Below are 72,089 nucleotides of genomic sequence, written 5' to 3' on the forward strand. Positions count from 1 at the left end.
TGTGCTTGACAGTTGTCTAGGTTTGCGTGCCGTGAATATTGCTATGTTAAAGTTTTAGGGCTCATTTTAGCCCTAAAGGGTCAAATTTAAAGTCTAAATTGGGTCTCATGCCTAAAATTGGTTGGCTAAGGAATTAAGTAGGGTGTTCATAAGTATCCGATCTGGTCAATCCATTCCGTGACCCGGTCCGATTTTCCGGATATCCAATCTCCTTTTTTAGTTTTTGGATATTTCAGATTGGATATCCAAAAAATTCCAGGCCCGATACCGATCGAAAATTTTCATTTTTCGAATACCTGAAAATACTCGGGAAAAGGATTTTTTTCGGATATCCGATCCGAAATACCCGTTTTCAAGGTTGGATATCTGAAATATCCGATGACCGACCCGAAACTTATTTTTTTAAATGATCTTTTCCTTTGAAATTTTCATTTATTAGTTTTCCGATATCTGATGACCCGATTTGAAAATTCAGGATATCCGTTCCAAAAATTTTCGGATCGCATTTTTCCCTATCCGAGATTTTTGGAAATTCGAAATGAACACCCCATAGAATTAAGTGTCATTTTGGCCTTTAAGGGTCATATTTGACGTCAAAATTGATAAGAAATGACCATAATAAGTAGGTTGGTTTATGCGCCAAGTCATTAGTTCGAACTGAAAGTTAGTGGAATTAACGGTTTTTTGTTTTACAAGGTCAAATTTGGAACTAGAAACAATAATTGAGAGCTACCAATAAGGACAAAAAAAAACTAAGGATAATCAATTGAAACTCCAAAAGTTCAAAGTCACTATTGAGAATTTTCCTAATTTATATATTGTTTTTTATAATCCAAACCAAAAATATTTTGAAGTAAAACCCAATTCAAGATACTATACTCCTAAACAATTAGAAATTGTAATTCACCTCATAAGATGAGACAAAATTTTTCTCCCAAAGAAGTTGGGTGGTTTAATTTGGGACTACGTAAAGCTAGCACTAATAATTTACCTTTACAAATAAAACTTTTATGGAATATTCTGAAAGCTCCTGAGAATTTATGGATTAAATGCATTAGCAAAAAATCTCTAAAATTGGAAATGTTATTCTCTTATATGACTAAATCAAATGTTTCCTGGCAATGGCGTAATCTTATAAAATTGCGTCTGATTTTTAGAAAAAGGGCTTAGATGGAATGTAGGAATTAGTGATAAGATTTCGTTCTGGTTTGATAATTGGGTGTTTGAATTTTCTTTAGCTAAAATCTCTCCCCTTTCCCGGATCTCTGAAAAGATTATTATCGATTGTTTTATTAGGGAAGATAGAACTTGGGATAAAAATAAGTTATTGCAGTATGTTTCTCAGAGTATTACTAATGATATAGTGAACAAGTTCATTCCTATAAACCCTATGTCAGATCCCCTTGTTCGGGGTTTAACTGCTAAAGGTGAATATTCGGTTAAATCGGAAGTGGAGTTGTTGCAAGAGTTGGATTTTAGGCAAGGTGGAAATATGGATTTTGCTTGGATTTGGAGATTAAAGATTCCCCCAAAGGTAAAATTTCTCAAAAATCTGTCAAAATGGCCTCCCGACTTAAAAAAAAAAGACTTGAAACGAGCCATTTTTTTGCCCTAGGAGTGTGTCTTCTGTAACCATCATACATAAGATGCAAATAATCTATTCTACTCTCGTCCCATGGTACAAGATGTGAATTCATCGTTAATAGGAAAAAAAATATCAGCTCTCCTTTTCCTACCTATAAGAGTCATTGTTCTTCTTTTAAGGATTATGTTTTTGAGCTTCGTAAAAGTAGCTCTGTAGTCCACATAGAGATTTTCACAATAATTTGGTGGTTTATTTGGTATGTTAGGAATAGTATTATCTTCCGTCAGGAGTCTTGCTCTCCTGCTAAATTGGGGGAAATGATAAAAGGTTTTATTAGAAATGTTATAAAAAATAATTCTCTTTTTTTTAGCTCCCCTAGCCCTATTAATAGGGCTATTAAAAGTTAAGAATAGTAGGTCAGGGCTCTTGCTTCTCGGGTTCCTTCTCAGGAAGGTGTAGCAAATATTAATTTTGATGGGTGTAACTCCATAATGGCCAAACTTCTTATGATTTGGTTATTAGAAATCAGGAAGGTGCTATTCTATTATGTGGAGCAAATGCTATTAATTCTTCTGATTCTATCTTAATTGCTGAAGCATGGGGTCTTAGGAAAGGTGTCCGGGGTGCGCTTTTTTTAGGCATCAAGAAGATGTGGATTGAAGGAAATAATATCTCTATTATCAACTTAGTGAAAAAGTTGTGGAAAATTCCTTAAACTATTAATGCTATAGTTTTGAATGCAGTTGAAAATTTGAAGAAATTTGAGATGGTCAAGATAAATTATATTGTCAAAAAAGCGAATAAAGTAGCTGATTGGATGACTTATCAATCATGGGCACCAAATTTTTAATTTGTCCTATGATTTGACTCTCCTAATATCACTTCCTCTATAATCATCCGAAAAGATGCTTTAGGATGACACCTTTCTTAAAATCCATCCTAATTTTTTTTTAACTGTAATCTACCATTTCATCACTTCTCTAGCATCCCTCGTTTGACACTCCCGGCAAAGTGTGCAACACCAGAACAAGAGAAAGTCATTAAAAATGACAACTTCATCTTCTTCCATCAGAGCATTAGGCTCAGTTCTTCAGAGACTTTCAAATGGAACAACAACTCCATTAAAATCCCATTCTTCCTCTTCTTCAATTCACTGTAAGTCTCTCATATCCCCTTCTTTACTCTCTAACTCGAACACATTACGCTACATCTTGATTAATTTTTAATTTCGATTCTGTTTTTCTGTGTTCTCTTTTATTATCTGAAAAAATAAATTCAGGGAATGGTAGGATTTGGAAAAGACTTTCATCATCTTCTTCATCAAATTTATGGGGGGCACATATGCCCTCATCTCATGAATGTTATTATCCATTAGATTCTGTAAGAAAGATTTGGACTTTCTCTCCTCTTTGCATGGGTAGACGTTCGAGTAAAATTGCTACAAGAAAGGTATTTTTAGTTTGCTTAAATTTAATTTTTGCAATTACCCAATTCTAATAATTTTTCATTATTTCTATGTGAAATTGTGGTGTAGGGTTTAGTATGGAAATTTTTTGTGTGAAATATAGTTGGGTTTATGTATTGGTATTTGGGTTAAGCGCATTTTTCCGTTAAGGTGATTTGTTGTTTGTGTTCGAACTTTGTTGTGGTTGTGCACCACTTGTGTGATGTAATGCTGGACAGAGATCATGGTGTTGAGGCAGAAGATTTGGATTTAAATGTTTCGCGGATCTTTTAAATGGTTTTAAACCGAAAATGTTTTTTTTAGTGCAACCCAACTTGTACCCCAAGGAATTATGAAACTGTTCAGGGACTTGATTCCAATTAGCTTGAGTATGAATTTGTAATGCAGCTGATTTGTTGCTCGGAAATGCACGAGGGCTTCTCCCCAAAACCTCAAGTGGTACAACATTCGTAAATGGAAGACCGTGAATCACCCTACTGAACACTTCTTCTTCTTTGGTAAAGCAAGAAGGGATTAGTATTGGGTTATAATGGTTTTGGTATACTGCACATTGAACCTAAACTGAAGTGTTGCCATTTTTGTAAATTTATTGCACACCCAGATACTATACAAAGTCCATGTTTTATAACATACTCTTTATTGTACTTCTCATAAAGAATTTTCTAAGTAAATTGTTAGCTTTTCCTCATAAATGTCTAGTTACTAGTGTCTCTTTAGTTCCACAACGTAATCATATGATAGATGTCGTTTCCCCCGTGATCCTCCAGTATATTATTTTGGCTAGATAAAGTATGTTGATACATGAAGTGTAACCATTTAAGCAAATTAATTTAAGTAGACCTCCAGTAGATCTTGAAATTCTGTTATGTTTACATCCATAGTGTAGCTGGAGTTTTGAAAGTATTGTTCTTTCATATCCTATTCTTCTTAAGTGTAGAAGTTGAACTATTGTAGGGAGCTCAAGATCTAAAGAAGGCAAAGCTATATGCAAAGATCGGCAAGGAAGTTATATCTGCGTAAGTGATCCATAACCACCACTCATGCTTATGGTAGTTAAGATTGGAAGACTTTCTAATGCTCAGAGTTTCAGGGTGGCTTTTCTTGCACAATTTTTGATGTCATCTTCACCAATTTTTGTTAATTAGACATCACCTACTGAGTGTGAACTAGTGAAGCTAGCTTGGCTTGGAACGAGAAGCTGTTCTAATATGATGTATTCTTTTTATTATCACCCTGTTCCTAGCTTGGTCATAAACTCCTTTTTCCTTTTCTATTTTCGTTTTCTAATGTTCTCTATAGGGAGCATAAATCATAAAGTCAAGTAATGGGTTATTATACTGAATTGGCAAATATATGTAGTGTGAAGAAAGGAGGTTCTAGTCCTGTATCGAATACAGCTCTGGCTGCCGTGTTGACAAAGGCCAAAGAGCTTGATGTTCCAAAGGAGATTGTTGAGCGCAACATTAAGAAAGCTTCTGAGAAGGGACAAGAGGCATTTATTGAGAAAGTCTATGAGGTAATCAGCCTTCATATATTTAGTACTATTTAAAAGTGTGATTTTATGAAAATTGTTTCTCCTTTGTTCTGATATTCAATCTTTTCCTTTTTCATTTTAACCATCAGTGAAATTGTTGCTGGCATATAACTGCTCGTTGCATGTATTAGGTGTATGGATATGGTGGGGTTGGCTTTGTTGTTGAGGTCTCAACGGATAAGGTTAACAGATCTGTGGCAGCTATCAGGGAGGTGGTGAGGGACTGTGGTGGGAAGATGGCAGATTCTGGTTCTGTTGTTTTTAGGTTCAAACGTGCTCGTGTGGTAAATGTAAAAGCCAATGATGCTGACAAAGACCAGCTTCTTGGAATTGCCTTGGATGCTGGTGCTGAGGATGTGATTGAACCCCCAGATCATGAAGACGACTCTGAAGAAGATGATTTTGAAAGGTAATTTAAAGAATCTATCTCAATGGATAGTTTGCTGGCTGGCATTTGACTTGTTTATGCTCAGGAGGATACCTTTTATGCATTTTCTGTGTATTGTGTACCAAACAATTTTGGTGCAGTTTGGAAATGCTATGTATTTCCTTCTTTAAGCCCTCACATATAGCAATTCGTGTTTCTTTGTGTTTGTCCTTTGATTCTTTTGTTTCTTTGAGTTTGTCCTTTGATTCTTTTGTTTCAAGCAGGTACTATAAAATTGTTAGTTCACCGGAAAATTACTCTGCAATACTATCAAAGATTCGTGACGAGGGAATAAATTTTGTGCCTGATAATGGATTCGAACTACTTCCAGTCACCCCTATTGAGGTATGATAATTATTTGCAGTAATATGATGTCATGAACTTTTTTTTGATTAGACAGTTTGATGTTTTAAGATTGCTTTAATATCTAGTTCCAGTAAGTATTGTATTTTTCGTTTGCCTCATGCATCAATTCTATTTGTAAATCATAAATTCTAAGAAATGGTTATTTGTAAATCATAAAAGTGTCATCAATTCTAATCTTATAACTGTCGTTAGGAGTGAGAAAATGTGGTGAGGAAGACGCTAAGTGTATCTCTCCAGACATCTATCAGACAAACTGTTTTGGCCAATGCCAAATCAGAAAAGTTTGAGGAATCAAAGATATCCTTGTATATTCTGCTTCGATATGACCGAATCCATATGTGTATGCATTGTTAGGATGATCCACCCATCTGCTTGGCTATGGTGTGGGATTGAGGTGCTTTTCATATTGAAGCTGAGAAAGGAAGTTCTGCTGCAAAGTGTTTTATATTTTGAAACTTGAGATTGGTAGAACTTCCTCCTTCCCTTATCAAATTTCACTTCTGCTCCCTAATATCTCACTGCTTCATGCCCAGCACATGAGGGGTGATTATTAAATCTCTTGTATCGACCATGACTCATGACTATTTGATGAACTTTTAGTAATCTGATCCCCATTATTGGAAAGAATTATCATGATTTCAACAGATCTTTGAGCGTGGTTAGAAGTGAAAAGGATATTATAATATATATAATTAGATTTTGCATAATCATATTGTAGAAACGTGAGAAGCTTGGCAGAGTTTCATTGTATGCATGACGATTGACGAATGGGAATTGATGTGCTCCCATTGGAGGCTGTGTTAATATTCTGTTCTGTTCAAAAGGAAGTGGCCTGTTAGATGGCGAGAAAAGTAACTCGGTATCCAAATTGGCTTATCTGCTTAGAAGTGGTTGGTTTGAACTAAGAAGTGCAATAATTATGCTTGTTTTGTTTCTTCTTATGTGTTCAAGTAGGAGAAAGCACTTGCTCTGAGTGTTTGAAAGAAAGTGCTGGAGGAGGGGGGACGGGGGAGGGAATATCATATGTAGAAGGATCTCTTTTCTTCTTTATATTTGCTTAAAAGTAACTACTAGGAAGCTGTGATTTAAGGGTTGTTTTTCCTTCTTTTTTGTTGCTTATGAAGCAAAGAGTCCGTTGTTTTTCTATTAGCCTAAACAACTAGTGGCTTTTTGATAGCAGGTAATAAATAATAGTAATGGTAAGAATTTTTTGGTAATTTATTAAAGAAAGTCTCATCGTAATGCATATAGGAACGGAACTATATCCCAAAACAAGGTTTTTTTCTTTGTAAATTTCCATTACTGCTCAATAGTCAATACCACCCCTAAAGCGGGGAACTATTTGGGAATGGGCCATGAAGGGTGACGTTTTTAATCCGGTACGTCCATGCCTGTTTTGTTCATCTATTATCTCCATCATCTCCTTCTATATATTACATCTTCTATGTATGCTAAACTTGCCGTAGGCCCTCATGGCACAATGATATTAATAGTAAAGATAGGTTCAATGTGATGAAAAGGGGGCTTGGAGCTTGGAAGGTCAATATATATTACAAGTAGTCAAGACCAGCCCAACAGTTGTTTTACTTTCTTAGGCAAGTCCTATCATAGTTACATATATATAGGGAAAGACTCTTGTGAGAACACTCCCCTCATATGAGAATACCAACTTATATGAGAATAGATCTCAACCGTTGGATGCTTTAGATCCAAGAATTGGGGTTTTTCTACATAAAATAATATAAAATAAAAGAAGCTCCTTCAATCTCTCATCAATCATCAAAATTTGCCGACATTTTCAACAGATTTCCTTTCTCCCTCTTTACCTCCTCATTCTCTCTCCTCTTAGCATCAATGGTGGAATTAACACCTCCAACCATAGTTACATGGACTCTTCAATTCCTCAAGTACCCGTGTCAGATCCTTGACACTCGGACGTGGACTCGGACACTTGGATACTTCATTTTGGGCCAAAATCATTGAAAAATTTTCATAGATTATCTAAGTCAGACACTTGTACACGTACCCATGTCAGCCATGGGTGCAAGAGTCCAGGTAACATAGCCTCCAAGACCACCACTACCGCGACAATTCTCTCTCCTCTTTCCTCCAATAAACGATCCAATTGTCTCACTCCTCTTTATACCGGCTCACGGTGGCCACTTTGATTTCGCCGACGACTTTATTAGGCTTCGATTTTGCTGGAATGATCGCCGAAAATTGGAAGCGATCTCGTCAAACATCGTCGAAAATTGGAAGCAATCTCACTTAAGTATTTGGTTTTAATGGAGTTTTCTTCAAAGTTTTAGTTCGATTTTGTTGTTTGATTTTAATGGAGTTTTCTTCCAAGTTTTTCGATTTTGGTATTGATTGAAATATATTCGAATTGATTATCATTTGGTATGGAATTCTTATGGTCCTGATTGAGATTTTGGTATTCCACATTATTATCGTTCCGATTATATTCACATTATCGCTATACATGATCAATGTATGCAAAATGTATATCATATTCAAAATTAATATATATAATGTTCTAAAATATAGAGCAACATGTTCTAAAACGATATACATCATGTTCTAAAACGAATACATCATGCTCTAAAATGTACATCATGTTCTAAAACGATGTACATCATATTCTAAAATGATGTATATCATGTTATAAAATAATGTACATCATGTTCAGACCTACATCTATTCTCACCTATGATATATGCTCTCACTTGAAATATTTCAGAACATAATTAAAATAATTTGGAACATGTTTGAAATAATTCAGATGATGTTTTAAAAGTTTTAGAACACACTTGAAATAGTTCAGTACATAATCAAATAATTTGAAACATGTTTGAAATAATACAAAACATGTTTGAAAAAAGTTAAGAGCGCACTTGAAATATTCATTTAGAACATGTTTGAAGAAAATTTAGAACATGTTTGAAAAAAATTTAGAACACACTTGAAATATTTCTGAACATAATTAAAATAGTTTGGAACATGTTTGAAATAATTTTGGAACATGTTTGAAAAAATTCAGAACACGCTTTAAATATTTTAGAACATAAGGTTGATATTTCAGAACATGTATATATGTATATGTATTGATTATATTCTCATATACTAAAAAAATATATTTGTGTTATAAATTTTAAAGTGTTCTCATATAAGTGTGCGTTTTCACATAAGGGGGTATTCTTACTGGATCCAACCTTATATATATATATATTAAAGAACTTTGAAGAGGGTAAAACTAGTTAGGATGTCTGATTAGGAAGAGGAACTCTTTTTTTCAAGAATTTCACTCTATATAGTGCTTTCTAACATGTTCAAACTCTTTGTTTAGAGATCTTAGTTGTGTACTGGAATGCGCTCGCATTTCCCAGGTTTCTGGCTTCACTTGAGAATATTGGCCAGTTCCCACTGTTATTCTCATATGCTTACATATCTAATTTTATTGGACAAATGTTTACAAGTTTGTTCGCTGAGAAAAGAAGGTAGCACTTCAGAAGCCTGTGATTGGAGGTACATATTCTGTGGAGCTTATGTGAAGGTTATTGCATAACAGACTGTAGTTGCTGGGGCCCAACTGAAGTGATGGTTCCATACAATTTATCCAATTGATACCTGTCAGCACTCAGCAGTCTATGGGTCTTTGGTGAGGGAAATTTGGAAGGAAACAAGTGATGTCAAGATATGATGTTTAGTCTCCAACTCATATATGTTTTGCTGAGTTGCCTAGCTCTGTGGCACTGGGGAGTGCAATTGTCCGAGAGCTAATTTGGAGGATCATAGTTATCCCAAGGTGTCTCTTTTTACCTGTAGCTTATCTCTATATTTCGGCAATTTTAAATCACTACCTCTGCTTGGAGTTAGGCATCAATACATAGTGGCATTATTTTGAGATGAAGAATGGTATTATGCAATAGACAAGTATAGTTAGAAGCACCTAACGCTGTCACAAGAAAAAAGATAAGAAGCATTGGACCATTTAATTATTACTACCTCCGTTTCTTAATAAGTGCAACACTTTTCTTATTTGGAATAGTCACAATAAGTGCAACCAAGCTCAAAATGGTAAAAGAAGCTCAATATTATTACAAATATGCCACCAAAAAGCAAGAGGGGACCACAACTTTTGTGTTTCATCACTTGAATTACTCTACTTTATTATGGACCCAACTTTCTCTCTCTACATTCTTTGGTATTCCCCCACTTTCTCTATGTTGCACTTATTAAGAAACGGATGAAGTATTATGGGATTGGAAGACTGCGAAGTACATATAATCTTTCAAACCCCGGTAGTTGAGCTGTTAAGCTGTGGAAAGCTGGTTCAGGCCTAACGAGGTCATACTTTTAGAAGTTTTATGCCATCAATAGTATAAGATAATTCTGTGCTCCCCGTGTTAATCTCTGACTAACTTTAGCATTGCTTTTGCTTATATAATAATCTATTCATTTGAGCACATATTTAGGACTTGCTTAGGAAATACCTCCTTTAATATGAGCGACTTTTAGAAAGGATGCAACTTCCCCTCCCCCTGGTCCTCATATAAACTTCGTGTTAGGTTTGGCTTGGGCACAAATTTTATATATTCTTAATAGGGAAGCATAAACTTTGGTAATAGTGAAAGTAAGAATAATGGAATCGATGGAGAGAGATTGAGTGGAGGGGCCGAGGGGGTCCATAATGTATGGGATGCGAAGAGTGTGAGAGATAAAGTTTGTTTTTGTGTGTGTGTGTGTGTTTGTGTGTGTGTGTGTGTGTGTGTGTGTGGGGGGGGGGGGTCCACATCACATGGGTAGGTGAGAAAGTTTCCAAATAAGGTAAGATGAAGTTTATTGGTGGACGGCCAGAAAGGAATACAGGAAGTTTATTTGAGAACGAAGGGAGTATAATAACTAGAAAGACACTTCTTCGCCAAAGCTTAGCTTCATCCTTCTGAATAGCATAATTTTTAAGAAAAGGCTTTAGAAAATGATATTGTTAGGCAATCAAGAGGGTATGTTTATTTCTTGGGTTCTTTCTAAGGGTGATATAAACTTTTGTTTCTTAATGATCAACTTTTTTCTTGTGATGGCCCAAAGTAGTAAAGAAGCCAGTGAAGTAAAGTTTTCAGTTATGTCCTCGAGACAACTTCAGGAATCAGTTTATGGAGATCTCTTAATTTCCTATGTATGTTTCTGTGACAGGCAGATGATGAAGCCATCGAATTGAACAAGGAATTGATGTCTAAATTGCTCGAACTTGATGACGTTGATGCTGTTTATACTGATCAGAAATAATCTTTACTTCATCTCTCTTAATTTAGTAACTGGGGGGAAATTCCTTTCAGAAATAAGCTATGGGAGATGTAGTCTCCATTATACACTTTCCGTATGTTGAGGATACATGGTTGCTCATCAGTCAATGGCTTTACAGTTTTGATTAGAAAAGATTAGAAATGTAAAACCTTTTTGTTTCCTGCAAAATGTATTAATAGTTCCGAAATTTTGCACTTATTACTGCTCAGATTTTGTATAGTAGACAGGAGATATACTTGGATGTATTGCTCGCGGTCAAATTTTGGTTGCTCTTTGACATGGAATGCATACTGATCAATGATGAAGCTTTGTGAAAGGTACCATATGGAACTCACGTCTGAGAAGTATTTTGGTTATGTCATTGCTGTACCAAATGCTGTCTTGGTGAAGTAGAAATAGAGAGTATCCCAGTTCTGCTACTCGTCTACGTGCAGTCAGATGATGTCACTTTTGTTGCTGATAAGCAGTCCGGAAGCAGGTTATACTACTGTAGTAGATCTCCCAATATGAGTGATACCTTGTATACCTTGTCTGTGCTGCATTATACCCTAGCTCGGGTCTGTTGCCGTATGCGCCATGAAACTGTGGTCTGGTCTGTTTGTGCGCCTCACGTCACATGCATGTCCCAATTGCTACTCATGGCTCTCATTGGGTTATATTGACCTATTTTCAAGACGAGAGAGATTGATTATGGAATATTTCTACAGTACTACTTTCGCATTCGAGGCTATCTTTTTTATATTTAGAATGGCTTTAATACAAACATATATCCTTCACTATTGATAATTGTAGACTATGTAATGGTTTTTTGGAATTCTGTGTAAAGCATCATTGAGGATAATGTAAGGAAAACTCGGAATAATTCTACATCTTCGTCATCCTAGTTGTAGACTATTCAATGGTTAATTGGATTTTTTAGTTAAAAGTATTCAGTGCTTCGTTGGTTCGGTACAAAAAAGTTGGGCAGTAGAAATTCACTGACAGTACTCCGGCTACTGGGAAAGGAGGAATTGAGAATTCGTGGAAGATAGGACTTGTAAGTTGTAACACCTTGATTCCTAACGAAGTCCAATCTATCGTTACTAATGCGTAGTTAAGGCCAATGACCATCTTCATAACAAACATAAGTTCTTTCGACGCATCATTATCCTAGGAGGCTATCCATCTTAAGGCTAATTCTAGCCAAATACGCTTAAATTTGGGGTAACTTAGGAAATGAACTCGCTAAAAGAAAGACGTATTTTGTTGGTATAAGTCGCTTAAATCTTTTCTAAAGCAATGATGAGGAGTATTATAGGACTTTCCACAAAATATGATAGATATATTACCAACCCCTTCTTGGTCAACCAAGTTGTTGGAAATTCTGAAGTCCTTTATGTCAACCAAGCATGTCAAGTAATATCCTGAAAATTAGGCTCAATTCTCTTTAATTGAATTAATGAAAATTCAGTTCAATTTAGAAAGATTAAGTTCAATTCAGCTCAGACTAATTCAGTTTTTTTTTTAGACAAATTGAGTTCAATTCAGGAAAATTCATTAGTTCAATTAGTTTCCTCTTACAGTTTTGATTCATTTCACTTCAGTTCAGACAAATTAAGCGCAGTTAAGGCTCCATTCTTTTGAACTGAGAGAAACTGAACTGAACTGAGAGAAATTGAAATGCAAACAGTAAATCAACTGAACTGAAAACAATTCCAAAAGAACCGGACCAACTTTCCATAAAATTTAGCATACTATAAACATTTAATTCGCATGTAAATCAAACTAGCACTACATTGAGAAATGGGCGATTTTGCTAGGAAACTATATAAAAATGTGGCCTATTAATTGTGAACTAAAGGATTAGTGTAAATGTTCTCACTTTCAAAGTAGCACTACATTGAAGTGTACAATTTTTTGTTTTTCAATACTATTTCTTATTAGATGGATTCCTATATAAGTTAGACTTTCCATATGAAGTAGAATTATCTATGTTTTTTTTTTGACGGGTGAATTATCTATGTTACAAGTTCTAGGAAATCATGCTTTTTACTTATGATCAAATGCGCACCTAACCTTTGTAGTAATTAGAGATTTAGAGTCACAAAGGAGAGAGGCTCTTTCCGCAACATATTGGTTTTATGTGAGTCTTACGACATTCTATCATCAATTATGGACATACCCTATTAGCCAACCTCAATTATAAAAAAGCTCACTATTTGAGCAGACTCCAATTCTTACAAGTATTATATACATTATACTTCAAAAAACCTCATTTTACAAAGTGGATACCCTTTTTTAAAATTGAACATGATTGACCATTAGCAATTAGTAACAATTAAAGTATTTAGTAAGATGGAAGCTTCACCATTAGCAATATATAACAATTAGTAAGCAGTGCGTCTTGCGTGTGGCCGGTCACACGCGAAATTACAGGTTTGGCCGCACGCAACACCCTGTTAACAGGGCCGTCCTAAACAATTTGGGGGCCCTGTGCCAATATCGTTTTAAATTCAAAAGAGGGCCTCACAAATAATTTTGAAATACTTCAATAATTACAAAATAATATATGAATGATAAAATGCGTATATAAAGTATGTAATTTTTTTTTTTTTGAAACAAAGGGGAAGGTTAATTCATTAATTTGAAGTCATGCTACATTTATAATAGAAATTAGTAACAGCAAAATACATATCAAAACAAATTGAATTAAATTCTTCTTTGACAAAACTTAGATCACTATAACAAATATCTGCTAGTACTCCTTAGATAGAGAATAGAGGAAACGACTACGGTTTATTTTTTCTCTTTTTAAGAAAATAATAAAACCGTGTATTTTGAGTAAATCAATTTGAAAAGAGAAACTCTATACACACACACGAAGTATTGAGAATTAAGATGGAATATGCAGATTATGAAGAATAACCACTGTAAATACTAGTTTGTTTTACTTCCTAGAGTTAGTTTTCTACTGTAGTAAAGAATAACAAATTCAGTTAGTTGTTGTAACTAACTTTTCTTTGCTGTAAGCTACTATAAGTAGCATCCTTCTCTTCTTTTCCTCATTAAGTCAATACAAACTAAATAGAGATTTCTTCTCTCTATATTGCTTCTCTTTCCTTACTTCATATCTGTAATAATTCTCATGGTATCAGAGCGGAATACTTAAAATTCTCGCTGAAAATTTCAAAATCTTCTTGATTCTTTGATCAGTATTCTTGAGATATACTGGTAATTTGTAAAAATGGTGGAAATTAGTACAAGTGGAGGAGATAAGGAAGATCAGAATGATCAGAATGCTGAAAACTCGAATTCTTTTTCTGGAAGCATCTTTAATGTAAGTGCATCCTATAATGATCCTTTCTTTATCTCAAATTCTGATCAAACTATGAGTAAACTAGTTGTTGTTAATCTGAATGGCAACAATTACATTAGTTGGAAGCGTAATATTCGTAGAGCTTTAATAGCTAAGAATAAAATAGGTTTTGTTGAAGGAAGTATTGCAAAACCTGAGGAAAATGACAAGAATTATAATCAATGGATGCGTTGTGATTACTTGATAATATGCTGGTTGATGAATTCTATGAATGAAGATATAGGAGAGAATTTTACATTTGTAGAAAGTTCTGCACAATTATGGAATGAAATTGCAGAATGTTATGGTCAGTCCAATGGACCGCAAATTTATCAGTTGAAACGTGAATTGGATAATTTGCGTCAAGAAAATCAGACTATCATGGTCTATTATGGCAAATTGAAGAAATGTTGGGATGAATTGCAAAATCTAAGAAGTATGCCATCATGTACTTGTGGAATATTGTCTAGATGCAGTTGTAATTTCTTGAAAAGACTATCTGAGTTTGAATCTGAAGAAAAATTGATGCAGTTCTTATTAGGCCTTAACAGTGGGTTTGATAATGCTATTAGCAATATCTTAGCTATGGATCCATTACCACCCATTAGCAGAGCTTATTACTTAGCTCAGCAAGTTGAGAAGCAAAAAGAAGTTAGTGGTCTCAACCATAGAAATGAAGTTAGTGCCCTTCTTGCACATAAACAACCTTTTCATGCTAAACCTTCTTACAAGAAAGATTGGAGGAAAGAGAAGAATGACAGAATGTGTGAGTATTGCAAGAAACAAGGACATACTAAAGATACTTGTTTCAAATTGAATGGTTTTCCTGATTGGTTCAATAAAAAATATGGAAACAATAGTTCCTATGGAGGCAATTCTTATGGAGGTTCTTCAAAGCTTGTTGCTAATGCTGCTGTTGAAGATTATAATCTGGAAAATGATCCTCTGGAGTTTAATATGGCTGGCCCAGCAAACTGTGCTAATGATAATGCTGCTGGTGATAAGAATGGGAATATAGATCCTATAATGTTTCAGAACATTATGCAAGAAGTTATGAAAGCTATGAAAGGGAAACAAAGTTCTGGTGAATCTACTCACACTGGACATTCTTTTGCTAACTGTGCAGGTAAAAATTCTTCTGTTTTACATTGTAATACATGGATTATTGATTCTGGAGCCACGGATCACATGATCTTTGATGATCAAATGATGATTAACAAGAGAAAATTGGTTAAATTGATTGAAGTTGGTTTGCCTGATGGAAGTAAAAATCATGTTTCTGTAATTGGAGATGTCATGATTACAGCTGATTTGATGCTTAGAGATGTATTATTTGTGCCTTGCTTTCAGCATAATTTGATTTCCATTGGTAAATTGGCTTTGGATTCTTGTATTGAAGTAGTTTTCAAACACAATATTTGCACTTTCTATTCTAAAAATCAAACCAAGATTCTAGCTATAGGGAAATTATTCAAAGGTTTATACCTTCTTAATCACACAGATGTTTTTAATCCTGATTTAGCTGCTGTCTCTTACTCTTCTTCTCAAATCACCACTACAAATGTAGTTGTTAATCATTCAAATTCTCATAAACATTCATCTGCTAAACACTCTTCTGCTGAACCATCATTTCCTATTCTTCATGCCAGATTGGGACATCCATCTTTATCTACTATGAAACATCTTCCTCAATGTAATTGTAGTCCTGATAATGACTTCTTTTGTGAAGTTTGTGTGTTAGCTAAGCATCATAAACTCCCCTTTCCAAGAAGTGTCAGTAGAGCTGCACACTTATTTGATCTTATACATCTTGATCTCTGGGGACCATATAGAACCAAATCTCTCACTGGAGCATCTTATTTTCTAACAATCTTAGATGATTATAGTAGATGTACATGGACTTTCATGTTACATAATAAACTACAAGTTTACAGAACTATATCTTCTTTCCTTCTTCAAATTGAAACACAATTCCAAACAAAAATTAAGATTGTTAGGTCTGACAATGGAACTGAATTTATTCAAGAGCAATGTTTAGCCATGTTCATGAATAAAGGGATTATTCATCAAACTAGTGTTGTTGGTAGGCCTCAACAAAATGGGCGTGTAGAGAGAAAACATAGGCATCTCTTAGAGGTTGCTAGATCTCTCAAATTTCATGCCAATCTTCCTTCCAAATTCTGGGGTGAATGCCTTCTTACAGCCACCTTTCTTATTAACCTCATGCCTTCTTCTGTCATCAATTGGAAATCTCCCTATGAACTCCTTTATCAAAAATCTCCTGACTATTCTTTACTTAAAGTGTTTGGTTGTCTTTGCTATGCCTATAATAATGATAGGAACAAAGACAAATTTACCTCAAGAGCTAAAAAATGTCTTTTCTTAGGATATCCCTTTGCTCAAAAAGGTTACAAGGTTTATGATTTGGAAACTCACAAAACTTTTGTATCCAGAGATGTTGTGTTTAAAGAGAGTATGTTTCCATTTCAAGCTTCTTCTGTTACATCACCTTCTAATACACCTTCTAATACACATTCTAATACACCTTCTAATACATCTTCTGTTCCCATAATTCATTTTGATAATCCTTTGTATCCACAGCCTACTTCTTCTCTGCCTAACTCTCTCACTTCTTCTCCTATTAATGTTCATCATGATATTCAATCTTCTCCTACCTCTTCTCATAATTCTACTAATAATTCTGTTATCTCACCATCTGCTACTCATACTGATGCTACTGCTGATTATGATATACCTGTTAATCATGTTCCTTTTACACCTTCTCCTTCTCAGTCTCCTTCTATATCTTCACCTAATCATCATGTTCTCCCTAATTCTCATATTCCTTCTCCTAAACATCTTAGACTTCCATCTACTAGAAATACTAAGCCTCCAGTTAAGTTCAAAGACTTCCTATGTCCTACTCTACCTCTTTCTTCTACTTCTCATTCCTTTGTTGTTCAATCTCACAATAGCAATGTTGTTTATGATCCTACCTCATACAAAGAAGCAAGCCAATTTTCTGAATGGAGGTCTGCTATGCAGAAAGAGTTACAAGCTCTTGAAACAAATAATACTTGGGTTCTCACTTCATTACCTGCTGGGAAGAAGGCTATTGGATCTAAATGGGTTTTTAAGACTAAATTTAATCCTGATGGCACAGTTGAAAGATTTAAAGCTAGATTAGTGGCTACTGGGTATCAGCAGGTTGAAGGGGAAGATTTCACTCATACATTTTCCCCAGTTGCCAAGCTTGCAACTGTTAGAGTGATAATATCTTTAGCTACTGCCAAACAGTGGCCCTTATGTCAATTAGACATAAACAATGCATTTTTGCATGGTTTCTTAGAAGAAGAGGTATACATGAAACCTCCTCTTGGATATGATAAAGCTAAGCCAGGGGAAGTTTGTCATCTCAAGAGGTCCTTGTATGGTTTGAAACAAGCCTCTAGGCAATGGAATAAAGAACTCAGTAAATTCCTTGCTTCTCTTGGTTTTGTTCAATCTAAACAAGACTATTCTCTATTTACCAGAGATCTTGATGGGGAATTTATTGCGATTCTTGTATATGTGGATGATATGATGCTTACTGGGACTTCACAAGCTCAGATTGATGTTATTAAACAAGCTTTGGATGCAGCCTTTACAATCAAAGATTTAGGTGCTCTTAAGTATTTTCTGGGGATTGAAGTGCTTAGAAATTCTTCAGGGACTTTCATGAATCAAAGAAAATACATTCTTGATATTATTCAAGATTTCAAGCTTGATAACACTAGACCTGTTTCCACTCCTCTCCCTAAAGGGTTGAGTTTATCTACTGATGAAGGGGAAATACTGACTTCACCTGACCAATACAGGAAGCTTATTGGTAGATTGTTATATCTCAACATCAACAGACCAGATTTGTCATATGCTACTCAGCACTTAAGTCAGTTTGTTAGTTGTCCTCGAAAGCCTCACTTCCAAGCTGCTATTCACATTGTAAAATATTTAACAAACACTCTCAACTTGGGATTGTTTTATTCTGTTACTAGTGATATGCAGCTTTGTGCCTACAGTGATGCAGACTGGAGCACTTGTGCTTTTACAAGTAGATCTCTTAGTGCCTACTGTATATTTATGGGTCCTCATCTGGTGTCTTGGAAGACTAAAAAGCAGAAGACAGTCAGCAAATCTTCTGCTGAGGCTGAATATAGAAGCATGTCCAGTACAGCTTCTGAAATTGTTTGGATAGAGGGTTTATTGCAAGATTTACATGTTTCTGTTTCATTACCTATTCTTTGCTTTGTGATAATCAAGCTGCTGCACATATTGCTCAGAATCCAGTATTTCACAGCCACTAAACACTTGAAGAGGGATTGCCATTATGTCAGAGAGCAGATTGAAGCAGGGTTCCTACAAACAGCTCATGTTTCTACTCATCATTAGTTGGCTGATCTACTCACTAAGGCTCTTTCTGGACCACAGCATCAGTATCTTGCTTCCAAGCTTGGACTTGTGGATTTGTCACATGTCCAGCTTGAAGGGGGGATATGAAGAATAACCACTGTAAATACTAGTTTGTTTTACTTCCTAGAGTTAGTTTTCTACTGTAGTAAAGAATACAATTCAGTTAGTTGTTGTAACTAATTTTCTTTGCTGTAGAGCTACTATAAGTAGCATCCTTCTCTTCTTTTCCTCATTAAGTCAATACAAACTAAATAGAGATTTCTTCTCTCTATATTGCTTCTCTTTCCTTACTTCATATCTGTAATAATTCTCACAGATACAAGACCAGAATATTTTTTTTAAAAAAAGGCATAATTTTTTGGTAATTGTTATTGTTGGTGGTTGCTGCCATATACACATACGAAGTATTGGGAGTTGTTAATATGGAGTATTAAAGATGTAAGGTGAGTAAGAGACCAAAATGAAAGGCATACTTTCGGTAATTGCTGCATGCCTAAAAAAAAGAGCTAATGGGATTCGAAACTGCAACGTTCTGGAAAGAAGCAGTAACACTTACCATTACAACATTAGATACTTTTATGTTTTTTTTACACGCAACAATCGGTAATATTAGATATTTTGTGGCCCTGCCGATTTGGGGGCCCTGTGCGACCGGGCTGGTTGCACATGCTCATAACCGGCCCTGCCTGTTAATCTGTCAGCTCATTTTCAAATGGTCACATCTCACTCGTTTTTCATTGGAATCGAGCTTTTGACCATGCGTTGGAAAGCTACCGAGCCAAATTTTCATCTCCAACTTGAATATTCCAAAAATATTAAGTGTGCTATGAGATATGACATTTTGAAGTTGACCCTTATGCACAAACCCTTATGAACAGATGGAGTTACTCTTATGACCAAATAGAGTTACTTGTATGAGTATGTGGTTACTTTTAACAATAAAAGGGTGTCACTCCTATAAAGAAATGCGGTTACTCTTATAAGCAAAATGAGATTAACTATGTGAACAAATAGGGTTGCTCATATAATTAAATGAGTTTACTAGTATGAATAAATTGGGTTAGCCCTTATAAACGAATGAGGTTACTCTTACTTATAAGTGGAGGTTACTTGTATGAACACTTGAGGTTACTGATACGAATAAAATGGGGTTACTTATGTAAACAGAATGAGGTTACTCATATGATTAAATGGGGTTACTAGTATGAATAAATGACTTACTCCTGTTGAACGAATGAGGTTACTCGTATTAATAAGTGGGGTTTTTACTTGTATGAACAATTGGGGTTACTGATGCGAATAGGGGTTATTTATGTGAACAAACCGAGGTTACTCATATGATTAAATGGGGTTACTGGTATGAATAAAAATAGTTACTCTTTACAAACGAATGATGTTACTAGCTCGTATTAATAAATAGGGGGTTACTTGTGTGAGCAATTTGGATTACTCGTATGATTAAATGAGGTTATTTGTATAAATAAATGTGGTTACTAGTATGATTAAACGAGGTTAGTCATAAGTAAACAAGGTTACTCACATTTATTTATACGAATAACCTCATTTAATCATACGAGTAAATACAAGATATATTTCAAATGCAAGCATATTTTAGAGATTGAAAAGAAAGAGAAGATGAAGAGAGAGAACGAGTGATGCTTCCTTCAATGGAGGAGAGAGAAAAAAGAAGAAATGAATTGAGGAGAGAGAAAATGTTAAAGAGTTTTGAAGAAGTTTAGGGGAAGTAATGTTGTCGTCGGCTTCAACCATGAAAGAAAGAGTTTGGTATGTATTTCACAGGAGAATCACGGGGAAGAAGAAGCGCAAATTTCTACCTGGGCTTATATATGGGCCGGTCACACACGAAATTTCTGATGTGATCGACCGTATATAAGAATTTGTGATTAGTAAGATAAAAAAGAGGGATTTCATGGAGATTCTTGAGGGAATCAAATCTCAACCAATATCATTATTATTTTCCAAATTGTATTTTATATATATATATATACTTGATTACTTGGATGAAACCTTACTCCAAAAACCAATAGTGCACATATTACACTAGTGCACATATTACACAAGGACAACCCATATGCTTGAATTGAAGTTACACTATACCTTACAGTATGAAGAATATCTATACTATATACTTTTAACATAAATACATGACCTAGTTTAATTATGTACATATATATTCATATGTATGTACAAATTACATAGGTGAAGACTGATCACAAAGTAGTATATGAAGTATATTTATAACAAGGTTCAAGTTCCTTCGTTGGTTGGTCTTATACTCTTATCATAGCATTAATCTTCAATTTCATCTTGTTTTCCAGCTTAATAGGGTTAAATTGTAGCTTCCTAGAATAAGTTGTTAATCCATAGGAATCCAACATCCATGCAAGCCATAAGGAAGACCATAAGGGAATTTCGCACGCGCAATCTCTTCAAAGGTAGAACCATCAAGAAGCAATGCATATCCTTCTCCATTTTTCCCACTAACCACCGATATTACCACTCCTGCACAATAAAACGACGCATATTTTTTTTATGTGAAAGTTCAATGCATATTGTTTTTTTTGGCTTGGTATTGCATATTTGCACCATATTCCTCGTCTTTGTGTATGATATTTTTTTCTTTCGATCCCGCTAACGGATGCCTCGGCTAGATAAGAAATATATTGTTTTACTTAATTCTTCATATTTATACAAAATTATAAAATAATATAAAATTCCAATGCAAAACATTTAATCCATTAGCTTTATTTTGCCTTTTTCTTTTACCACTATTATATTTTGAATTATGGAAGCTACAAGCCACAAGCCCAATAATCGAACTCAACAACAATTAGTTGATTTCCATTTTTATATATACAATTCGCCTTTAAACAAGATAAAGATCTCCTTAACAAGGCTGATAGAGAATATGCACAAAATATTCTCTTTTTAGATTTAGCATATACTTCCTCCGTTTTTTTTATGGCCAAAAGGCAAATATCTTTCGTCCTTTTTAATATTGCAACATTTTCCTTGTTGGTAAGTTTCATATTAATTACAAAATTACTAAAATTGACTGTTTTCTTTCTATCTGTCTCCTTATCACATGCGTCCTTTCCCCCCTCTATCTGTATCTCTCCCATCTCCTTAAAAAAACATGTGTAATCCCTCCACGTTACAATTATTAAAGAATGGATGAAGTATCTTCGTAAAATTCTCCAAATGTTGGCTTTTAGTTTTCAAATTCTCTATGTTAGTAACAAATATATTTCAACTTCATTCCTAATCGTTAATGATCAGGATTTTTTTTTTCTTTGTACGCTATTCAATTAGTTGATAGATAAACAAAAACTTAAAAATTATTGGATGAATATAATGTGCTTACCATCGTCCTCCTCAGTTGCCCCAGGGCGAGCTACGAAGTATGGCTCAGAAGGGACAGCACCCTCTTCATACCAGTTTTTTGCCTTCTTCTCAACCAAATCAATCTGCAGTATCGTAGATTGAAACTGTTAAGATTAATTATGTTATTTGACACAAACAGAATCATTAAAAACATGTATAGTAATCAATCAAAATTCTGTCGAGTATCAATTATCTGGTGCAATAGTTAACATCAATTATCGACAAAAAGACAAAGAAGCAAATCTAGTAAGAATCTTGTGATTGGTCCATAAACATTATTATAATGTATTATATTATAGTTGGTTTATTGTAGTCATGTCATATGTCTAACATAATGTTATCTAGTAATAACAAGAAACCTTTAGTTAAAAAAATATTATTATTATTTTCTCAAAAAGATATCCACAAAGGTCATGTCGTGTTGGCCATCATAAGAGAACTATTCATACAAATTACATGTTACACCCGAGTGTATATATGTGTGTATACACTCTCTTACATTGTCTACCTATGCGTTCAATTTTTCATGTGTGGAGTACATGATGTACGAGAATGTGAGAGGATGTACCATACTCCACATATAACCAAATCTATAATAAATACTCCTACGTTCATAGGGTTTCTTTGAGCATTTTCCCTTCCTCACTACAATTTGGTCATATATACTAGCCTCCAAGCTGCTTGTTGTGCTTGTAAAAGTGCGATCTAAGCACAAGTGTATACCAATTAAATTGTGATATCATATCATATTACCTCTATTTTCTTTAGATGTAAGTATTTAATTATTTAAATCACTCAAAAAAAGACAAATATTATATTCGAAAAAACAAAATAAGTAGGTACTATATATAGTGACATAATTGATGATTGTCATGCGTACTAAAGTAGTTTAGTTCACTACCATTACACTATATGGTGACTATATATAATTCGTGTGTCTTTTTATAATCTTAGAAGTATACAATTAATTCCATTTTCCCAATTCAGTTGGTGTACGACCAAGTTAAACTTGGCCTAGTGGTACGGAAAGAACCTTCTAGTCTCAAAGTTGGGGGTTCAATCCCCACTAGGGGTACTTTAGGAGATGGTTTCCCCTTACCACCCCCAATCTCAAAGTGTATGTCCACAAATCCAGGCCGAATTAACCCGCGAGAGGTGAGTCTGGTGACCCTTCATCTTATCATAGGGTTTCTAGTAAGGGGCAAAAAAATCAGCTGGTGTACGTACCTTTGTAAGAGTGTTGGGGAAGTTACAAGGGCGGCGAGCCCCACAAGCGTAAGCGTAACGGTATTTTTTACCCAAGTAGGAAGGGTTAATACTGCACATATCCATGCCTCTCCCATGCTCCTCTGGGTCCAGTGCTGCCTCTAGTTTCCCGTATGGCATCCCATTCATGGGAATTCTGAAACGACCAACCCTGCAACACAATTTTCATTTTATATCACCCACATATTTCATTTTCAACTTACAAAGAGTGAGATTTGATCCATCCTAGAACCTCCTGTAGTCGGGAGGAAAGCTCTAACCACTAGACTATCCCTGGCTCTCACATCTCATATATAATTATATTGACATATATAGTCATAGCTACTACTTGGACATACTATTAGCGTGTGCTTAATTAATTATTATGATGATAATATAGGAGTAAGTACCTTGCATTTGGAAGAACATCTTGGCCTATAAATGAGCGCAAATTTGTGAGCCTTAGCTTGTCAAGGATAGAAGCGTCTGCATTGTGCTCACAACAGTCTGCAATAATTGCTGTTACGTTGCCTTCCTCGTCTGTTTCCTCATACGCGTTTATGAAATGGAATGTCAAGAACAATGGCACCTCTACCGTTGCCACCTAAATATATGTATAGTAAAACAATTATTAAAAGGGAGATTATATTAAAACTTACGCAAGTGCGAAATTGGCAAATTATTAAAAGGGAATGGCTAAGTTCCCTATCGGTTCAACCAGACCGTTATTGACAACACGGTCAAGATATCATGAAGTTCTCTATGTTTTAGGGAGCATATAAGTATAATACCAGTATTACTATTATACCAGCGTCTACCGAGTAACTTATCAGTTTTCGTCACTTGGCCATCATCAAATGGGTTTGGGTCTGATCCAGTACTTAGCTAATAAGCCATGTGCCTAAAGATAAGTATCAAAAGAGGATAGAATTGTATTCCGCCAATGGGAGCAGTGCCCTACCTAGGACACTATCAGCTCCTATCAATGCCCCATGATCTGAGTCATAAGGTACGTTCATATATACTAATATACTCTACTTGACATATACCGCTTCATACCTTTGGCTTTTACTGACTTAGGCATCGGCGGGGGGTTCTATCAACCCGGCTCCCAAGGTTAGTTTAATTGTTCTGTCTTGCAAGACAACAGACCGACATACGTGATTGAAAAATATCGGTTCACTCCTACAACATTTATTCCATACCGGTAACATATACTATAAATAACATAGTAATCTATATTATTTGATAATTTAGTTCAAACTAGAAAATCAATGATAATGTTGCATAACCCATTTAGCTCTATATCATCATAGTAAAAGAAACTAATCCTATATCAATTCTGTCGTAAAATGAAGGCAAGTTCATTATTTCTTTGCATGCATGTAGAGAGGAGAGGAGGAGGATAGTAGTACATACCAAGCTGCCGCTGAATCTACACATCACATGCACAAATGCTTTAGATTCAGGGTGCCACTGAAACTTGTAAAGTGGTGTAGGTTCAGCCCTCAACAAATTCCTTACACAATATCTCAAGGGCATTTCTGGCACAATTATGTAATTTTCAGTCACAGGAAAAGAGTGGACCCACCCAGGGGTGGGCCCACCACGACAATTTATTCTACCAATCACCCGCCGTCCATTTGATCCTGCTTTCATCCTGACCGCTAAATATCCTGGGTTGACCAAATCTGGTAGTAAAGTCAACATCTCATTTTTTGTTACAATTGGATGAGCTGAGTGTAAGAGTAACCTTTCAAAAGGGTCATTAAAATCAAATTTTCCCAACGTTTCCAATGTGTTAGGGTCAATTATTATGGATCCTTTTTGTGTCTCTGTAAGACATACTACTCGTCCATCTCCAAGCCTCACCACTCCTACATATAAACAACAAATATATACTCCACATAAGAAAACTTTCACTTATTTGATTCAAGATTAATTATGAAAATAATTTGGAGTGTTATAACTACAAGCGTGTAAATTGAAATACGTGGTTTGTACAAACTTTCAACTATTACATAAAGTTTTTCTTAAATTACCTTTTTATTCAAGCTGTTTATTTCTAACAAACAAATAAAACACGATAATCAAGATGATATATTTTTTTACAATCATGGCCTATAACAACATATTTTGTAAAAATGGTGCATTACTTGCACGAGAGTGATATTGTTTGTACAAACATAGGCCGGTCGATGTGAAGTATTCCGACATAAAAAATAGTATAGGCAAGGTAATATATGTGCAAAATAATAGTATGAAACAAGAGGTTTTGACTTTAATTCATGGAATCCTATGATATATATTATATCTTGATTTTATATACTTCTAATAAGAAACACCATCATCACCTCATAGATACAGTAACTCCATCATATAGTTGATCATTTGCTACGTAGTTAGTCCTTGATGATTATATTTGTCTCATTTAATTTTTAAATTGATGAGGTAAATCATAAGTTGTCAGTATTGAAATAATGTAACAAATCACTCCAAAATTAGTTGAATCTATTATAAATTTATAATATTATGAGGTTATTTTTTTATGGCATAACATTATGAGAAGTATACTATGAGGTCTCATGCAAGATTTTTTTAATAATCATGATCATACATGAAGGCCAACTATATGACCATTAAGGACGTGCATGCAAAGAGTATCTCACCAGGTTTTTGTGAATGAAACATATGCCCATTTTATACTATGCACGGAATGAAAAATAATATACATAAATAGAAAAATTTAATTAAAAATTACACTTGTAAATAGATGTAATTAGTAGTTGGTGTTGTTTTGGAGTGTGCTGTTGTTTGATGCATAGGTTGTAATCTGTTGGCACTTATTTGCTTTGGTAATATATACTTACATTTTTTAAAAAAAAACTTTAATTAAAAGCCATGTAATAACAAGGGAAACCATCAATATGCATGTATATGAGGGAGAGGTAGTAGCTCCGTGGAGTACCACCTCGAATTTCAGGATATTATCTAGGGTTCGAATCCTCATACCAACAATATGTTGGGCACTTAATTTTGGCTGTTTACCTTTGTACCCAGCCTTTGAGCTGGTGTTCCCTGTATGCTAGCAGTCTAGCAGGAATTGATCTTCGGACTAATAATAATAATAATAAAAATCAATATGTATGTATAGAATGTACCTGTATTAGCATTATCAGTAAGTGAAGCACCAGAAAAGAGTTTGGCTAAGTCACCAATGTAAGCCAAGAAATTTTTAGGTTTAGGGGTTTCAGAAAATTCCCGGTAACATATTTTCTGATTCTTCTTTGCTGCCTTATACGCCTCGGATTCGAGCTGGCGGTGGCCGGCGACGAGCGTTCCGTTCTCAAAGTGAAGCTTGACAAGGGTGGCATAACCATCAAAGAGATGCCGGAAATGGTAGTCTCCTGTATGCCATAAGCCTGGACCATTTCTTAGATATGTTCCACGCTGCACTTCAACATGCATTATAATTATTGGTTTTTGACTAACTAAACTTATTTCAAATCTTAATTAAAATAATGTAACTTTTTGGTTTGTGCATTAGTTTTGCTAGACAATAGTCAATCTCTACATAGCAGGCATAATGATTAGGTGGACGGCTAAACAAAAAAATTGTTTGTTCCCCCGTTTTTTAAACCTAAGTAGTGGTGGGAAATTTGCTCGTATGTGTGATATTTAAAGAAGAGTTGATCATCTAATCTCATGAATCATGATGAAAGAATAGTAAGAGGGTGATTACTATGTAAAATTAGTTGACTATTATCCATGATCGATCATCGATGTACTATCTAGCATAACTATGTCCATAATTGATTTTATAAAGATCAAATAATTAAGTACGTATTATTTAGCACATATTGGTAATAGTTGTTATTTAGAGCCAATATTCCTTTCATTTAATATTAAAACTTGGATTTTTTATGTTATAACCTGTTCAAATTCATTTTTAGTTTGCAGTTTTGGTTTTGAATATTTAAAAGTTATAGTTATATAATAAAATAAAAAATTATCATATATATACTAATCTTGTTTAGTTTAAAAATTGACAACATAGACTTGAATTCTTTTGTTTCTGATTTTTTATATTGTTGTTTTAAATTTTCTTTTGAAAAAAAATTGAAAATAAAAAACGATAAAAATAAGCCTAATAGTATTGTGCAAGTCCAACCCCTAAACAGTTTTACTCTTGATCAATTTGGAGGATCATATATTTACACTATACGTGGACCAAGTATAAATAGTAAGTACTTCGAATATTTTCTTTATTTTTGATCAACTTAACAAACCAAAATATAGTGACAAAATCATGGTTAAATTCAAAAAAGTCAAACTTGAATAATTATTTTAAAATAATGGTGAGTATTTTTATCATTTAGTTTAAAAGAAGTCTTATACAAAAATAGTTCTTTTTTTCCTTTTGTTCTTTAGACATTTTATAAACTATTATAAGAATAATGATGTAGACAGGTTTCGCATCTAAATCTTAGACGACAAGTTATCATCAGTTGTTACAACCTTTAGCAACTATGTGGAGGAAAATGAGAATTTGACTCTGAATAGGATGCTAGAAATTTGAGAGTGGCTCAAACTAAACCAACCCTCTCATCTTGGGTTATACATATACATATACATATAATATGGCAACAAAACATCGGCAATCTCTACAAATTGAAATTAGGCATTGCAAACATGTTGAAAATATCAAAATAGTACATACCAGCCATGAAGGTATATGACCTTGCACAAGAAGCTCACCCTCCCATCTTTCTTGCTTAATGCTTGTCCAAGCAGTTAGTGTGCCACCATTCTTTGTTTTTTCCTTTTCTGGTGTAGGAAGAGGAGCAATTACAGGAGGCAATCTAGTGGCCACATGAGTAGCCATTAAGTTATTGTTGTTGTTGTTCTTATTATCGCCTTTACTAGTACTACTAGTGCTGAAACTTTGATTATTGCCAAAGGACAATGAGTTTCTTTTATTATTAGCATCACTACATTTATTAGAGGATTTTGATGATGCATATGTTGATGAGCTAAATGGACCACAATTTTTTGTTGCATGTAACCCAAAGGAAGCAGCCATGACCATGATAAATAAGAGATAGATATTTGGTTTTTCTAGACACCAATGGTTAAGATATGAAGTTTGGGGGAGAGACATATATATGATGAGTATTTATAGAGTTGGAATGTTACTATGCATCTCCTTTACTTTTTTTAGTTGCAATATAAAGAGATACCACGATATTTTATTTTATAAGATTCATGTTCTCTTCCTTGGGTGATTTTCCTATGTTTAGTCACAAAAAAAGAGATTCATGATTATACGACTAATTAAAAAAGTTACCTATATGGCTATATGATAGAAAGAGGACAATGCTACCCAAAAAAAAAAAAAAAATCATTCGTTTTGAAATAAGTGAAATATTTTTTTTTATGTAAGAACTTTTTGAAAGAAGTATTTCATCTATTTAAAACAGAGGATGAATAGGTGCAACAGTTTGAATTTTACATATACTAATTTATAACTTTAACCATTAATATATTTAATTATATATTTGTAAAAGTTATAAAAAGTTGATATTTTGATATTCAATCAAACAAATCCAACATTATATATATATATATATATATATATATATATATATATATATATATATATATATTATATATATATATATATATATATATATATATATATAAATCCAGCATCCAACATTTTATATGATTATTTTTGTTTTATACATTAGTATAAAATTAAGGTCAAAGTAAAGTATATGAATAATATAAAAGTTACAATTCTTCTTGTGTGGACCAGGCCTAGATACTGCCCCACTACAAACTAGTCACTCCCGCTTTCCAAAATCCGCGCGATTTTCTCTCTCTTCAATAAGATTCTCTCGCCCTAAAATTTTAATAAAAACAGTTACGTTGTTCAGATGAAACATACACTATATCATTTTAAAATACACTATATCATGTCAAAATACACTATCATATCAAACACTGTAACGATCGATTATGATAATTTTGTATAATGTACAAATAAACTACACTATAACATTTCAAAATACACTATATTATGTCAAAACAGACTATATCATGCAACACTATCATGTCAAAAAACACAGAAAACACTATGATTTTAAAATACACTATATCATTTCAAAATACACTATATCATGTCAATATACACTATAACATGCAACACTATCATGCCAAAAAACTCAGCAAAACACTATGATATACACTATATCATTTCAAAATACACTATATTATTTTAAAATTACACTATCAGGAGAGTGAAGTTATCAAAGGAGAGAGAAGTTATCAGGAGAGAGAAAAGAGGGAAGACTGAACGCGACAAAAATGAAAAGTTGTAATCCTTAAAACTCACGTGAGACGGATAAGGTATATACTAAGTTAGTGTATGTGTATGTTCATAATAGTTTTTTTATAAAAGTTAAAGTGTTGCTCTTGAAAAGAAACATAGGAACTATAGTCATTTGAAAAATAAAATATAAGGAAATATTCCGGTTAAAAAGTACATTAATATTACATTTTAAAATAGAGATTATTAAGATGGGTGGGAGTGGGAATTTGGAGAAGGAATCATACTATTAAATTGTTTGTTTGTTTACTAATATATCTTTATTATTGAACGGAATGATGCTATGTTGACATCTTTAACAAGTGGAAAATTTCAACTCGGCGCTTTGCACTAGAACTAGAAGACAAGCTTTCATTGTTTGATGTTCACCTCTATGGTTTTAACTATCTTCCCCAGAAAAGTAAAAGTTCTTAGTTATTTATTTTACTTATATATATCACAAAAAAATGTAACTAATTGTATCAAAAAAAATGTAACCAATTTAATGAAGAATAGTTTTTCATGGTACTAATGAAGCATTTACTATTCCCTCTGTCTCATATACTTTTGTGAGTTTTGACCTTCAATCCCTTATTAATAAAGAATATAGAAAATCGATATTGGGGTTGTTTGACAATCAACTGTTGGCTTTTGGCTGGTTTAGTTGGCTTGTTTGACTGGCTGGAAGCGTTGACTGTATGTATTGGGTTTTAAGTTGGTTGTATGTATTGGGTTTTTAAGTTGGCTGTTTAAGCCAATTGTTTGCAAAAGTGTTTGGCAAAATTAATTGTGCCTGTTGGCTGTTTATTAGAGAGTTTGTGGGCCAATAAGCCAAAAGCTAATCCAAAAAGGTGCTCCAGGTAGCTGTTTTATTTTGGCTTAAAAGACAGCTTTTCAGCCAACCAAAAAGTCAATAATAAAACACTTTTGTTGACTGTTTGACGAAATTGAAAAATCAAAAGTCAATGAAAAAGCCATTTACCAAATTTGGGATAGTAGTTTCTATAAAATGTTTGGCTGGAGCGTCTTGATTGCGCAACCAAATCCTTACTTTGAGCTTATAATTAAAGTATTTTTTTCATGTTTAAAATTACTTCGTGAAATAATGTTTTGTGCAATTTTTTTTTTTTTTTTTTTTTTTTGGACATCAAGAAAACGTACAAGAAGTAAAAGTAAAACAAGAAAACAATTAAAGGCGGAGTAACGGTAGTTGTCCTTGTCTGGCACGAGTAGCTAGAACATGAGCCAGTTGAACCTGTGAACGATCGACCTTTGTAATTCGACACCAGTCAAATTGTTGAGCTATCGAGCGAATATCACAGAGTGTCCAAGTGATCGAGATTGGATATGTCAGTGGTTTAAGTAGACTGCGAATGATAATCTCAGAATCTGTATGCACTGATATTTTTTTACTAGTAAATAGAAAGGTCGGGGTAATTTATATTATTAATAGAAGTTCCTGCAAAAAAAACTTGTTAATAGAACAATATGTATTGTGTAGATTGTGGAGCAGCATGCGTGGCCAGGTGTCGGTTAAGCCGTCGGCCAAATCTATGCCACAGGGCATGCGGGACCTGCTGTGCTCGTTGTGGTTGTGTTCCACCGGGTACTTCTGGTAACCAAGAACTATGCGCTTGCTACTACAACCAGACTACCCATGGAGGAAAACGCAAGTGCCCCTAAGTTGGTTATAAATTGTTACACAAATCTTATGTAATTTAATAGTAATATTACTTTCCCAAATTTGAGTTTTGGTTATCTTTATATACTGTGCTTTTATATTTGGTTGGGTGAATAACTATGTATGTACTTTAATTTTAATGTATATTCACTTTGTGAACGATAATAAAAAAAATCTGTTTACTAGTAAAATAAAATCTGTTTTAGGTCGTCAAATAAGTTTAATTAGTAAATATGATTTTAGTTGAGCAAACTTATAGTTTTTTTTTTTTGGACATCATGAAAACGTACAGGAACTAAAGTAAAACAAAACCAATTAAAAGCGGAGTAACGGTAGTTGTCCTTGTCTGGCACGATTAGCTAGAACATGAGCCATGTGAACCTGTGAACGATCGACCTTTGTAATTCGACACCATTCAAATTGTTGCGCTGTCGCTCGGATATCACAGAGTGTCCAAGTAATCGAAATTGGATATGTCAGTGGTTTAAGTAGGCTGTGAATGATAATCTCAGAATCTGTATGCACTGATATTTTTTTATAACCTTGCTCATGTGCCCAAAACATCGCCTGAAGACATGCCTTGGCTTCAGTGAGAATAGCAGAGTGTGCATGAATACAAATGCCTTCCCCAGTCTGAGTGTGATTGCTAATATCAGTAGCCACCCACGCAATACCTGCTAATGATGACGAAGAAATCCATGAACCATCAACCTGAATTTGTAGTTGTGGGACTCCGCAAAAAGAGGAACCAAAATGTGCCATAAGAAATCCTGGTGGACCAGGTCCTTCAGCTATAAGTTGATGAGGCAGCATGGGCCTTGCAAGGAAGGTGATATGTTGCGTCATTGCTTGTTGTGCAAGTGAATGTAGGATGTCACCATCAGGCCTGACGTTGTTGAAAACCAAATTATTCCGACACTGCCAGATCATCCACAAGGTAGCTATAAAAACAGGAAGACGGTCCCCAGAATATCCATCCATGCGATAAAGATATAGAATCCATGCAATAAGCCAGTCTTTGAAAGCTACGTAACCGAGTAAGTTGGAAATAATACCCAACTGACTGGTCTGCCAGGCTGTAGTAGCCAGGGGGCACATTCTGAATAGATGTTGGAAGGTCTCAGGTTCCAACGCACAACAAGGGCACGCAGGCGAGACCGACATTCCGCGAGCTGAAAGATTAGCAACTGTTGCTAAACTGTTGTGCCAAAGTTTCCATAGAAAAATCTTCCACTTAGGCATGATGCGCAGACCCCATAAAATCCGGAAAAATTTCGAATTCAGAGGGGGTGTCATTCTACAGATTTCAGTTTGTCGAGATAGTAAATAGTATCCAGATTTAGTTGTGTAGTTGCCCGAAGCAGTGTGAGGCCAGTACGGAATATCAGAGTGAGCCTGCAGGCTTGGCAATTCTAAACCTCGGATAGCACAGGTCGTCTCTGGAGTGAAAAGACAATGAAGTCGGGGGTTATTCCACCCTTGCTGATGCGGTAAGATGAGGGACCCAACAGTCACAGTAGCCGCAGTTCGCAGGGTAATATGATCTCTGTATATCGGTTTTTGACCATTGACCCATCTATTCTGACCTGCGCGGAGAGTTGAATTTGTGCCTATTTTCCAAGCATAATTATCAATAAGGATCTTTTCAGCTTGGTGTAAACCCCGAGCTCCCCAAGATCTCTGGCTTTTTACAGACTGTAATGTAGGAAAAGACGAATGATTATGTAGCGGAGCGGACGCGAAGACCTTGGTAATGAGTAGTTTCGAATTTCGATGAATACGCCAGACTTTTTTTATAAGTAAGGCACGGTTGTGAAACGTCACACTACGTAGTCCAAGTCCCCCAGCACCTTTTGGCAGATGTAAAATATCCTTACGTCGCCATGCAATTCCTGTACTCGAAGGTTTAGTCCAGAAAAATCTAGCAACCATGGCATCCACCTTGTTGGCAATGGTTGTAGGAAGCAAGAATACAGAGTATGTGAGCCAGTGAAGCAATGAGAACAGAATTGATAAGGATAAGCTTGCCAGCTTGGGATATGGGGGTTTGACTCCATGCAGTAATACGTTTTGAGATTTTATCCAATAAATAAGTGAAATGCTGAGTCTTTGTCCCCTGAATGTCCACTGGTGCCCCGAGATATGTACCCATAGAACTTTTAGCCTCCAACTTGAGAATACTTTTATACTCAGTAATTAGAGCGTGTGGTATGTTAGGGCTAAATTTTACGTAGGACTTGGTAAGGCTTAACATTTGACCCGATATCATGCAAAAACGATCCAGAAGTTTTGAAACCTTCGTACAAGAAGTAGGAGAAACCTTGAAGAAAAGAACAGCATCATCAGCGAAAAAAAGATGTGATATAGGAGGTGCGTACCTGTGTGCTTTGATGCCGTCAAAGTGTCGCATTTTCGTAGCTAGTATTATCATACGAGACAAGATATCCATACAGAACAGGAACAAATACGGGGAAATGGGATCCCCCTGCCGTAAACCGCATTGGGGAGTGAAAGCCTCCGAAACCTGGCCATTTACCAGAATCCGATATGTAACAGTAGAGATACATTGATGAATCAATCGTATCCAATGTTCAGGAAATCCATATGCTCGGAGTACTTGTAAGAGGAAACATCCAATTAACCCGATCATAGCCTTAGTCATGTCAATTTTGATGGCGGCAAGATAACATTGCCACGTCGGTGTTTATTGATGACATGAGTGAGCTCATGACTAATCAAAATGTTATCATCCATATGGCGTCCCGGAATAAAAGCGCTTTGATATTCACTGATCAGGTCTTGTAGTAGTGGCCGCAACCGATTGACTAAACATTTTGATGCACATTTGTAAATTGTATTACATAAGCTAATAGGTCGAAATTGCTTAACCTCTTCAGGATTAGAACCTTTAGGTAACAAGACAATAAGCGATTGGTTCCATTCCCGCAAAATGAATCCGGTATGAAGGAAGCGAATAACCGCCTGGAATACATGTTCTCCTAGTAGGTCCCAGTGAGATTTAAAAAATTCTGCCGTAGAACCGTCTAACCCTGGAGATTTAGCATTCCCAATGCCAAACATAGCATCATGAACTTCTGATTCTGAAAAATGAAGAAGGAGTTGTTGTTGCTGGATAGCAGATAGGTGTGGAAGATTTAGTTCTCGAAGTAGTAAACCAATATTTTCCTCATACACGGGATCAGGATCCGTAGAAGTGGAAGGCGTATAGGCAGTTTTGAAGTGTTGTAAGATTGCAGAAGAAATAACATCACTATCGTCTGTCCATTGATCTTCCGCAGTTTTGAGGAGATAAATATATGCAGACCGTTGTTTCTGCTTCATCTTGTTAAAAAAGAACTTTGTAGAAAGTTCGCCATCCTGAATAAATTTATCCTTAGAGCGTTGTGACCAGTAAGTATGAGCCAAAGTAGCCCTATTCAATACCGCTTGTCTTTGGCTCATGAAAGCATTTCCTTGCTGGATATTGTCAATAGGAACGACAGAAGTGGTTAACTGGCCAGTAATGTCCTTCCAATCAATACGCCAAACAATCTTATGATCCAAACACCAACGTTTAATTTGTTGTCGTAATAAAGAAAGATGTTTGGTAAAACAGTACATTGGAGAGCCTGCAATGGGGTTTTGCCAAACAGACGTAATGATACGGGGTATGTCGGAGTGTGTGAGGCACCAGTTTTCAAACTGATAGGGCCGGCGTCGAGGAGTATGTGGCGGTGTTGTCTGGTAAAATATTGCTGAATGATCAGAATGTAGGATCGGAAAATTTTTGACGTAGCTAAGTGGATATTTGTCTAACCATGCTGGTGACACATAGGTCCGATCAAGACGCTCGAGAATCAACTCTGATCCTTCTCGATTGTTTGTCCAAGTAAATCGAGGTCCCACAAAAGGAATATCTTGTAATTCCAAATCATGTTTCCAATTAGTGAAATCCTCCCATCCCTTTATAGTAACATCACCACCTAATTTGTCCTCATAATGATCCAATTGGTTTATATCACCAATAATTAGTAACTCTGGATAGGGAGATAGTAAGTGGAGAAGGTGAGCCCACAGCAGTGGGCGAAGTTGATGACTCGGTTCCCCATACAAGAACAAAACGTACCATATCATTCCATTATTACCAGAGATTTTACAAAAAACATAATTACACATAGAACTAAGTACAGTCACGTCGTAAGGAGCCCAACAAAAAACAACCACTCCTCCACTAGAACCTATAGCATCAACACCAACTACACTAGTAGGTCTAGGACTATGTAGCAAACCCTGTACATGAGTAACAATACATTTTGTTTCCTGCAAAAACAAAAACATCGGACGTACTGTAGATGTTAACCAGAGTATATACGGTATTATCGGAGCATCTCTGGAGTTCAGCCCCTGACAATTTAGCGAAAGGATATTCATGGCGATGTCGGTGCCTGATCTGGGTCAAGCACAACCCTAGAACCCTCATCAGACAATTTAAGCCTCAAAGAGAAACGTCGATTCATATTAGCTGCATTAGTTGGTGACGACGTAGAAGCATCGTCATTGCCACGGAGTCTTTTGAATATCCACGTCCCCGCAGACATAGGTGGAGAGGTTGCGGCCACTCGTTTCTTGGACACATACGACATAACTTCGTCACCCGGTTCAACATCCATGGCTCTAGCCATAGATAAGTCTGTGATAGCCTTTGTGCCCAACCCAGCCCAGGCAACGGAATGTGCCATATTGAACCCACCTTTTGCCTCCCATTGTTCGAAGCGCTGCCATTTAGCACGTTTTCCATGTGAAGGTGATGTAACACAGAAATCCTCTAGGGCATTGAGAGATGCACTGCGAAGTAAAGGTTCAGATTTTCTTTTTTTTCGTGTGTAGCATATATTTCGGCGCTTCGATACAACAAGTGAGGAGTGCTACTCCCTAGTTCATGTGGTTCCGGGGGACGACTTGAAGACCAACCTTGCTGAACTATGGCCGCAAGAGTCCCATTATTTTCAGCATGCATGCGAGCAAGAGAAGGATCAGGGCAATGAGGAGAGTGGTGCTCCCTAACCTCCTCCCCCAGTGGTTGTGCATTTGTTGGTGAGTTCTCCATCGAAAGCACGACCCTACATGGTCGTGGTGGCCGCGTAGTGATACCCAAGTGACGAAAAAAAGACCGAGGCTTGTGGTTAGGAACAACATTACTTTCATTAACACATTGTGGAGAAGGTTGCTGAACATGTGGCGTCCGAAACGCATCATTCGACTGTGGCTCAATTTGCCCAGCTTGACCATATGTAAGCTCGTCCGTTCCAAATCGGCGTCCTGGGGAAACTAGCACTTCATGAGGGGGTGTAGTGGACTGGTTGACACTATCAGCCGACCTCCTAGAGTAGGTCATGGGTGGGTTGGTGTGGCCATCCGATTCATGGAAGGAGGGATTATTGGGTTGGGATGGCAGGTTAGGTGGTTCAGACGCTCCCTCATGGGCGTGAAACCCCCTGTCGCCCTCGTCCGAACTGGAACTGGAATTGACGACATGGACATCGTCAGTCCTCGCACCAAAAACATACGGATCATGTGCAGGTACAAACCTAGTTAAATCCACTCGCGCATTCCGATACACAAACCTATCCGGTAAACCTTGTATCAGGTTGGTGTATAGTTGTGTTTCAAGGGGTCCAAACATTAAAGTTAACCCGTCATCCTCAAAATCCAAAAACCGGCGATGAATAAGGTGGTGCGCATCATTCGCCGACATGGGACAACGCGTCGTGCGGTGACCGACGCACCCACACTGTTTACAGAACCTAAACACCCCCTCATATCGAAAATACACCCAAACTACCTGACCATCATCAAGAGATAAAAAACACCCTGGGATAAGAGGCCTTGTTAAGTCCACTAGTATTTTTGCACGAAGAAAAGCTTCGTGCGGCAACCCATGTCCAATATCCTCAACAACCTCCACCACTCCCACATGGGACAAAATCTGAGTCGTCCAATCGTGCTCCAAAAACCTCCAAGGTAAGTTATGAATTCTAACCCAAATGGTTGCTAAACTGAAGTTGATACTAGAGGGAACTTGATTTGCGAAACTAGAGCGAAACGTGATAATCTTATCGTCGATAACAGTTGTGTGGCGGTTAAGGATGGCCTCACGATCACGCGGATCTTGACATTCAAAGATAAAGTAATCTCCGATACGAAGAATCCGAATAGAACCTCTAGTAATCCAGTGGTTATTGACGATATTAGTGATAAAACTCGTGTTTGGGGGTGCGAAATCTAAGAATCGCCCGACAACTGAATGTGTCCATTCAATATTTGGTAGGCGAGGAGGTTGAGAATTCGGGTTGGAGATGAAGATACCCATTCGTTTATGAACTGAACGAACTGGTAAGTCTTCAGTGTGAGTTGTGTGAGTAGCAGAAGAAGTCATGTTTGTTGGGAATATATACGTTATGGGTGGAATTAACTACAGTAGAAACTATTTTGTTTTTGGAACTGTGAATTTAAGGATCCAAGTAAATGAAGAACTGTGATAATAAAAACCATGCGAAAAGTAGAGTAGAACAAAATTACCACATCACGAAGGAAAGCCAGATGCAAGTCATGTGGAAATCCAGGTGTCGTGAACTGCAAGACACCCAATGAGAAAGCGCCAGCCACTGAGGTCAATATTCCTCGCTGAAGGAATTGTAAGCCAGCTGGGGGTAACTCACGTTTTAGTGAGATGAACTCTCGATTTTAGTGAGAGAAAGATCTTTTGAAAAATATAGTTATTGTATACTTTTTTGTTAAGGTCGATAAAAAGTTGGAGATAAATCAACCTACAAAAGTTCTTATTTGTTTTTACCTGTTTAAAAAATTGCAAGGCATGCATGCAAGTTCGTTGAGCAAAATTAGAATTTGTCTAATGTCTCTATTTGGTATAAATCACAGCTTAAGTCTTGCTTGAGATCATAAAACAATTACCTCTCTTCTCTGATTATCCATCGGAACCAAACACATTTTGGTACTTTTCATTGTTGTTCTTCAATTACAGTAGATGACCTCACACAGCATAGTGAATTAGTGATGCATTCAATAAAGTGCAAATCATACAATTAATTCAATAATTCTTATTTGTAGTGAAAAAATATTTACTCTTTAGCACTAGATATATACTACTATATAGTATATATTATTGATAAAATAGCAAATGTGGGATCATGCAAGTTGCAACCATGGATCCAAAACTTCAAGCTAGGAATGAAAGCTCTAGACTAGCTACACTCAAAAACTAACTATAATGTGTATTTAAGGATATTTTATTAAAATAAACAATCATTACATGTTGAAAAAAATAACTTTAATATAGAATTAATCAAATACACTTAAAAGTGGATCTTTTGTCCACTCCCAATATGGTGGTAAAGAATTTCCCACCTCAAATAATTAATTAGTTAATTCATTAGTAGTAATGCTAATGTCATATAATATATATGCCATCATGACACGTAACAGAGATTAATTTCAAGCACATGACATAAATAATAAATATACTCTTAACCCGCTCAACATATAGATACATGAAAAAAATGATTACCTATTTTCGAAAGCATTGCACTTGAAAGTTACAAATTGCAAAAAAGAAAAAAAAAAAATTCAAGGATTAATTAATGATAACAACGACTTGTAAATTTACAAGTGATAACATTAAAAATATTTTTGAACTCCCCAAAGGGAGAAAACAATCCTTTTATAATTTAAATCTCGGTAGATTGATTGTTTGAGATAAGGATGTTAATAAGCCAAGCCTGCTCCTAAATAATTCGAGCTCCGATCGGTCAAAGTTCGACTCGATATACTAATAAGCTAAGCCTGAACTAGCCTTACCTTGGCTCAAAAGCTCGTTAACAACTCAAAAACTCTTTAAATAAGAATTTTTATGTAAAATATTAAGTGTCCCACATTGATTTATAGTGTAAACAATAGTTTTTTTTTCTCCATAAAATGTTACTACCCTAGGTATATTTATGGTTTGATCTTGTCCCACATTGGTTAAGAAACAAAAGATTAAACCTATGTTCTTTATAAGAGGAACTAAATGTAAACCTTTGTTTATAGATTGTAAAATACTAACTCATGAACCACGTTGGTGGGAGAATGAAACACAAAGTTTACGTTCTCTATAAATTACTATTTCAAATACCTAACTCAAGGTATATGGAGTGTTTCGAGCTCGAGTCGATCCGAACTTGTATTCGTCGGTCTCGAGCTCAAGTCGAGCCTCGAGCCGAGTCGAGCTTGTATTCATATCTTTAGAGCTCGAGCACAGCCGAGACTTTCGAGCACGATGAGCTTCGAGCTTGAGTCTAGTCGGGCTTTGCCCATTTTCGAGCCAAGCCTGCCCATGCTTGGTCTCATTTCGGCTTGTTAACATCCCTAAACTTTTAGAGATAAAGGGAGTATCAAGCAAAACTAAAGGCTTCAACATAGAATGAATGTCTAATGAATTAGGATTCCCTCGATTTTCTTTTCTACATATTTTATCTTCGTATTATGACACCTACGCAAATTTAAAATACGGTTTTTTCACCAGATACCCCTGAGGTTTCTTAATATTCACCTGATACCCTCGCGTTTTCCGAAATTCACCAAGTACCCATGTGGTTTGGAAAAATACATGACGTGATCCTACCGCCAACTTTATTTTTGTTAAATATAACCCTAAAAAAACTTAATTAACCTTAACTTCTAACCCTACCCTAACCCTCCACCCTTAACCCTCCCACCACACCCCTTCCACCACCTCTGTCGCTCCCCACCGCAGCCCTTCCCCAATCCCACCCTCGTTGTGCAGCGATTCCCCCAACCCCACCTCATCACGTAACGATTCCCCACCCCATCCTGTCACGTAATGATTCCCCCACCCCGTCGAATTTCGCACTCCTCTCCCCCACCCCCCGTCGGCTGCGCGAAAAATCGACTCAGGGTGGGGTGGGCGGAATCATTGCGCGACGGGGTGGGGTTGGGGGAATCGTTGCGCGACGCGGTGGGGTTGGGGGGAGGGGCAAGGGTGGTGGGAGGGGCTGTGGTGGGGAGGGGCAGGGGTGTTGGGGTTTGGGTGGTTAGGGTAAGGTGGGTCAGGTGGTGGTGTTTGGGTAGTTAGGGTGAGGCGGGGTCAGGTGGTGGGGTTTGGGGGTTAGGGTGAGAGATAAGTTAATTAGGTTTTTAAAGTATTAATTAAGTTTAATTTAATTTAATTAGGATTAATTAGTATTAATTAGGTTAATTAGGGGTTAATTTGGTTGATTTAACCTTAATGACTAACGGAGTTGACGATCGTTAGTCATTAAGGGTATTCTAAGTATTTTTCAAAACCTCAGGGACAACAGGTGAATTGTTGAAAATGCGAGGGTACCATGTGAATATTGTAAAACCTCAGGGGTACCTGGTGAAAAAACCATTTAAAATATCAAATTCTTCTCCCTTCATGATCTCTAATTGTTAACTTGAGAACATGGGCTTGTTAACACCCCTAAACATTGAGAGATAAAGGGAATAATTCACGCAAAACCTAAAGGCTCGATTTCCTTTTCATTATATTTAATCTTCATATTATGACACCTGCGTAAATTTAAAGTATCAAATCCTTCCCCCTTCATGCATTTCTAATTGTTATTTTAAGAATGTAGGCCATCCATCAACATTGTTATATAAATTCTTATTGTAATACCAACATAATCGAGTACCAAATAAAGCAAATACTACTAAATGCATTTAGTGGAAAGACAAAACAAAATTTAGTTGGATGATTTGAAACTTATTTGTATCATTATTTATCAATAATGTAATATAAGGAAATTCAAAATAATTGTCTAATAAGAACGTACAATTAGTAGAACAGATAAACAAATGTGTATAAAATAATAGTTTTAAGTCTCTCTCTAAGAACGCTTAGGGTTTGAATGGGAGTCTTGGTGGTCAAGTGTGGAGTATCATTTCATTGGAATGTCGTGCCCTTCTCTAGGGTTTTAGTTAGTTGTGATGGCTGACAAATTGACATTGAAGTGCTCGAATTTGAAAATTACGAAAGACGAGGAGGAAATCATTGCTATTGATGACTGTTTACTGGTGGAAATTCTATCCTAGCTCTCTCTATTGTGGGCAAAGTTATGACTGACATACCTTTTAATTTCGAAGCTTTCAAGAGGACAATGAATCAAATATGGAGTATATCAAAGGTTGCGCCTTTTAGACCTATTGAAAGTGGCCTTTTCGTGGTACAATTTGCCAATCTGAAGGATCGGAATAGGGTGCTTGAAGGCTGACCTTGGACTTTTGATCAACACTTGATTTTAATGAACGAAATTGAAGCCAATGTGAAACCTTCAGATATTTGCCCTAAAGCACTCTCCCTTTTGGGTGCGTCTCTATAACCTCCCGTTAGATTGTAGGACAGAGAAGCACATCACATCTTTGAAAGTACTATTGGGAAGGTCTGGATGTGGAGTATCCAGGGGTGTCTTGGGACAAATCTGCTCGCATCAAGGTACTTCTTGATGTAACAAAGCCATTGCGACGAATTCTTAAACTTCGAAACTCGAAAGGGAATGTTGTTGTGGTGGAGGTAAAATATGAAAGATTACTTATATTTTTCTATGTGTGTGGTCACGTGGGCCACATTAACGTGACTGTGCGGTGGCACCAGAGGAAGATAGAGGTGTATGTTGACAAGCAATGGGGGATGTGGCTTAGAGCGTTATCAAGGCGTAGGAGGGTTCAAATGGATGAAGAAGCAAAAACTTTCTTGAAATGCTCAAAAGTTTTGGTATTTGACAAGCCTAAAGCTATGAGGGAGGTTATGGATGATATTGGTGAGGATAAAAATGTGTTATTGAACAAGGGAGAATCAAACACAACTTTAATTGTGGAGGCTCAGTTTGTTGAACCTGCTCGACCTCTAACCCAAAACATTGCAACCTCTCCAGTGAGTCATAATTCTTCTTTTTGCTTTTCTATTGGGAGTGGAACATCGTCAAAAAATGGAAAAAATAAATTAATGAAGATGAAGAGGGGGGAGCTAGTGGGAATGTTGGTGGTGGAATTCCTATTATGGTGAAAATGATAACCGAAAAATGGGAGAAGACATGCTAATTGATGATGAAAAAGATGGTGGGGATTATGGTGCTAAAAAAAACATAATTTTTTTCACGTGGGGGAGGATCGTGAAGTGTGTAGTAACAAACATCCTCTGGAAGATAATGTGACTGGTTCCATGATAATAGAGTTTTCTGCAGAACTCCAAGTATTGGAGGTTGGATTAAACCACCCTGCAAACAACCATGAAAATAATAAGCTGGAACTGAAATAGGCTTGGCAACCCATTGTCAGTTAAGCTCTCTAGGATTCGTGTTGGAGGGATAAGCCGGAGATTGTGTTGGTTATGGAAACAAAAAATGATGCTCAACGACTTGAATTGATTAGAAATAGATATGGTTTCAGAAATGGTTTGTGTCTTAATTAGTAGTAGTGGGAGATCATGGGACCATGGCGACATGAAGTGGGAGTGAACGTTTGCTCTTATTCCAGTCATCATGTAGAAGCACATGTGTGTGATGTGGATAATAATCTGTTGTGGAAGGCGGTGGGTATATATAGGTGGCCGGAGGCAACAAATAAATTCATGACGTGGGAGTTAATGAAAAATGTTTGAGATAGAAGTGGGTTACCTATTGTTATGTTCGGTGACTTTAATGAGATCTTGGGAATGCATGAGAATTATGGAGGGGCTATGGGGGGGAGACAGATTGATGCTTTTTGCGCAGCTTTGGAGGACTGTGAGTGTAGAGACTTGGGCTATAGGGGTAATATATACACTTAGCAACGTGGAAATTCTATGGAAACGTTGGTTCGTGAAAGATTGGATAGATTTGTTGCGGATAACAGTTGGTGTAATATGTTTTCATATGCAGAGGTGATATACATTTTCCTATATGTCAATCGGATCATGGTCTCATCCTTAGCTTTTGAAATTTGGGGAGAGTCCGGAGAAACGGCTATAGGGGAGACTATTTCGTTTTGAAGCATTATGTTTGTTAAGTGATGAATGTAGCAAGGTGGTATGTGATGCATGAAGGGATGTTGTTAGTAACTCGGTCAACTCAAGAATTACGATGTAGATACTTCACTATCCTCTTGGGCTTCGAAGACTTTTGGTGATGTGAGGAGATAAATAAAAAATGCAGAGAATAGGCTTAAAAATGTTCAAGGGGGTCAACTAGATGCCCACTTGCTCGCTGCAACTTTGCCGCGACATCAGTGAGGAGTTGAAGGAGTTGCGCAAGTTGGAAGAAAGCTACTAGCATGCTCATGCTCACCCTAACGATTTGCTTGATGGAGATAAGAATACAAGCTATTTTCACTACAAAGTTACTCAACGCAAAAAAAGGAAATTGCATCAAGAGGCTTTTTGACGATTAGGATGCGTGGAAGGTTGGAAAAGAGGAGATGGACTCAGTTATTACAAAATATTTTTCGAACTTGTTTGCTTCGGAAAATCCGTGCGGTATGAGGCAGCAATGGAAGGGCTAGATGAGTTAGTTATAGAGGATAGGAATGCTACTCTTAATACTGAGCCGACCGATGAGGAGATTAAAGAAACGTTGTTTTACATGCATCCTAATAAAGCTCTGAGACTTTATGGAATGCACGCTCTCTTTTTTTCAGAAATTTTGGAATACTATAGGAAATGATGTGATTCAATTTGTGAAGGGTTGGTGACGTGGAGAGGTAAATCTTGATGAGATAAATAACATACAGTTGCATTGTCTTAATTCTGAAAATCAATGATCCTAAACGTATTACAGAGTTCAGGCCAATAAGTTTGTGCAACATATTGTACAAACTTATTTCTAAAACTTTGGCTAAAAAATTGATACCTATGTTTGGTCATATTATTTCAGGAACTAGAGTGCTTTTGTACCCAAGAGACTCGATCAATACTGATAATCGTTTATAGCTTTTGGTTTTTCATGCTATGAAAAAGAGGGGAGAGGGGAAGGATGGCACTGCTGCTCTTAAGTTGGACATGAGTAAGGCGTTTGATAGAGTGGAATGAAGTTTCTTAGAGAAAGTCATGTGTAGAATGGGGTTCCGTCATAAGTGGATACAACATATTATACATTGTATTTTAAGTGTGTCGTTTTCCTTTAAATATAATGGTTGTATTTCAGGTGCTTTATTTCCATCTAAAGGTCTCCGACAAGGAGATCCCATTTCACCTTACTTATTTTTTGTTGTCGCGGATGCTTTCTCAAGACTGTTATCAAGAGCAGCGCAAGAGGGTAACATTAATGATGCTATATAATTTCCCATCTTTTCTTTACTGACGACAGTATATTATTTGCTAGCTAGAGCCAGTTTGTAGGAATGTTCTAAAGCGGCTGATATAATCAGAACATATGAAAGAGAATATGGGCAGAAAGTTAATCTAAGTAAGACAAAAGTGGCTTTTAGCAAATGTGTTAGCTTGGAAAGAACATAGGAAATTGTGGAGATTTTGGGTGCTAGAGAGGTGGACAAGCATGAGAAGTATCTAGGACTACCAACCATCATCGGGAGATCTAAGAAATTCGTGTTTACTTTCCTCAAGGAAAGAATATGGAAGAAAATGCAAGGTTGGAAGGAGAAGTTACTATTGCGCCCCGGAAAGAAAGTTCTTATTAAAGTTGTTGCACAGGCTATCCCGACATATATGATGAGCATATTTCAGATACCAAAGGGACTCACTAACGAAATACATGCAGTGCTAGCAAAGTTCTGGTGGGGATCTAGTTCTATATCGAGGAAAATTCACTAGCATCGATGGAAATCTCTTTGTCTCCCTAAGTCTATGGGAGGGATGGGGTTTAGAGACTTAAAATGCTTCAATCAAGCCTTGTTAGCTAATCAAGGTTGGAGATTATATGGTAATGAGTCTTCTTCTCTTCATGGTATTTATAAAGAACGATATCTTAAGAATTCAGTATTTTTAGAGGCGATGAGAGGTTTTGATCATAGCTTCAGTTCGAGAAGTATTTGGGAGGCTAAATCTCTATTTCTTGAAGGCTTAGAATGGAGGGTGGGAAATGGTGCTTCAATCAAAGTGTGGGAGGATTTGTGGTTCACGGGAGGAGTTCAATTTGTGCCTACACCGTTGCAAGATAGTAATATTGATCTGATGGTCATTGATTTACTGGATGCCATAAAGGGATGTTGGAATGTTGAAGCAGTAAACTCGACTTTTAGGAAAAATGAGAGGAAACATGTCCTTGATATACCTCTTCCTTCCTACTTATGTACAAACTCTATGTACTGGTGGCCGACCAATGATGGTAACTATTATGTGAAATCGGGCTTTTGGTTGGCTAGAATGGGGCATCTCCGAACATGGGAATTGTTCAATGGGCAAGGTGAGAGGGACTTATGGCGGATTGTGTGGAACTTGGATGGATCGCCAAAGTTGCGTCGCTTCCTTCGGAAGGCATGTAAAAGAAGCTTGGGAGTAATGGATGTGCTCTTCAAACATCATATTCATGATTCGAGCGTATGCCCAATTGGCAGCGACGGGGATGAGACAATTATGCACACTCTTTTTGATTGCAAGTTTGCCACTGAAGTATGGATGCATAGTGACTTCATGGGTTTGTTTATGGAGGCCCCTGTGCAATCTTTTGCTGCTCGCTTCTCGTGGGTTGTTGTGAAGTTGGGGAAGCAAGAACTCGCCAGGTTTGCGTCCCTTGCGTAGGCTGTGTCGTTTTGTAGGAACCAAGTGGTCTTTGTGGGGGATACATATATGGATGCTATAAGAATTGCTGCTGGGTTTGTAAGGTATAATGTGGCGTATGTGTAATATAATGCGAAGGTGTGTATATAGGATGTTGTTCCAACTCCTACTCTTGTGTCCCCCGCAAGGCCCATCCCGACCCGTTGTTCGCTACATGGGCCCGTTGGCCTACCATGGTCAAGAAATTTTATTTTTGACCCATCCCGGCACGAGTCCGTCAATATGGCCCGTTTGCCCGTTTTCTTTGTTTTTTAGTCTAAAATTGCAAAAAAACGACATAAAACACGGGTTAGTTCCGCAGACCTGGGCCGGGGACAAAATCTGAAAATTTCAGGCCTGGCACGACATTGTCACCGTTCATGGGATCGGACCCGACCTGTCGGTGCCCAGAGCCCACAGCCTAAGCACGTGAACAGGCCTGGCCCGCCCCATGCCCACGTCTATTTGTGGGCACAAGGAGGGAGTTGCTCCTATATTCCACTTTTTCGATGATATTACAAAGTTAAAGTATTCATTTTCATGTTTTGATTGTGTTCATGTGAAGAGAGTTGGTAACAATGTTGCCCATTATGTAGCTAGATGAGAAGCAGGAGTTGATTTTGAATTAATCTTTAGGAACTCGTTCCCCCAAAGCATTCAAACTTTAATGGCTTTGGATTTAATATAATCTTTGGCTCTCTTTTCCCCTAAAAGAAAGTAGAACTAGGAAACAAATTTAAACGGGGAACAAATTGGTGCTTATTTAAAAATAAATAATAAATTGGAGAATTCTTTATTTGTGAAAAATGAGATGATTTGTCATTGGAGTACTTGTTTACAATACAAGGTATAAATTATGAGTATCCACATCCAAATTTTATTGTTTATTCAACCAATACTTTCTCAAAATAATACTCCTGTACGATAATTGAGATCAGTATGGCTTAACCTCTTAGGTTTATGCCAGGCAATATATACAAAGTTTTTTGCGATAATATATTAGGGTAATAGGGCATTTTGTGGGGATATATCTCACTAAAATTTTTTGTGGTGATATACCAACCTAAATTTATATTTTGTTAAAAGGTACCAAAAACACTATTTTCGGCGAGAAAGTCAAAATTTCGGCCTTTCACTTATTCTAATGATTAAAATTAATGTAAAGATAGTTATTTTCAGACGTATGTCAGAAGTTTTTTTGTTGAAAGAAATGTGCTGGAATGTATAATGACGATAAACATATATGATTTGTGACGTTAAAAGAGTACATAAAATAGTGGCATTTGTTTTCATACGTGAACATGTGTATTAATGCTAAGTTAAAAGAGTTCAATTTCAGAAGAAAAAAAGAGGTAAAAGAGTTTACATTAATTCTTACACGGCAAGCGACACCAAAACTTCATGTATAAGTCAATATGTGTATTATTATAACAACACCACCTTTCGCAAACTTTCAACATCAATACAAGCATAAGTATTAGTCAATTAACATGCCCACATGCGTCACGAGTAAGGACATCATCCCATTATACTTTACATAAAAGAGGAATGAAATGAAGGATCTAAAATTCACTTGTAGAATTTTCTCTAATAACTAATTAACTTCCACTATTTAGTTATAATATAAAAATTACCAATAATAATTGATCATAAGACCAAAGTCGAATATGTAAGAAGATAATAAGAATATTATAAAAGTTCACATGTTACATTTATTCCATATATATATTATAATAGTCATATATAATATGTATATATAGTCAATAACTCTTAATCGTTGTGGTTCATTATATGAAAGTGGAGAATATTTAGATACCATATGCATGAATACTAGTTGGTAAAACTTGCAATTAGAGGCGTTAGATTAGGGCGGTGGTCATGTACTTTGTGCTTTCGAGCCGTCCAAAGTGGTGTTTGCACAAGAGAAATTAAATAACAAAGCAATCATAGTTTATAGACATTATTAGGTCATCTCACTTTGAAATTATTATGATGGTGGTTCCCCAAATAATTACACCCTTATACTCCATGCTCTTTTATTCATTGGCCTGGCCCCTCCTATAATTTTATTTGTAAGTTTACCCCTTTGGGAAAGTTGAGATCCCTTTGATTTTTCCTTTTATTGCTACATGTTAATACATACTACTCCTACTACATACACTTTGATCAAAATATTATAACTTGGGCCACATGTTTGCCACCTTGTTCACCTTTCATGTGAAGATGTCAAATTGTTTGATAGATTATTAAATTGAATCATGTCAATTTGCAAATCATTCTCGGAATCAGAGTTTTCTTGGAATGAGAATCCAATCCCATGGGCCGGGAAGCCTGGTAGTATATGTTAAATGGTTTCCTCTTCCTAATAATAGTAGCTTCACTAATATTATTTGTACTAAATTAACGGACATTGTTACATCCATTTGGTGGGTAATCTACCCACTACTAATAAAAGTATTAAGATGTTATTAATCATATAAGTTGGATTTCATTATCATCACTTACCATTACTCTCTATTAGTGGTAGGTATATTACCCGGCGGGTAGACTAATTATTTTCCTAAAATTACACATACAACATATTCTATGTGTTTTTTTTTTTTGAAAGAACATATTATATGTGTTTCTATATAGTTGTTTAAATTTTTAGAATACTCTTAAACTATATTGAAAAACGTATATAAAAAAATTAGTTTACAGTTAACTAGTTTATGTTCTCTGTATATTTGTAGAGAGTATAATAAAGGTATTATTAATATGTATTTTGGTGACTTCTTGGTGAGGATATAGAGTAATATAGTGATCACGGCAATATGAACTTTGACTGGAAGATAGCAAAGTTTCTTGTATATAAAAGCAATTCTTATAACATTTACACACTAATATTGAAATGTTGAAACTTATTATGGAGAAACTAAAAAGTGCTTGAGCTCATAACTTGAAATTAAATTTTCTCTACGTCAATGTTATTAATAGCTTTCTATGGAGCAATAAATCTTGAGCCAAATAACAGATGGAAAATAGATAATGGAACAATTTATTGCATTTTTTCCTTATTTGATCCTATTCCTTTTTTTCCTAAACAAAACAAACTCCAAGAGTTTTTGTGCTGGTGTTCTAACTTCACTAAATAAGAGAGTACTAGAATATAAACCTTTTTATTTGACACATTATTCAAATTTCAAAGTCCAAACCTATCATCTAAAGTCATATATATAGTTATACACCTGTTACTATCATTTTTACATCATAGTTAGCATTTACTATGATTCATTGAATCAGGCCCCAAAGGGTAATGATCATGTAAAATAAAGGCCCAATTATGTCAAGAAGCCCGCAATAAATAGTCAACAAAAGTCAACAGGTAAATGATCCAGGAAAGAGAAGCTCAACCGCCAGCACTAATCAAGAGATAATTGCTGAAAGTCAAGGGATGCTAAAAATGATGAAGTGGACGGAAGTTAATCTGACTACAAAGGCATGCAAGAACGTGGGTAATGAGACGTGACTATCATGGCGCCAAAAAATAGCAGTTGTGATTTGAATCATAAATGATTGAAATCACTTCACTCCAAAGAGCAAGGAAGTTATACATGCCTCCGCAGTATAAATACAAGAAAGAACATAAAAAAACAACAACAAACGTGCAATTTACTTTCTACTAGCGTAGCTTTACCTAGATTAGCCAACCCCCTTCCGGGGTTATAGTTAGCCTCTAGTTTAGAATTAGGACATGTACTAAGCTACCAAATTTGTTCAATCTCCAATTTAAGTCGAAATCCATGGATGTATTCATCTTCATGTTTGTCCTTTAATTGTCCAGCCTGGTTTATCCCTATGTGTGTTATAAAATCTTTCTAGAAGTTAGTGATGTAAGTGGGAATATTCAGCTTTAATTAATAGATTAATTATTGCATTATTGATTATCTTATTTAATACTCGCCGCCTGAATTTATTAGGCGTTATAGTTTAATTATATTAAGCTATAACAAAGTATGTTAGCAAGGTTTTATCAAATTAAAACCGGTAACCCCCAGGGACTAAGACTCCCATGACATTCAGTATCTAATTATTGGGTGTGCATTGACTTGTTTGCAAAGTCATCCAACTGAATTTGCACCAACAACACCTATACCAAATTAGTATACCAGACTATAAAATTAACAATATACTAATCTCCTCTCCTGTATTAATTGCAATACTTCTATTTTAGGCAATTGTTCATTTTTTTTCAATCATTTTTCACTATAAAAACATTATCCCCACACCTTTATTGAAAAAGATAAAACAATAATAAAATAATAGTAATCCTCAATTAACAGACCCACCATATCCTCTCACATCAACTTTCACAATAAAATGATAAAACTTATGTCTTACTTTATCGATTTTTCAAAATTCTATACACAAGGGTGTGTTGCAATTACATGGGACGGAGGTACGTAGTACAAAAAATGGTGTATTAAGTTAAATATATCATCCAACTCGCTAAAAACTATCTCCATGCACCAACCATCACACGTACGATGTTTACTATATTTGCCTTTTTCTTGATCATCGTCGGTTTTCAGTTTTTGATTTTAAAATTTTAAAAGTCATATGATATAAGTTCTATGCTAAACTTAAAATTATTTATAATTATACTAGTCATGTGTTATTCTGAAAATTTGATAAACATATAATAATTAAAAAGTACATTTTTGTAATTTATCCATTTTTATTTTAATTTTTCAAAGTGAAAATAATAAAAATAAAGAATATGTTGTACTAGAAATTGATAATAGTAATTTTGCACGACAAATATTTTATAATAATAAGTAATTGATCATATCACTTTAAGTGACCGAGTAAAGGTTTGCAAATTAAACATATCATACTTAGTTTTTTTTTTTTTTTGGTTGAATATCATACTTAGTTTAGTATGTTTGTTAATGCATAAACTTAATCATTAATATCCCTAGTTATTCGTGTTAAGGTTGTATTTTAATATTGCAAGTGAATGATGTTGTAACACATACAGGTCGAACTAAAAGAGGTGTAAGATAACACTAGTTGATTCTAAACTATGAAATAGGTACACAGTTCAAAATTAAGGAGAGTCTATATAACTAAAAGCTAAACTAATAAAAGATGACAAATGATGATAAATATGATAGTTAAGACACTAAGATTGAGCATCTCACTAACATGACTTGATAAAAAAAATCATATCTCATTTATTTAATTAATTATAGCTTAGGTGAGATTGACATTCCTTTATAACCCAACAGCAAATCACAACTGCGGACCGAAACTAAATACTAGTCATTCTTCAATATCTAAAGCTCGCTTTTACGAATGCAAAAGACCTAACTAACATGTATGTCTCTTGTTTTAGTGGCTTACACGCATAATTAAAAGCATTGAAAACCAATGCGTGAAACAAATTTCAATTCATATTCTCACCTATTTTCATGGGAGAATTCAAACCAATGACAAGATTATCTAAATCAAGACCCAAGTTTCATTTATGAACTCAATCCATAAAATAACAAACTAGCAGCACATAAATCCTAATTTAAACTCCAACTTTTTTCAAAAATATGAAGGTAAGGGTAAGCATGATGCAAAATTGACTACATAAACGGTCTTATCAAATCCTGATCATATAATTCAATAACATAAGATTAGAAGAAAATCATATAACTCTTTTAGATGAAAAGACTACTTACTACTCATGAAAATAAACACAAACTTAATTGAAATAAACAAAGAGAAGGAAAAGAATAAAACTTGATCAGTAGTACTTGAATGGAAGAATGAATTCATAATCTTAAATGAATACACAATCTTCAATCTCCGACATAGCAAAGAAAACTCCACTAAGGCTAAAACTAATAATAACACAATGAAGTCTCTAAAACTAAAGAAAATAATCCGAAGTATTTGTATTTTCTGCAAAACTAAACTAAAATAGAAACAAAAAAAAGTAACATTAAAGAAATTTCCCCACCCGCATCCACCGTGTGTCGTTGTAGGAGCCGCAAGTCGCACCTCTGACAGCGAGTTGTTGTTTAGAAATTTCCCCATCCTGCACTCTTATTCTTTCTTGAACTCATCCAATATTTGATGTTCTTTAGCTCCCTAAACCTTGTGCGAGACCCAACTCCGGCCCAAAACACACCACTCAACCTATTTTGCTCTCGAGCTTCCAAAGAGGGCCTAAAGTCTTTAGTTCTCACACAATTTTGTAATTCTTCTCAATCTCCACAACTTAAGGATAAATCCAATAAAACTAATTAGCAAATACATCAATTTCCTCTTCCAAATGTGCCAAATAAGATGTAAAATAGGAACTTGACAATCTTTAAGTAAAAAATACATATTTGGGTTGGTATCTTGAAAACATGTGTTACTATGTAGAGACGAATCTAACAGAATCTCACATGACTATATATATTTTTCTATATGTACAAATCACAAAATGCGATCAATGTATAAGTAATGCAAAAGTCCAACTATATCAAATACTTTGAAGCAAAAAGTACATTAAATTCATGAATCATCAGCTACCATTTACTCAAACACTTAAGTAATGTAGAAATTATTCTATTTGTGTGGCTTTTTCCAGATTAAATTCAGAAATTGGTGACAATATGAATCATTGGCTTTGCGTAAACATGAGCTGTAAACACATTTGAACGTCCATTTTAATTTTATTGTGGTGCATTTGGAGTTTTCAATGATTTAAAGCTAGAGGTACAGGAGAAAGATCGACTAGTGAAGTTGATTACAATTATATTTTATCGTACGGCTCTTCATTGTGACATGTTGAAGGTAAGCACCATTTAGTGATCGATGGCGTCGTTGGCCTATAACACTCCCACATTGGAAGTATCAAATGGTACCAACTTTAATCATGATTCTTCTTAGGAAGTTTCATTGGAGATTACTTCCATTTGGAAAATGGAAAATAACATCTTATAACGTATGCAGTATCAAGTATGCTAGAAATATAATATATATATATATATATATATATATATATATATATATATATATATATATATATATATATATATATATATTAAAAGGCAAATTTAAAAGTAACTACATCTAGGGGTGAAACTTCAATGTATGGTTCGGGTTTAGGCCTAATCCATCGAATCCGAACAAAATTTGGATTTAAATTTTCCTATCCAAATACAAATCCAAATCAATTAGTGTTTCAATCTAAACCAAAGTTTAATCCAAATCTTCAGATACTAGATTAGATCCAATTTGAAATATCTAAACTTTAAAACTCTATTCTTTTGATGATATGATTTTAGCACGAGTATCAAAATAAAGTGTTTGATAATAGAAGTAATTCATACAATTCCGTAAAAGTTTAGTAATAACAACTAATAATTCATGCAAACCAATAAATTTTACCAAAAACACTTAAGCCTAATCTCATATATACAAATGTACAATACATGCTATTTGCTTATTTTGGATTTTTGGTTCCAATCACCTACAATCCAAACCAATCTGAAAATCTAAATTTTTTTTCAAAAAAACTCAATCTTGTTCGAGTCCAATAATCCGAATTACTAATTCGATTTAGATTGGATTGAATTTAAATTTTTATCCAAATAACTTTCACCCATATTTACTCTAGAAATTCTCTCCTCCCTCTCTAAAGCCTCTAGTTTGCTTTCTAAATCTAGGGGAAACCACCACCCTAAAGGTGATTAGATGGTGGGCAAAGTTGTGGCGGGACTGCAGTAGAAAAACAACCCAATGTGTTGGACCGAGGGTCAATTTTTTGTGCAAAAACCCGCTATTTCGAGCCAAATATAACGAGCTTTTTTGCACCACAATGTGGGTCGATCATATTTCAAACTAAAATATCAGTTTTGAGGTATCCAAACTCGTCCCCATCGTGCAAAAAAAATTCTGTACAGTCCCCGGTATTATTCATGCTGGGTTGCTAGATCGACCTTGCTTAGCTCTATACCATCCTTTTGGCGATGGTAAGCCCGTTTTCTTCTTTTATTGTTTGGTTTTAAGTTTTTATTTGCAATAAACCTGAGTACTCTCTCTAATAGATAGTTATTATACCCATATATTGGGTCATTTCTTTGGTTTTTTCACCATATATCCTCGAATTTTTTATATTCACCATATATCCTTGCACTTTTGAAAATTCACAATATACTTCTCAATTTCTTCAAAATTTATCATACGTCTTTAATGACTAATGACTGCCAACTTTTTTATTCTTTAACTCCTAGTTATATTATCAAATCGTAATTAACCTCTATTTGAATCATTAACCTTAATTGACCATCATTAAAACACCACAATAGCTCCTTTCACCGCTCTTCCTCCATAACTCTCTTCCTTCTTCTTTGGCCTTAGACTTTTGTTTTAATGCTAATTTGTTAGGATAAATGAGTGAAATAGAAATTAATTAAGGTTTAGTAATCGTATTAGGGCTTGCTAATAAAAAAAGTTGGTAGTAGTTAATCATTAAGGGCACATGGTGAATTATCAAGAAATTGAAGGTTATATGGTGAATTTTGAAAACATCGAAGGTATATGGCGATGAAAAATTGAATGTATATGGTGACTTTACTTTTGGTGTTTTATGTTCTTTTACAGATTGATATGTCGATGAGAATTTGTGTGGTTTCACAGGAAATCTCAATTCTTCATCTGCAATCAGTTGAATCAAATCAAGTTAGACCAAAAATACAATAGATCCCCCTCCTAGAAAGCTGTATCAAATAGCGTTGGCCGTTGTGAAAGAGAATTTGCATAATTGTTAGATCTTATCATTGATCTTAATTTTGGTATAATAGAATTATGCTTGATTGATAGGTTGTCGTACACCCGTCAAAGATAATTCCTGCAAAACCTTCTAACAATGTAGTAGGGTAAGTAGGGTCGAATCCACAGAGAGATGGTCGTTTTAATCTAGTTTCTAATATATGGATTAACTAAACAAGAGCAGAAATATGTGAATTAAGGTTCTAAACTAATAAATAAAGAAAATCAAACTAAAAAGGATCTAGGGTAATGGTTCGCCATGTTTATAACTATAATCTATCAACATATCATCAATAGTTCAATCAATCAGATATCTAGAGCACATGTTAATCCTTGGTCAGGCATTAACGCTCTCAAATCAACATATGCCAGTACGGTCGCTCAACATAATCAGATTTGCTAATTGTAGGTAAGTCTCTAAAGAGTACTATCTCTCGATCTATGACTCGATATTAACAATATTTAATCAAACAATTGATCAGATTGCAAAATTAACAAGAAAAACACTAATCAATTAGAGAAATCAATAACTAATGAAACCATGAATAAATATCAATCAAATCATATTATATAAACATGGATTCCCAAACCCTAGAAATAAAAACTACTCAATCATGAAATAAATAATGAAATCTAAATCTACAAAGGAAAACATAATTAAAGAAATCAATGAAAGAGAGAGAATGAAATAATAAAACTAATGAATTAAAGAAGAACATGAAAAATTAGGGTTTACAACTAGCAACTAGAGAGAAAAAGAGAGAGAAAAAACTAAAACCTAAGAAGATGAAAAATAACGTGAAAGGGGAGAGAGAGAAAAAGAATGAAAAAAACTAATCTAAATAATATTCACCTAATATGACTAGGAAAGTAATTTATAAGATAAGAAAAGTCTTAATTAAATCATGAGAACGTATTGTGTCGGACTCGTCCGACCATAATCTTGGTCGGACGATTTTCAGGTGGTTCCAATTTTTTTTCAGGTAGTCTTCATTTTTTCAGGTGGTTCCAATTTTTTTTCAAGTAGTCTTCATTTTGTTTTCAGTTAGTCTTCCTTGTTTTTCAGTGGGTTTTTGTGCTTCAGTTAGACTTACTTGGGTTTCAGTTGGTCTTTATTTTTTTTCAGGTAGTCTACATTTTTCTTCAGGTAGTCTTCATTTTGTTTCAGTTAGTCCATTATTTCTTTCAGTTGGCCCATTATTTCTTTCAGTTGGTCCAACTGAAAGAAAAGAAAGTCCAACTGAAAGAAAAGAAAGTCTAACTGAAAGAAAAGAAAGTCCAACTGAAAGAAAAGAAAGTCCAACTGAAAGAAAACAAAGTCCAACTGAAAGAAAAGAAAGTCTAACTGAAAGAAAAGAAAGTCTAACTGAAAGAAAAGAAAGTCCAACTGAAAGAAAACAAAGTCCAACTGAAAAGAAAACAAAACACTAACCTCTACTTTCTCTCACTTTCTCCTTCTTCTTCATTATTAAACAACCCTCATTCCCTTTGGATCATAGTCACCATGCCATCAAAAGGATACTTCCACATACTATAATCTGCTTAAATACATTACAAACTCTTGTAAAAATAAAAAAACAAAAAAAACTAATTGAAAGCAAAACTCGGAGTCGAAGAAGTTGCGGCGGATGTTGTTGTTGTTGTTGTTGTTGCGGCGGTTGTTGCAGAGTTTATGTAGATGTAATCTCCATCGTTGGTATGATCATGATGATGATCAAAATCATCTGAATGTAGTGTAAGTGTTCGGAGTTCATCGCATGGCTGTAACTAGGAGTAGGCATGCTATTCATGTGGTTGCCTTAGGCTCACTGTGGACTGGATTTCTCATTCATTGTAGTGTGACAGTTCCATGTATGATTAAAAGGATAATCATGTACTGTAACAGTTAGTATGATAGTGAAATCATCAAAAAAAAAAGATGAAGGGTGGTGTTGGAGAAGACATAACTGTGATTGTCAATTATTATTAATGAAGGTGGGGTGAATACCACGGGAAGAGAATAGGAAGAGAGAGGAATTTTAGTATTGGGTTGGGCTCGTCTGACCATAACTTATGGTCAGACGGTCTGACCCAATACTTTCACTTAAATCATTAATAGGCGGATTAGTCATCCGCGCGTACGCGTGGCAGATTCCAGCAGAAACAGTGCAATCTTCCGAAAGGCATAACTCCTTGACTAGAAGTCTCCTCGGGGCGTGCCACCTATCGTTGGAAAGCTCTTCAAGTCTAGTTTCCAAATATGCTGGAATTACTTGATTTTAAGAATCACATCAAAAGTTATGATTAGAAGAGTAGACATGACTCTTTTTCACATTTCTTCTAATGATTTTCCGCTTCGTTTTTTCTCAAACTCGTACTATAACATATCCATACGATCCTTATGCATTGTAACTCCTTTCCAAGTGCTCCTAATCCTCAAGCTTAGCTAATCATACTCCAAATACATCTTCAATGCCTGAAATTCATCAAAAATAAGAAAACATACCGAATAGGAATAGAAAAGCATAACTTAAGAATATAATGCAATAATGAACCTAAATATAAAACTAAATGCTCTAAAATGCAACCTAAATGCACATAAAAACTATATATAAAAATGACTTATCATTGATCCGATTTGATGTGTATGTATTGGTTTTGACTTATTTTGTGGACATCAGATTACTTAAATTTAATCAACGGATTGAATTTTATTTTTTTTAAAAGCAAATTAAGAAGAATATGCACCATTATTTTCTAGTTCATATAAATTAAGCCGGTCCAGCTAGGGAAATTTATCGAAGAGGAAAGATAAAAATATTAAATAATGCTCTTGTAGATTTATATATTGTGAAATTTTCCTAGTTCATTAAGAAGAATTTGCACCATTATTATTTTCTAGTTCATATAAATTAAGCCGGTCCAGCTAAGAATGTGCACCTTTCTTTAACTTCTCAATTTCCATCAAGGGAGTTTTAAGTGAAAATCATTTTCCTTTCAAAAAGAAGGAAAAACACATTTTCCTTCCTCTTCCTTAGCAACCTTTTACTATCCTCTTATCCATCCTCTCCCTTGCCCTTCCATTTTTCTCTTTTTCATAACTTTTTTTACATTGAACCAAACAAAGGAAAATTAGCTTTGCATTTGAATTTTCCATTGTAAAATGTTTTACATAAAAAATCATTTTACATTGAAAATGTTTTATATCCAACCAAACGGAGCCTTACTGGCTTTATTTATAGGAAAATGATACACATACAACGCATTCGAAAGCAAAAAAAGCTGAATTGCAATTATAATTAAAGCTAGTAACTGATTACTTATGTAAAGGAAGAGAAGAAAAAGATCATGGAAGAGAGAAGACGAACAAGAACCGGTATCTTGGGTAAAAAAAATTAGAAATTGCTAAGCATGAGGTTTGATCCCGTGACTTTAAGGTTATATACTAACATCTTGACCACTAGACCAATTGTTATTTAGTGTTATTCATTTAATGTATAATATTAATAAATGAAAATTTTCTTTATTCGGAGCATAGCCCGGGCCTAATAACTAGTTTTTCGTTTTAAATAAGCCTACAAAATTGTATGTGTAACAGATAATATGTGAAGGGAGTTAGAGATTGTGTCATTAAATTAGGTTTTTTGTTTCTTTTTTATTTTAAAAAATAAAGTTGATAATGATGATGGTGCAGTAATTTGTTGAATTATTATTCTTTTTTCTAAGTTGAGTTTGTGTTTTGGGAGGGTATCCAGATAACTTACGGTGGATACTAAATCATCCCATCTTCAGTCTTCTTAAATAAAAACAAATGCAATGTATCACCTCCTATCTCCATCACTAACATTGTCACATTGACCCATGTCTACAGAAACATGGGCCATGGCATTTGCTTGTATCGATCACAAAGAAAAAAGAGACCAACACTTTCTTTATACACTATAAATATTACCACCAATCAACAAAACCACCTCTTAAAACAAAAATATTTTCAGGTGAATGACAACATAACTTCTGCATTACTAAATATTAATGGAGTCTACCCATGCAATGTATGGGACATGTCAATTGAAGGGCAATTTAATTTTTCTTTCACAGTTGTAATGTTTGTTACTCCGTAATATAATAATTGCAAAAAATAATACTTTATATCTATTTGTTGCAGTTATATGTTATACAGGAATAGTATTTCGAAATTTATTTATTTTTATTTTTTTTAAGAACGAGAAATCGTACATTAATTAAAAGCAGGAGTACAACCTAGTGCTAATTTTTCTTTTCAGATGTCACTTGAAGGCCAATATATTTTTTCTTAATTCATAGCTGTAAAGTAGTATGTATAAGCATAGTCTTGATTATAAATATCATTGACTATGTCCAAAATTAATATTTCAAAATTATATATTAGGATAAATCTAGTATATGTGATTATTAATCTTATACTCCATCCGTTCCATATTAATTGATATGCTTTGACCATGTGCATATTCATATGACCTTTTTTTGACCGTGCTATATTGAGACAAAGGTTAGTATGTAAGATGTTTTCGAATTTGTCTCAATATATATATTCAAAATATCAACTCTTTTTATATTTTTAATAGAAATTGGTGGTGTTAATGGTCAAACTTGTGCATTGACATGTGTGAAAGTCAAACTATATCGATTAATACCAGTCGGAGTACACAAGAAAATAATTGGTCAAAGTGGTTAAATGCAACAAAATGGTTGCACAAATAAAGCAAAAATTTGACATTAGAGATGTAATACTATTCATGTTTGATTTGAAGGGATTTAATATGCTACTCATTCAAATAATATGCATCTTTCTTTTAGTTAGCTTATTTCCTTAGTTAATTCACAATTAAGCGTGCTTGGTTGGTAGTAGTTAGGATTACAGAAACAAAAACAACAATTAGACCAGAGAACGCGATTACATTTGTTGGTTATTGAGGATAGTTGTTGCCCTAAATGAGCGTTGGCCTGGTGACGATAGACTCGACTTTGTATTAAATAAATTGATTAAGAAACTCAAGAGAATCTAAATACTTTGTTTGTCTCTTTTCTATTTGCTATATCTATATACAACCTACAATTCTCTTTAATACGAGTATCTAGGAGATGTATGCAGGAATAAGATATTATACTCCCTCCATCTCGTTTAATTTATTAGGAAAAATTAATATAATCAGTCCCAACTATGGGAACCCTCACAAAAACAACCTCTTCTTCAATTTATTATTGTTCAGTCCCAACTTTTGAAAGTATTTTACAATAGCGGTCTAGGTTAACCAGTAAACGGTTTGAAGGGTTAATTTTTAAAAATAAAAAATTACTTTTTCTGCCATTTTAACCTCTTTTCTCTCTTTCCCCTCCCTCCTTCATCCTCTTCCCCCTCATCGTCTTCCTTGTCCCCTACCATACACCCCTCCACTCCCCTACGATCTCTCCTCCCCTGCCAAACCCCCACCACCAACCTTACTTGCCCAATCAACCCAAAAGTACCCAGTCACCACCAAACCCCGTTCACTCGAAATCGCCCAGCAATGAACCACAAAACTAGCCGAGCCCAGACACCGCCATCAAAACTTCACCACAACCACCGGCCATTGCGCGTCGTGCCTCCGCAAACGCTTCCACTTCGTCGTCTTCATCTTCCATCGCACCCTTGCTTGAGCTGGTGATTTTATGTTGATTGTGGTTTTGTGTGGCTGGAGGAGAAAGAAGGGGAGGAAGGAGGTGTTTCGGGGGAGGGGAGGTGGTGTCGGGACAGGGGGGAGTTTTGGGGTGAAGGAGGGGTGGCTAGGGAAGGGGAGTGATTTTTGTGGGGGGGGGGAGGGGCAGAGGAGGGGTTTCGAGGGCTTGGGGATGGGAGGCAGGTGAGGGGCTTTTGGGGACGGGGCAAAGGGTGGGGGGAAGGGGTTTGGGGAGGAGGGAAAGGGTGGTTATGGGGTGGTAACAGTTAGGGGAGGCCGGTGAGGGGGGTAGTGGGGTTGAAGGGGAGGGGATTGAGTGGCAAGGGAGAGGAGGAGGGAGCAGTGAAGGAAGGAGGGAGGAAAGAGGAGGAAAATGATAGAAAAAAAAAATGACAAAGTTACTTGCTACATGAGGTTTTTAACTTACTGGGACCGTTATTGCAAAATACTCCGAAAAGTTGAGACTAAACAATAATAAATTTCAGTAGGAATTATTTTTGTCAGAATGCTCATATATAATTAGAACTGATTATATCAATTTTTTAAAAAAATTTATGTTGCTTTCTCTTTTTATATCCCTATGATGCACCACCTCAGCTCTTCTAGTAACTTTCTCTTTGAACTAAAATATTATTCATGCATGCATCACATGCATAAATTGCTAATATTCTTTATTCGTTAAGTAGGGAAAAATTCATTTACTTTTTTTAGATATGTCATTATGATGAAATTTAGTTATTGTACTCATAGCAATACATAAGACAACCCCTTTTAAGTCGTACGCCGTGGTACTTCTCCTTTTCAACCTACAGTCCTACATGCTTACTTAGGATAGATCTTAATATGCATACATCGATTTTGAAGGCAAAAATAACCCCCTTTTCTTCATTCTTTTTTTTTACATGAACAAGACACAAAATTGAAAAGACTGAAATTAAATAGAGTGCATCTTGGTTCTAACATGTTACACCATAACTTATTGTCTAATATGCATAACGACATAGACTCCAATAAGAATGATAGACTATACAAATAGTGACATGAATCTCATGCCATTATATCATTTATTTCATCTAATTTGAATTCTTCTTGAAGCGGTGGTTTGTGAAGTTACATCCAAGAATTTGTGAACTAAATAATTAGCGGATAATGATAGGAAAAGTCTAATCCCTTACTTTCTCACCTACCATATGTTTTGGAATCTACAGCTTTTGAATTTGGCACTCACCTTATATGATGTGAAGTGTCTGTTTTAGTTTTGGATCTCAATATAAGGCTCCGTTTGGTTGAGTGTAAAATATTTTCAATGTAAAATGATTTATATGGAAAACAAATTACAATAGAGCATACAATTACAGAATTTGTTTTCCTTTGTTTGGTTTCATGTAAGAAAAATGATAAAAACAAAAGGAAAATGAAAGGGAAAATAAGGAGGTAGTGAGAGGAGTGTACAAGAGAGATAAGGAAAAGAAAGAAAGCAGTTTTCCCTCCATTTCAAAGGAAAACCGATTTTTCATTATTGGGAGAGTCATTTTACTCATAGGAAAAATGACAAACCAAACAATGTAAAATTGAAAATAGTAGAAAATAGTATTCCAATAAAATATCTTACGTCATACCAAATAGAGCCTAAGTATTAGCCTTTGTCGATTTAAGGTTGTTCGTGATACTTTAATTTTGAAATCTATATATTACTCCTTCCTCATCACGATTTTGAAATCCATATATTATGTCGAAGGCTACAAAGTGACATAACTTAATTTAATTTTTAACTCTTTAAATTAGGGATGGATTTTAAAATTCTGACTCTAAATTAGAGATTGATTTAACATTCCATCTCTAAATTAGAGATTGATTTAAAATTTCGTCTCAAAATTTATTTAGATACTAATTGTAAATTTTTCGTCACTAAATAAGAAACGGATATAAATCTGTCGCTATATGAGCTTTTTTTGTAGTGAGGCAACACACTATTCATCCTATTAGCAAGCACCTTCGAAACCAATTTATAGATGACATTACATAGACTGATCGGGCGAAAATTAATAGGAGACTCACATTGTTCCTTATTAGGAATAAGAACAGTATGTGTCTGATTTACAGAACCAATATCATCTATGTTATTCAGAGAATCAGCACTTTATTCGTTACATCCTCCCAAACAATATTCCAGAAATTTTGGTAGAAGAATGCATTCATACCATCCGGTCCAGGTGCCTTATTAGGATGCATTTGGGAAAGAGCAAACACCACATCTTGACACCGAAATGGCGCACCAAGCATTGCTGCCATCTCAGCATTTATTAGCGGTTGCACTAAGTTCACCATCGGGTCCGTATCGTTGCTATTATTCGAACTAGAAAGAGTTTCGAAATATGCAGCAAAGCACTTGGTAATTTCATCCTCATCTTCAAAACAATTTCCAGCTTCATTTTTTAGTTTTTGTACATTATTATGATGTTCCCGCTGGTTGGCCTTTTGGTGAAAATATGTTGTATTCTTATCACCGCATTTCAGCCAACGTTATTTTTTTTTGTTTTTTTGGTGCCGAACACCTCTCCCCTTCTTTCTAATTCACCCATTCGAGCATCTATATTTCTCATTTGATTCACCACATCGACCGTTGGATCTTTCTCCATGAGCTCTTTCATTTGATTTTGGCATACTCGGATTTCCTTGGCTGTGCTACCAAAGGTTTTCCGACTCCATAACGTCAACTTTTATGCTGTTAGCTATATAGGGACATATTCGAGCATCTATATAGTGACATATTTTCTCCTGCATCTTCAGCTTTGTTCCATGCATTACGAACTACCTCCACATTTTCATTTTCATGCAGCCACTTAGCCTCAAACCAAAACCTTTTGATGTTATGTTCCTTTTTTCAGCTTTCCCGTGACACCCTTTTACACATAAAATCAGTGGCAAGTGGTCGAATTTTCTCTTCGACACAAACGACCCCAGAATTTTGTTTCCCATAGCCAATTTGCAAAGAAACGGTCAAGTCTTTCTTGAGTATTTGCCTCCCCTCCTCTATTGTTTTACCATGTAAAATCATAACCCACATAACCAAGATCAAAGAATTGACAAACTTTCACGGCTCTTTGCAAGACCTTTGCTTCTTGAATCTTAAAGTCATCTCCACCTTTTTTCTCACTTTCCATTAGCATAAGGTTAAAGCCTTCTCCACAAATCCATGGAATTGTGTGCGCCCTAGAAAGAGCATCCATACACCCCCATGAATTGCCACTCACTAACATCATCTTCCCCCGACAGGCATATCAATATGATTTTGGGAAAGAGAAGTAACTTGAATATTATTTTCCTTCTTCCAGAAGAGAGCCAAACCCGCTTTTCTTTTCCTTCCTTGTCCTTCACAATCAACCACTAACATTCTTTCCACTTTAAGCTTTTGTCTAACCTTCTCCATCTCATGAGTCTTCACTTTAATTTCTGATAAGAACACAATGTGAGGATTTTTTGAGGAGAGTAATCTACTTATCGCACTAACTGTAGAGGGGCTCCCATCTTCTCTACAGTTCCATGATAAGATGTACTTCATTGATCACCGAGAGCCTTTTCAGTGGGGCCCGCCACCTTTTATGCAGCAGTTTGGTTATCATCCATCCTCAATATAGCTCCATCAATTCCGAATTTTTTAAAAACACGCATATCTTCCATTTCCATCTCATCGAGACCAAGTTCATTAACCTTCCATAACGCTCTTTTTTTTTCATACTACCTACTGTCACTTTCCCCGTGATTATCTTGATCTCTTTTCTTTTCCATATTTTCACCCTCTTCCCCTACATACTACGTTCCAAGCTAACTTTGTATACCCATGAGCCTTTCCTCAACACCTATTGAGACTCTTCCACACATTGCTCACGATTTTCCCCTTCAACTTGAATTTTATCTATTCCAGCATTAAGCACTTCTTTTGTTCCCCCCATCAGTATTATTCTTACACCTTCCTTCTCTTCCCTCACTATTCAGCCCTCACCTATGAATCCTCTCCACCATCTCGTTAACTCGTTCACTTGTCTTGCAAGAATGGTCTCGTTTAGGACGAGTGATAAACAAGGCAGGAGCACACGATTTTCCCCTTTTCTCTCATGTTGTCTTTCCCACAAGTCTCTAACTTTCCACGGTGTGGCCTTTAGCCAACCCCCATACTTAACCTCTTGTTTACCTTTGTCTCCTTCCTTATCAAATCCTTCGTACCATATGCTACCTTGCCACAGAAAAAGCAAATTAGGGGTGGTCTCTCGCATTTAACCTCAAAATCTTCTTCTACCCCGTTCTTCATCTTCACACGAACATGGGATGTTAAAGGCTTTATAATAACATCATGCATCACTCTAAGTCGAATAGATTTATCTATTCCCATGGCTCCCGGGTGATCCATTTTCACAAAAGTTCCAATTTTATCACATATAGATTTCACATTCATAGCATTCGATCTTCCTTTATACGGTAAATTATAAACCCTATCCAAATTGGGAACTTAAAGAGTTGTATATCACAAGGCTTATTATAACCTTTAATATCTTTCATGAGTATAATATGTTTGTCAAAGTGCTAAAGTTGTCCTTCAAGGACTCGCTGTTTATCACGCCAATGGTGAAACTGGAATATAAATATATTCTTGCATATGCTCCTGATGTCAACATATATTTGGTTTGCCAAATATTTTTAATTCTTGAGATGAAAGCTCCTTGATCAATATGTATGCTGGTCCATATTCGATCAACTAGCCTTAGTTCCATCCTTGCCTCCTCTTCCTCCGAATCCTCCTCAAATCATTCTACCAGAGCACAGTTTTCCTTCTTTTCCCCAACCTTCTATACCTTCAATTCTCCCTCATCTCGCTTTTGTGCCTCCATCACACTTAATCCCGCTTCGGTTTGAGAAGGAGATCCTAATTCGACAACGATTTTCGTGGCCATGATTGGTAACTCGATCCCAAGAAACTTCAAAAAACTTACCCCAAAAGAGGAACTCTAGCAACTACTACTCACCCTCCTAAGGAAAACCTAGAGGAACTATTGGCATTTTAACAATCTTCTTTTTAGGACTAGCTCATCAAACAAAATGTTCTTCAAGACTTTGCTAGTTTGCATTCTTACAAAGTTTCGGAACATTATTCTAATCAAAGCTTTTCGTTTAGACCATGTAAATATTCTTCTATAAGAATGTAACTAATATATACTTTTTTATTCTGATTTAGTCACAACATGAGGGGAGGGTAGAAAGCACATGAATTAAGGTGAGAAGTGAGAAAGATAAAAAAGGAGTATATATATATATATTTTTTGATAAGGAGATCAGAAAAACTAGGCTAGCCCCTGACATAGTACCAACCTAACACATCCTTTTTGATGATAGAAAGGAACACAAGATCATGAAGTTCAAACCAACGATGAGGAGTCCCAACTGAGTGACCCTTGTGTGCAAAAAAGTATGCAGCTTGATTAGCCACGGGAAAACAATGATTGCTAGAAATAGAAGAAAACGCTCGAATATCCATCCCTACATCAAAAACAATATTGTTAGGTTGCCAAGGGATCTTCCAAACATTCTTGAGAAAATTATTAGCCACTAGGTTATCACCCTCCAATACCAAATGATTAGTTCCTAACGGAACACCTGGCTTAATCCCTTCTCTTATCTCCCAAGCTTTAATAGTCAAATAGAGGACTTATAGTCAAGAGTGAAGACTCGCAACTCCCATACGAAAGATATAGCCCAAATGATCTCTAATAATATACCCAAAAAAAGTATCATTATTATCAACCTTTGAACCATCAAAATCAGGTTTGAACCATAAAAAAGGGAGTCGAGTATATACTAAAATGAAAGATAGAGAAAAAAAATATCCAAAAATAAGTAATGCTCCATCTATACTGAAACAATCAAAAATAGAAAGTGTTGGAAATAATATAGAACGGAAGAAGTATCGTTTTATGTAGTCGCTAAAAATTATTATGTATAATTTAGGAGTCTAAAATAATATCTTCAACTAAATTTGGTCAGCTTTTACGTTAATGTAATAATCTATACAAATATATTAAAAGGCATTCCTATCAAAAACGGTGCCACATGGCACTCTCCGTTGTATGTATCGCGTGACACTTTTCTTAAGTTTCTGATACACATGTTTATAATCTTACTTAAAAATATTAACCACGTGTAGCTATCATGAATTGAACATGTGATATTTGAAATGAAATGCGAGAGTTTAACCACCAATCCACTATAATCTTAATGTGTAATATATGTTTTAAAAGAAAATATAATAAAATCTTGTAATTATATGTAAGTATAAAGACATAGCCAAGGTTCTTGATCTCCAACACTTTTATTAGGGTAACAACATCCTCTTAGGCTTTTACTTACCCCAATTTCATTTAACTGTTATTTTGTTCCTCAATTTCTTAGAATTTTTTTAAAACAACTTATATATCATGCCATAATATTCATTTTTCAATTTCTCGCTAGATAAAAAAATATGCGAAAAATTAATAAATCAATTACAAAATTTATAAATAGTATATTTAATTTTGTAACTAATCTCAAACATAGCCCGAACTAAAATACTATTTTATATTCAAAATTTGTGCCCATAACTCATAAGGCGATAGCTTTATAAAAGTAATTACGCAATTTGCGTCCTTACGGACCTAGACATGACAAAAAGTAATACTAAACTAATGCAAAAGAAAACACCTAGCTAGAGTGTTTTCATGCATTAAAATGTCACGTATAAATTCAAAGAGTAGTTGTCGAATATACAGAGCAAATTGGACAGTTTTTATTGCTCATGTCCCTTCATGCCCTTGTTGATTCCCACAAGTGAAAATCGTTGGTTGATCGAATTACCAAAAGTGGCAGACAAAATCAAAGTATTCCCAAAAAAGCAACATGGTCATTCTTACATTTAAGTATTAGAATAATTTGATTTTATGTGGTAATATGATCAACTAACTATATATTTATAATTTACTCTAAATTAGTGGAGGGGGCCATAACCATGTATAATTAGTATCATAGGGAGGGTGCTAATGCTCATTAACGTGTCAAAATAGGAACTTGGAATCAACATTATTAGCTGTCTCATTCCTTAAACTTAATTAAGTTCGTGGTAACTAGGTCAAACTAGCAATTTTGATTTTGATGTTTTCTCTAAAATGATGTGTTTGGAAATTCATTGAAGATATAAGTAGATGGTTGATGGGAAAGGACTCAAATGATGTGAAATCATAAACCTAGATTAACTATATTTAGTGGTTATTTAGTTTATATATATATATATATATATGAGTAGTTTTATATGCACGCAATGCGTGCGAAAATAAAATAAAATTTGATTGTGTAATAACAATATACAAACAATACTTCACAATATTTCTTGTATTTTTTCTATTGTTTTTTAATAACCGATAAATTAAAGAAATTATAAATATTTTTGTTAATTAATGAAGGGTATAACGGCAAAAATGGATAGATTTGTTTTTGTTGGTTGAGGGTATACTGGGGTTTATAATTTTGGCGTTCCCCCTCGCTTTTCTTATATGATAGAGATAATTTAATTAACGATAAAGATAATTAACTTCAAAATGCATGAAAAATATTGCCTACACGTAAGTGAAATTTATTTCTCATTACGAGTACAACTTTTTCTATTGAGATTCACCGTATTTAGTGTTTATTTAGTTTTTATATATATGATAATTTAATTAATGATGAAGATAATTAACTTCAAAATGCATGGAAAATATTATGATAAAGATAATTAACTTCAAAATGCATGGAAAATATTACCTGTACATAAGTGAAATTTCTCATTACGAATACACTTTTTTCTATTGAGCTTTAACTTTTTTTATATAGCATTCCGAATGCCTCACTTGTTTCTTTGGGTGTATATAGATTAAAGAGTCTACTTGCAAAGATTTCGTTTAGTGTTTGGCTCACCATATTCTGAATACATAGGAACAATATAATCTGACCCAACTTTTTTATCCACAAATCAGGTCGGGCAATGCCACAGGCTGGGTCAATGTTGGTGATCTTTAATTTTGGGCGTGAGAAACATGGTTTAACCTTTTACGATTTTTTAGAACATTGAAGTAGATAATAATCTAATATGCATGAACTTATAAATAACATACAAAAACTAAATAAAACCATAAATGAGCATCAAATAATAAATCTACAAATAAAAAATAAAAAATATGCTAAACTGATTGATAATATGGATTAACTGATAACAAAAATCTATGTATATATATAATGTCTATAAACTTACATCTATTATGTATAAATTGATAATAAAGGTGTATAACTAATACAAAGATCAAATATATATGCATTAATAATATTTATGTATAATCTAATATGAAAATATGTAAAATGATATCAAATCTGTATAAACTGACAGAAACATAAATTAAACTATTAATAAAATGCCTTAAACTGGAAAAAAAAATACTTCAAAGTGATAAAGTTATTAATTTATGGAATACTTTTCCATGTGAAATAGGAGGACAGTGCTATATATACCCGATGGTTAGTTAAACCACTAAAAATAGAAAATTAAAAAACTATTTAAAATTGATAAGTTGGATTCTAATGTTTATTTATTTCTATTTATAGTGGGTTGTTGATTCATTGGATAGATAAAGTTTTTCCTGAAATAAGATGGCATCACATCTATTCTTATTTATGCAGCAACAACTATGCTGAAATAAAATAATCATCGATGTAAGTATCAAGCATCAGGTATGAAACCCTCTTTTGCCCTTCACCATTTAATACTATGATGTAGCTCAATGAATAATTACATTCATTATTTTAAGAAATATAATAACTCGAGATACAAATTGCACGTACTAATAAAGGATAGGAGTTAGTTCAAGTGGGTAGAGCACTCCCTCTTAGCCCCTAAGGTCAGGGGTTCGATCTTTACCCTCAACATTATGTTGGGGTATTTCCTTAGCATGCTATGCATGCCTTACCAGCCAATGTGTTGGTGTTTCCTACAAGGCTACTTGGGCTGACTTAATTTCCTAATAGAAAAAATTGCACGTACTAATTTGGTAAGAATTCATCAGATGAAGCTATAGCATCATATACGGGACTCAAAATATATGCGAGATCCGGATCATAATTTGTATCGATTAAACAAATCATTGGAATACCTAAAGTAATACATTCTCGAATGGTTGTACATTCTTCTTGTCGAACTATTATGCATCAAAAACACATATATCAGTGGCAACATCGTAAATAAATTATATTATATTTCACGAATCAATAAATCTCTATTATATAAGGAAAGGGGGAGCAATGTGGTCCTCTTTTAAAATGCCTATTTTGCCCCCTTCCCTTTCTAAACTACAAAAAGAATGTCAAAATCAAAATCGACACTCCATGAAAACTACCGAAAATTAATTTACAACACTCACTCACAAATCACTTAAAAGAAGAAACTTTACAAATCACGCATACAATTGAGAAAATCACGTTATAAAATCACGCAAATCACTCAAATAATCAGGATACTTTATTAAAACTTAAAATTAACATACAAACTAAAACTAATAACCTAGAACGTCAATACATACAAAAACATTTACAAAAATTTACTTAAAATCACTATTCTCAAGAACCATTCACAATTAATGGTGGTCATGATAAAAAAATAGAGTGTATTTGTAGTGAAATCAGAATTTAGAAGTTAGACAAGGAAAAAAAATATTTACTTTTTATAGTGTTTCCTATATATAATGAAACTTTTACATATATTTGGACCTATCTTTTTATTATATAATAGCGATTAATTATCAAGGTAAAAAGGTTTATGTAAAATATCATTCAAGAAATTAAAGTACAACATATCTCTATTATATAAGGGAAGGGGGAGCTATGTGTCCCCGAATGAAAGAACTATGTTACCCCTTCTCATTCTAAATTACAAATTCACTTACAAATCAAAGGGGCTTCAAACAAAAATACCAAAAATATAATTATAAAATCACTCACAAGTCAACTAAAATCATAAAATTGCATAATTTACGTTATGCAAATCACTAGAATGAGGAACTTTACAAAAACTTAAAAATTCACTTACAAACTACAACCTATGAAAAAATTGACTTGAAATCAAAGTGTCCACTTTCTTTACAATTTATGAAGTATGTACTTAATTCAAAAATCAACTAAAAATTATAATATTAGAAATCATAAATAAATTCAATAAAATTTCTATTTTGTTCATAGAATTTAACTTTGAAAAGTAAAAAAAAAAAAAAGAATGGAGAGACTTAAGTGACAAAACTAAACCAATCAAATTTTGCAACTAAAAACAATTATACTTCGTATGTCTAATGTTCAATTTTTGACTCTTATGCCGAAGAAAATCGAGTTTCTGTTTCGAAAAAAATTCAAGCACGCATCGCGTGCAAAAAAATCTAGTATTATATATTGATTTACAAATGTTACATTGTATTTAAATATGTTGTATATTTAAACCCTAATGTTATACTTTCTAGAGAAAATGTTGTATATATAGATACTTCTTTTTTAAGGTAAGGAGAAGACGCCATAATCGGACCGGAACCTCGCACAAGTTAACCTAACTCGAGTTTGCAGGCAAAGTCACTTGGGAATAGGAGGATTGGTAAGGGAAAATTCCTACCCCCAAAGTGCCTCTAATGGGGTTAATGTTGTGAGATACAAACCAAACCACTAGACCAAGTACTACTTGGTCATATATAGATACCTATTACATGTTCATTGAGTCATATATTCAATTACAAAAGAATAATGCTTTATATTAATTTTTATAAATATTGTATTGTAGCTTATAAACTTTGTATCTAAAATTGTGCATATCAGAGGAGTTCACTCATGGTACACCCGGGTGTACCATGAGCATGGTACACCCAGGGGTATTTTTGTAATAAATTAGAACTTCAGGTGCTCATTTGACACCAGATTTGCTCATATGGGCATTTTGCTCATTTACTCATTTGCTCATTTTGTAATAAAAATGTTTGCTCAATTTCTTAAATGAGTAGAAATGTTTGCTCATTCGTTCATTTTTGCTCATTTGTTCATTTTGCTCATTCGCTCATTTTGCTCATTTGCTCATTCGCTCATTTTGCTCATTTGGAGAAAATAGTCTTGGGTGTACCATGAGCATGGTACACCCAGGTGTACTATAAATATTCTCATATCAGACTATCAGTTACATCTTGTTTGGTAGAAAGGATTTGGAAGGAAAGGAAAGGAAGTGGAAGGAAATTTTTTTCTTTCCAATGTTTGGTTCATAAAAAAGAAATGAAGTGAAAGGAAATGGGAGGAATTGGAAGGAAAGACTCTTTAATAAAATTCCACTTTCCTTTCCTCCCAAAAGTGGGGGAATTTGGAAGGAAAGAGAAAAAGTTATATGCAGCCCTAAGGGCTATATATAAGAAGCTAAAAATTGAAATAAGTTGCATCAATTGATCATTTATTACATCGGTTGATGCAAATTTTTTTCATAAATTCACAACTTATTTCCATTTTAAATAGTGTATTTATATCTTATATGCAAGACTAAGGACTGCATATAGCATAACCTAAAATTTATACCCAACATAACAAGTTAAGGTTTTTT

General features: G+C 35.0%; 3 protein-coding genes and 1 long non-coding RNA gene across 9 annotated transcripts; 2 read left to right on the forward strand and 2 right to left on the reverse strand.

Moving 5' to 3' along the window:
* The first annotated feature begins 2,527 nt into the window (after nucleotides 1–2,527).
* LOC104885399 (probable transcriptional regulatory protein At2g25830) lies at nucleotides 2,528–10,879 on the forward strand. Of its 6 annotated transcripts, none has more exons than XR_007271764.2 (8): nucleotides 2,528–2,740; nucleotides 2,865–3,034; nucleotides 4,005–4,066; nucleotides 4,410–4,566; nucleotides 4,716–4,993; nucleotides 5,236–5,356; nucleotides 8,854–9,182; nucleotides 10,571–10,879. XR_007271764.2 is itself a non-coding variant. In XM_057392687.1 (7 exons), the coding sequence occupies exons 1-7, from the start codon at nucleotides 2,632–2,634 to the stop codon at nucleotides 10,593–10,595; spliced, it is 918 nt and encodes a 305-aa protein (XP_057248670.1). In that variant the 5' UTR covers nucleotides 2,528–2,631; the 3' UTR covers nucleotides 10,596–10,879. The 6 variants fall into 6 exon arrangements, 3 of the variants coding, with proteins under 3 accessions (XP_057248670.1, XP_048495758.1, XP_010668400.2); XR_002038781.3 differs by having other exon boundaries at nucleotides 8,946–9,182; XR_008968190.1 differs by having other exon boundaries at nucleotides 8,946–9,182; nucleotides 10,575–10,879.
* LOC130590386 (uncharacterized) lies at nucleotides 7,184–7,509 on the reverse strand. Its single transcript, XR_008968191.1, has 2 exons — nucleotides 7,309–7,509; nucleotides 7,184–7,247 (listed from the first exon to the last, which is right to left on the reverse strand). It is a non-coding gene; the product is annotated as an uncharacterized LOC130590386 (long non-coding RNA).
* A 9,530-nt stretch (nucleotides 10,880–20,409) lies between the features above and the next one.
* LOC104885388 (carotenoid cleavage dioxygenase 8 homolog B, chloroplastic) lies at nucleotides 20,410–28,354 on the reverse strand. Its single transcript, XM_010670083.4, has 7 exons — nucleotides 27,835–28,354; nucleotides 26,276–26,564; nucleotides 24,534–24,991; nucleotides 23,525–23,718; nucleotides 23,097–23,286; nucleotides 21,850–21,952; nucleotides 20,410–20,987 (listed from the first exon to the last, which is right to left on the reverse strand). The coding sequence occupies exons 1-7, from the start codon at nucleotides 28,273–28,275 to the stop codon at nucleotides 20,842–20,844; spliced, it is 1,821 nt and encodes a 606-aa protein (XP_010668385.2). The 5' UTR covers nucleotides 28,276–28,354; the 3' UTR covers nucleotides 20,410–20,841.
* Nucleotides 28,355–30,947: 2,593 nt separating this feature from the next.
* Nucleotides 30,948–31,248, forward strand: LOC125495084 (gibberellin-regulated protein 1-like). The gene has a single exon (XM_048639826.2). The coding sequence runs from the start codon at nucleotides 30,973–30,975 to the stop codon at nucleotides 31,165–31,167; it is 195 nt and encodes a 64-aa protein (XP_048495783.1). The 5' UTR covers nucleotides 30,948–30,972; the 3' UTR covers nucleotides 31,168–31,248.
* The last annotated feature ends 40,841 nt before the right edge of the window (nucleotides 31,249–72,089 follow it).

Source organism: Beta vulgaris, chromosome 2, assembly GCF_026745355.1.
Source record: "Beta vulgaris subsp. vulgaris cultivar EL10 chromosome 2, EL10.2, whole genome shotgun sequence".
NCBI classification, from domain to species: domain Eukaryota; kingdom Viridiplantae; phylum Streptophyta; class Magnoliopsida; order Caryophyllales; family Amaranthaceae; genus Beta; species Beta vulgaris.

Bases quoted from the DNA above. Each gene is read 5' to 3' on its own strand.
- LOC104885399 (XM_010670098.4), top strand. From the start codon at position 2,632: ATGACAACTTCATCTTCTTCCATCAGAGCATTAGGCTCAGTTCTTCAG. The intron at 2,741-2,864 runs GTAAGTCTCTCA...AAATAAATTCAG, and splicing joins TTCCTCTTCTTCAATTCACT to GGAATGGTAGGATTTGGAAA. The intron at 4,567-4,715 runs GTAATCAGCCTT...TGCATGTATTAG, and splicing joins TTATTGAGAAAGTCTATGAG to GTGTATGGATATGGTGGGGT.
- LOC104885388 (XM_010670083.4), bottom strand. From the start codon at position 28,275: ATGTCTCTCCCCCAAACTTCATATCTTAACCATTGGTGTCTAGAAAAA. The intron at 23,287-23,524 runs GTACTTACTCCT...ATTGTGTTGCAG, and splicing joins GATGTTCTTCCAAATGCAAG to GGTTGGTCGTTTCAGAATTC. The intron at 20,988-21,849 runs GTAAGCACATTA...TTTATTGTGCAG, and splicing joins GGCAACTGAGGAGGACGATG to GAGTGGTAATATCGGTGGTT.
- LOC125495084 (XM_048639826.2), top strand. From the start codon at position 30,973: ATGTATTGTGTAGATTGTGGAGCAGCATGCGTGGCCAGGTGTCGGTTA.